General features: G+C 39.4%; 3 protein-coding genes and 1 pseudogene across 3 annotated transcripts; all 4 read left to right on the forward strand.

Moving 5' to 3' along the window:
* Positions 1–9,153: 9,153 nt before the first annotated feature.
* On the forward strand, positions 9,154–10,146 carry LOC101686768 (putative gustatory receptor clone PTE01). The gene has a single exon (XM_004781977.2). The coding sequence runs from the start codon at positions 9,154–9,156 to the stop codon at positions 10,144–10,146; it is 993 nt and encodes a 330-aa protein (XP_004782034.2).
* Positions 10,147–19,153: 9,007 nt separating this feature from the next.
* Positions 19,154–22,110, forward strand: LOC101692067 (putative gustatory receptor clone PTE01). The gene is made up of 2 exons (XM_013050721.2): positions 19,154–19,200; positions 21,108–22,110. Exons 1-2 carry the CDS (start codon positions 19,154–19,156, stop codon positions 22,108–22,110), a joined length of 1,050 nt encoding a protein of 349 aa, XP_012906175.2.
* A 10,146-nt stretch (positions 22,111–32,256) lies between these two features.
* LOC101686482 lies at positions 32,257–35,848 on the forward strand (annotated as a pseudogene).
* A 23,827-nt stretch (positions 35,849–59,675) lies between these two features.
* Positions 59,676–62,723, forward strand: LOC101693483 (olfactory receptor 18-like). Its single transcript, XM_045077727.1, has 2 exons — positions 59,676–59,721; positions 61,702–62,723. Exons 1-2 carry the CDS (start codon positions 59,676–59,678, stop codon positions 62,721–62,723), a joined length of 1,068 nt encoding a protein of 355 aa, XP_044933662.1.
* Positions 62,724–72,089: the final 9,366 nt, after the last annotated feature.

Raw genomic sequence — 72,089 nt, forward strand, 5'->3', positions numbered from 1 at the left:
ACAATAATAGTATATATACACTTTTGTATATATATGATTTGCATTTCTATGATGAATAGTGATACTGAGCACCTTTTCATATACTTGTTAGCTATTTGTGTATCTCCTTTGTGAAAATGTCTGTTTAAGTCCTTAACCCATTTTTTAAAAATCAGGTTATTAGTTGTTTGTTTGTTTACCATTGGGTTATTGGAGGTTCTTTTTTTTTTTAATTTTTTATTTCTTTTCAGCATAACAGTATTCATTGTTTTTGCACCACACCCAGTGCTCCATGCAATCCGTGCCCTTTCCAATACCCACCACCTGGCACCCCGACCTCCCACCCCCCTCCCCTTCAAGACCCTCAGGTTGTTTTTCAGGGACCATAGTCTCTCATGGTTCACCTCCCCTTCCAATTTCTCTCAACTCCCTTCTCCTCTCCATCTCCCCTTGTCCTCCATGTTATTTGTTATGCTCCACAAATAAGTGAAACCATATGATAATTGACTCTCTCTGCTTGACTTATTTCACTCAGCATAATCTCTTCCAGTCCCGTCCATGTTGCAACAAAAGTTGGGTATTCATCCTTTCTGATGGAGGCATAATACTCCATAGTGTATATGGACCACATCTTCCTTATCCATTCATCCGTTGAAGGGCATCTTGGTTCTTATTGGAGTTTCTTTTACTTTTTGAGATTTAGCCAATTATTAGACATGTGGTTTGCAAATGTTTTCTCCCATTCCACAGGTTGTTTTTTCGCTGATGAGGAACTGAAGTGCCCTGATGTGCCACAGGTCTTAAATTGTTGCTGAGATCAGGTGGAATTGTGTCTTTAAATCCCATACCCTTTCTATTATCTGTGATGCCACTCTTGTACCAAGGATATTAGCACCACTCCTAGACAGCTACTGTGGACTTTCCTGGGATATTTCCATTGAGGCTTTCCCCTCAATTAGTAGCACTCATCCTAAATTTTGGAGTTTGATGAGGAAAACGAAAGTGTCACCTGGTCAAAGAATGTTAAATGAGATAGCAACAGCAATATTAATATATTTGGGTTCTCTAGAGAACCTAATAGGATATGTGTATATTTATATAGAGATTTAAGAAATTGGTTCACATGATTATGGTGACTTGCTAAGTCCAAATGTTGCAAGGTAGGCTAAGCAGGGAGGAAATACAGGAAGAGCTGCAATTCACGTCCAAAGACAGTCTGATGGCAAGATTCCTGCTTTCTCTGGGATGTCAGCCTTTATTCTATTAAGGCCTTCAACTGATTGGTTAAGCCCCACCTCTCTTATAGAGGGTAATATACTTTACTCAAAATCCATTGATCTAAATGTTAATCTCAGCCAAAAAATACTCAAAAATACTACCAGATTCTTGATATAGAAGTCCTAATTCTCCCTAAATTGCTTAGTCATTTGATGACTGATAAACTCACATGTTTATTTATGTTAATTTAAAATTTAAGTCTGGGTTTTTTATTAAGATGTATGAAAGTTGAAAGTCAGAAGAAGCACAGGTATTTCCACTCCTGAGAAGTGGAAGGCCTCAGACCCTACAAAGGACATTTACTTTTCTTCTGATCCTGGTCCATTAATATTAACAAGCCCTCAGAGATTGGGAGAGAACACAGATCAATTTGGTTAATTATGAGCTCTGTGCATTGAGCTTTCAAAGCCCACACAACTGTAAATAATCGGCTTGTGCCCTGCAAACTTTCAGTGGCCAGTGTGAGCACAGTTGGCTCTGTATGTGTGTCTTCTCTTCCCTGAGTCGCTTATACACCAAGGGTTCCACACCTGACTCTGTCTTCCTACCCAACCTGAGAACAGAGCCCAAGTCTTCACAACTCACAGGCATAAGAAGAGTGATGGACCGTCATTCCTTTGTCATGCCCCATCGTAGAGGACCCATAGTCCAGTGAGTGATGTTGGAGATACTGGATACAGAAGAAACTGGGGGAGCATTGTCTCTTCACCATCAGGAGAAGCAGGAGAGTAGGTGTAGCTGTATGGAAGAGCACCGATATGCAGGTTGAGCTCAGAGGCCTGTGAAGTTTGTATTCTTGGTTCTAGTGGGAATCTGAGAATTGTCATTCAGAGTTCAGCTTTCCTCCCACACTGGTTCTAGCTCCTGTAGGAATCTCCCTCACCAGAGCAGAAAATAAGTTCCTCCAAAATGACCATGGAAGTGATGATGAAGGGGAGCAGGGGAATGATACCAGATGACCAGATATATGACATCATGAACCTTTACTAAGGATTCCAATCCTAAGCTCTGAAATAAGTGCTTTATGTAGACTGTTTCTTTTCATCTGCCTAGTCACCCCTAAAATACACAGGTACACGTTATTGTTCTTTTACAGAGGAGAAGCGGATTATAGCCTTTTAATATAACTTGTGCTAGGTCATGGGATAGAATGGGATGAAGCCAGGTTTGAATCAAAGAGTCTGACTCCAGGCACACGGCACCTGGCATTGATGCAAACAACCATTTCACTTAACAGAGTAAAGAAGTTAAATGCATGTGCCTCAGATCCATGATATAATTTTAAGTCCTATCTTCTTATTATGGAATAAGCGGGAGCAAGTTCTTAGTATCTCTGAGCCTCAAAACTGTCATCTAACTTGATTCCTAGTTGATACCACTCCATTAAGTAAGGACTAGGTGACTAGATATGAATACTACCAATGTGGTTAAAAACATGACAGATGCATACAGTAAGGGCAAAAATTTTAGATATTATTATTGATAATATTGATTAATATTGTTAATACCAACCTTTATGTCCTTCAACCAATATATCCTGTGATCTGATTGGTTTTCAATGGTTTCCTGACAAAAAATTTAATTTTTACCCCTATACAAGGTAAGTACTGAGTGCTTGGAAGGAAATGACTGAATCACATTATTTCTATTTCCCCAGATCTTGTATCATCTTTGGTACAGAGTAGACAACAACAACAACAAAACCCCCCAATATATTAAATATTGAGTAGGACTTTCTCTGAATCACAGGAACAAAAGATAGTCAATATGGCTTGCATACACTGGTCTTTTCCTGCCTGTGCCTTCTTTCATTTTAGGGATAAGAGATAAGATAAAATAGCACTTGGGGGAACCTGGGTGTCTCAGTCATGAAGCAGCTGTCTTTGGCTTAGGTCATGATCCCAAGGCCTTGGGATCGAGGCTGGCTTCTGGCTCCTTGCTCAGTGGGAAGCTGGCTTTCCCCTCTCCCACTGCTCCCATCCCCTGCTTGTGTTCCCTCTCTTGCTGTCTGTCTCTTTAAAATAAATAAATAAAATCTTAAAAAAATATAAAATAGCACTTGTTTGTATCTATGTCATAAACATTCAATAGGATCTTTCTTCTTTCTTTCTTTCTTTCTTTTTTTTAAAGCAGTCTCCACGCCCAGCATGTTACCCAACACGGCCTTGAACCATGACCCTGAAATCAAGATCCGAGCCTGGGATCAAAAATTGGATGCTTAACCAATTGAGCCACCAGGCACCTCTCTATTATTTTCTATTTAATAGCATCTGCAATGTTCAGTTGTTCAAAAATCATCACAGTGCTTTTCGTAAGTATGAAAAAGAAAAGGCAGAATGAGAAGGGGAAGATAAAGTTAACTGTGTAGGTTTAAACACTTTTTCGGATTTCTAGTGACCTGAGACAAGAGAGCCTCCAGATTCTCTGCCATGTAACACAATGAAAGGTTATTAAGACTTCTTAGAATTGCATTTCATCAGTAAGCCCATAGTTACAATAATGATTCAAATTCTGGTTACATAGGTGTGTGGGGGGCTCAGTCGGTTAAGCATCTGCCTTGGGCTCAGGTCCTGATCCCGGAGTCCTGTGATGGGCGAGTCTGCTTTTCCCCTTCTCCTCTGCCCCTTCCCCTGCTTGTGTGTGAGTGTTTGCATGTGCACTCTCTCCCTCAAATAAATAAATAAAATCTTAAAGAAAAAGCAAAAAAAAAAATTCTGGTTACAAAACAATGACCAAATATTTATTAAGTTCCACTTCCCACGCATCTCTGGAGATGGCTTATCTTTCGATTTCCAGAGATGCGAGGAGAGCACACACAGGTCGAGGGATTTACACATCTTCTTGTGAATTAGGGTACTGGACCAGGGATTTTTCAGGAGCACTTATGGCAGTAAAATAGTGGATTATAGGATTTCCTAGCAACAGTAATGCACTTTACAGCCGAGTTTGAAAATCTGAGATATGGAAATATTATCCCCTACATAAGATGTGAATTTTTATATGGAGCTATCACAGAATGACGGTAACTAAATACTTGAGAAATATTTCTGATTGTATACTTTAATAATAGCATGTAGTTGATAGCAACTAATTTTTCAGGGATAACAAATATAGGCAATAAGTAGTGAAATTGAACTTGCATTGATTTTTATAACACAATATCCTCTGTGCAGCTGTCATATAGAAATTCTTCCTTCCTTCCTTTTCTGCATATCATGCAAGGATTTTCATCCTTGATTTGCATCCTTGATTTCAAATCAAAAGGATTTTCATAGGGTTGTTGAAATAAGGAATCAATAAACAAAATGAAGTTAATTCCTCAGTTAGTACTTTGTATCACTTGAGGTGTTATTATCTAGATTTAAACACAATGTTGTAGTAAACAAGGACACTTTACATGCAGTGTGCCATGTAACACACTTTACATGCAGTGTGCCTAGTAATACATAAATAATTACATCATGGAAACACCCAAAGAAAATATACCCACCTAATTAATGACAGTGATTGCTTTGGGGGACAGATGTGCAGGGCAATGAGATCATGCAGGAATTTAAAGAAAGCTAAAATTTTATCAGTAATATTTCAAATCTTTGTAAAATATGAGTTTGGAAGCAAATATTAGTAAATGCTTATATTTTAATATAGTTTTTGGGCATTCATTATAGTAATAATAGGTAATATTCACTGACCATATTCTAAGTGCCTGGCAATATCTTAAGGCATTGTTTTTGACCCTGGCTGTACATTAGTACGACCAAGAATTGTGCAGGTAGAGATTATTATTTAATTGGCTCTAGGCAGTGAACAGGATGTCAGTACATTTTATAATATTAATGGGTAAGTATAATAATCAACTAGGATTGAGAACCACAGGTCTGAGCACTTTATGCTTTATTTAATTTCTTCAAACAACCCTATAAGGTAAGTTCAGTTGTTATTACCATTTTACCAATGTGGAAATTCCCCAGGTGTTTGTTATGTTAGTCTTTGTACTTTTCTCTTTGGATTTTTCTCTAAATTAAACCATAGTGTGACCTGTCAAGAGAAATGGATATCAGAGTTGCCTTCAGGGGATTTATTTAAAAATAATTCTATTTAGGGCTGGCTGACTGGTGTAGTCAGTGGAGCGTGTGACTCTTGATCTCAGGGTCGTAGGTTTGGTTAGCTGTGGAGATTGCTTCAAAATAAAATCTTAAAAAAATTATTGTATTTAAGGAGAATTGATTTTATTGTTTATTTATGTATTTACTTATTTCTTTATTTTCAGCAACATGGATGGACCTAGAGGGCATAATGCTAAGTGAAATAAGTCAGAGAAAGACAAATACCATATGATTTCACTCATAAATGGAATTTAAGAAACAAAAGAAATGAACAAATAAAAAAAAGACAAACAAACAAAAAAATCCCAGACTCTTAAGTGGAATTAATTTTAAGAAGAGTGAATTAAGGAGAATTCTCCTAGTTTCAGTAAAGACTGAAGTTATGGAAGCATAAGAAGGCTAGATTTCAGACCTGGTTTGGGGGGTCTTGTATGGTCCTAAATTCCTTAATTATAAATGAGAGAGTTGGATTTCATGAGGACAGGGCACTTCCAAATGCTTGGGTTTAGAAATACATATAAACACTTTTACCAATTCCAAACCACTGCAAAATAGGGACCAAAAAACCCCCAAAGAGCAGAGTCAAACACCAGTGTCAATTTCCCTGATATTGTGTAAGGTTGATATTTAGTCCTGTGTAATATGAGAGATAGGAAGAAAGTACTTTTTACAAATTAATTATTGTTTAATGATTCAGAGCTGCATTGTAAATGAATGCCATCTATGGGGTCAGTGATACGGCATGATTTTGTGCATTTAACCCAAACATACTCATCAAAATTTGAAGTCTATCAGGCCACAGTTAAAAGTTATTTTTGAAAAGACTTTAAAAAGACAACCCACATATTTGAGTGAGCATGTATTTCCATGGAGAGATGTCAAAAACCAGAAACTGATGAAAACCTCTGAAGATAATGAACACATTAAAAAAAAACTTTCTGATTATAAACATTTGACTTTAGAGTGTCAATAATGTAGTTTTAGCAATTATACAGCTTATCAATATTCTTTTTTTTTAATATAATTTTTTATTTTTTATAAACATATATTTTTATCCCCAGGGGTACAGGTCTGTGAATCACCAGGTTTACACACTTCACAGCACTCACCAAAACACATACCCTCCCCAATGTCCATAATACCACCCCCTTCTCCCAAACCCCCTCCCCCCAACAACCCTCAGTTTGTTTTGTGAGATTAAGAGTCACTTATGGTTTGTCTCCCTCCCAATCCCATCTTCTTTCATTTATTCTTCTCGTACCCACTTAAGCCCCCATGTTGCATCACCACTTCCTCATATCAGGGAGATCATATGATAGTTGTCTTTCTCCGCTTGACTTATTTCGCTAAGCATGATACGCTCTAGTTCCATCCATGTTGTCGCAAATGGCAAGATTTCATTTCTTTTGATGGCTGCATAGTATTCCATTGTGTATATATACCACATCTTCTTGATCCATTCATCTGTTGATGGACATCTAGGTTCTTTCCATAGTTTGGCTATTGTGGACATTGCTGCTATAAACATTCGAGTACACGTGCCCCTTTGGATCACTACGTTTGTATCTTTAGGGTATATGCCCAATGGTGCAATTGCTGGGTCATAGGGCAGTTCTATTTTCAACATTTTGAGGAACCTCCATGCTGTTTTCCAGAGAGGTTGCACCAGCTTGCATTCCTACCAACAGTGTAGGAGGGTTCCCCTTTCTCCGCATCCTCACCAGCATCTGTCATTTCCTGACTTGTTGATTTTAGCCATTCTGACTGGTGTGAGGTGATATCGCATTGTGGTTTTGATTTGTATTTCCCTGATGCCGAGTGATATGGAGCACTTTTTCATGTGTCTGTTGGCCATCTGGATGTCTTCTTTGCAGAAATGTCTGCTCATGTCCTCTGCCCATTTCTTGATTGGATTATTTGTTCTTTGGGTGTTGAGTTTGCTAAGTTCTTTATAGATTCTGGACACTAGTCCTTTATCTGATATGTCGTTTGCAAATATCTTCTCCCATTCTGTCAGTTGTCTTTTGATTTTGTTAACTGTTTCCTTTGCTGTGCAAAAGCTTTTGTTCTTGATGAAATCCCAATAGTTCATTTTTGCCCTTGCTTCCCTTGCCTTTGGCGTTGTTCCTAGGAAGATGTTGCTGCGGCTGAGGTCAAAGAGGTTGCTGCCTGTGTTCTCCTCAAGGATTTTGATGGATTCCTTTCTCACATTGAGGTCCTTCATCCATTTTGAGTCTATTTTTGTGTGTGGTGTAAGGAAATGGTCCAATTTCATTTTTCTGCATGTGGCTGTCCAATTTTCCCAGCACCATTTATTGAAGAGGCTGTCTTTTTTCCATTGGACATTCTTTCCTGCTTTGTCGAAGATTAGTTGACCATAGAGTTGAGAGTCTATTTCTGGGCTCTCTATTCTGTTCCATTGATCTATGGGTCTGTTTTTGTGCCAGTACCATGCTGTCTTGATGATGACAGCTTTGTAATAGAGCTTGAAGTCCGGGATTGTGATGCCACCAACGTTGGCTTTCTTTTTCAATATCCCTTTAGCTATTCGAGGTCTTTTCTGGTTCCATATAAATTTTAGCATTATTTGTTCCATTTCTTTGAAAAAGATGGATGGTACTTTGATAGGAATTGCATTAAATGTGTAGATTGCTTTAGGTAGCATAGACATTTTCACAATATTTATTCTTCCAATCCAGGAGCATGGAACATTTTTCCATTTCTTTGTGTCTTCACCACGACCAAGTGGGATTTATTCCAGGGCTGCAAGGTTGGTTCAACATCCGCAAATCAGTCAATGTGATACAACACATCAATAAAAGTAAGAACAAGAACCATATGATACTCTCAATAGATGCTGAAAAAGCATTTGACAAAGTACAGCATCCCTTCCTGATCAAAACTCTTCAAAGTGTAGGGATAGAGGGCACATACCTCAATATCATCAAAGCCATCTATGAAAAACCCACCGCAAATATCATTCTCAATGGAGAAAAACTGAAAGCTTTTCCACTAAGGTCAGGAACACGGCAGGGATGTCCATTATCACCACTGCTATTCAACATAGTACTAGAGGTCCTAGCCTCAGCAATCAGACAACAAAAGGAAATTAAAGGCATCCAAATCGGCAAAGAAGAAGTCAAATTATCACTCTTCGCAGATGATATGATACTATATGTGGAAAACCCAAAAGACTCCACTCCAAAACTGCTAGAACTTATACAGGAATTCAGTAAAGTGTCAGGATATAAAATCAATGCACAGAAATCAGTTGCATTTCTCTACACCAACAGCAAGACAGAAGAAAGGGAAATTAAGGAGTCAATCCCATTTACAATTGCACCCCAAACCATAAGATACCTAGGAATAAACCTAACCAAAGAGACACAGAATCTATACTCAGAAAGCTTATCAATATTCTAAAGGGAATATCTTGCACTTATTTGAATAAAATAAGGCTGTTTCTAAGTGTCCTTTGATCAGAATGATTTTTTTTCCTTAAAGGGAGAAGAATGTTTCCTATTCGGTATGATTCTTTAAGAGTATTTTATGGTAATGATGGATTTGTCAGTTATCTCCAAATGTTCATGCTCCTCTAACATTCTTTGGTTGAGTGTTTTTAAAGCATGTATAGAGAGATGTGGATAACACAGAAATCAATGAGGAAACAGTTCTAAGAAAATTAGATCTAAGACACAGAAAGATTGCTGAAGACACTGGAATGTATGGCCCTGTGTGTGAATATTTTACTTGTGAATTGCTCGAATACACAATGGGGACACAGTACTGGATGCCCGTTCACTTGATCCACTTTTCCAACCCTCTTTTCTTTTTCACAAGGTGTCCAAGCTACATAGAACCACAAAATCTAACACGTGTCTCAGAATTCTTCCTCACGGGACTCTCAGATGATCCAGAACTGCAGCCCCTTCTCTTTGGGCTGTTTCTGTCCATGTACCTGGTCACCTTGCTTGGGAACCTGCTCATCATCCTGGCCGTCTGCTCTGACCCCCACCTCCACACCCCCATGTATTTCTTCCTGTCCAACCTGTCCTTGGCTGACATTGGTTTCACTTCTACCACAATCCCCAAGATGATCGTGGACATCCAAACTCAGAGCACAGCCATCTCCTATATGGGTTGCCTGACTCAGATGTCTTTTTTTATGCTTTTTGGATGTTTGGATAGTCTCCTCCTGGCTGTGATGGCATATGACCGGTTCGTGGCCATCTGTCACCCCCTGCGCTACTTGGTCATCATGAACCCCCGCCTCTGTGGCCTGCTGGTTTTGACATCTTTTTTCATCAGCCTGTTGGTCTCCCAGATGCACAATTCAGTTGTGTTGCAACTCACCTATTTCAAGGATGTGGAAATTTCTCATTTCTTCTGTGACCCTTCTCAGCTCCTGAATCTGGCCTGTTCTGACACTTTCACCACCAACATAGTCATGTATTTTGTTGGTGCCATCTCTGGCTTTCTCCCTATCTCAGGCATCCTTTTCTCTTACTATAAAATTGTCTCCTCCATTCTGAGAATCCCATCCACAGGTGGGCAGCACAAAGCCTTCTCTACCTGTGGCTCCCACCTGTCAGTTGTTTGCTTGTTTTATGGAACAGGCCTTGGGGTGTACCTCAGTTCAGCTGTCTCACGTTCTCCCAGGAAAGGTGCAGTGGCCTCAGTGGTGTATACTGTGGTCACCCCCATGCTGAACCCTTTCATCTACAGCCTGCGGAACAGGGACATCAAAAGGGCCATGTGGAGGCTCTTCAGCAAAACCATCTGATTGCAGCACCCGTGCCATCCATTTGGAGTGTAGGTTGGAAAGTGCAGCAAAACTAAGCACCTAGACCTGAAAATCCTACCTCTCTCACCACATCATTTTTGTAGTTGTCATGGCTTTCATCTATCTCCTCGCTTAACATCTGAAAATTGCTTTCTTCCCTATGTCTTAAATGGGACTGAGGGAGTATTCTGGGGTCCCTTGTATATTATAATCACTGCATGACTAAATCTTATTGTATCTACAGAGACTCTGTGCTTTATCATTGGCTACCCAAGCATCCCAGAAAGATGAGCAATTTTCCTTTTATATATTTCAAATTCACATATTTCCCACAGTTCTTGTGTATTTTCCATACAAATCACTTATTTATCCAATTGGTTTGTGCAGGTTATGTGGGTGGACGTATGTCACTGGTTCTCAAACTTGGTATTTATCTATTTTATTTTCAAGTACAATTAAGTATAGTGTTTTATTAGGTTCGGGGGTACAATATAATTCAACAGTTATATACATTTCTCAGTGCTCATCAAGATAGGTGTACCCCTTTAAAAGATTTTATTTATTTATTTATGTGAGAGAGAGAGAGAGAGAGAGAAACACACATAGAGAGGGGAGGGGCAGAGGTACAGGGAGAATCAGACTACCCACTCAGAGGGGAGCCCAACTTGAGGTGATGCCAGGAACCAAAGATCATGACCTGAGCCAAAGGCAGACACTTAACTGACTGAGCCTCCCAGGCACCCCAAGAGAAGTGTACTCTTAATCCCCTTTAACTATTTCACCTATCCCTCCACTCATCTCTCCTCTGGCAATCACCAACTTGTTCTCTGTTTTTAAAAGTCTGTTTTTTTGTTTGTCTCTTTTTTTCTTTGTTCATTTGTTTTGTTTCTTAAATTCAACATAGGCATGAAATCATACGATATTTGTTTTTTTCTGACTGACACATTTCACTTAACGTCATAGCCCATAGGTCCATCCATGTTGTCAGGAAAGATGCATAGATAGGACTTAGAAAGTTATGGTATACAACTATCCACATCTCTGTTTATCTACTAGAAAAAACAGATAAACCAAAACCATAGTTTGTTTGTTTTCAAGGGCTGAGAACCCCACAGAAATCTAAGAAAATATACTCTGGAGCGAGTTGATTCCTCTCTAGTTAGCAGAAATTACAACCCCTGGGGACATCTGTTAAATTTGGGAATGGAATGGCTACAAATTGGCTTACCAGTGGTGGAGGGGCTCTCCTGGTATAACAGAAACCAGGGAGTCTACTTGAGCCTGTGTCACCAGAAGCAGTAAAGTGGGATCTGCTGAAATACCCAATGGAGAGAAAGTTCTACCCATTTTCCAATTTGTCTAAGAATTTTTGCTGTGTGACAAATTCGGGACTATGTTGGAAAGCAGACAGATATGACATGAGTCTTGAAGTGCTTGGAGCACAAAGTTCTTGTAGAGGATGAGACTTGTGTGGTGAGCAGTACCTGAGAGGCTCCCAGTGTTCCCCAACTCCTGGTTTTCTTGCTCTTGTGTATGTCCCTCTTATTGAAAGTGAAATAGAAACAGTGACTTGTTTCCAACAATGAGAACGTGGAAGAAATGCTGAGAAATCACTTCCAGGAATAGAGTGGGGGGAGGGTGTGAGGGAAGGCGGCTTTCTTCCTGCTGTCGCCTCTCTCTTACTCTCTTTGTTGCTCAGGTTGATGGAACTCAATTGCCATGTTATAAGCTGCCCCATCAAGGGTCTACGTATCAAGGAGCTGAGGAAATTCTCTGGCTAATAACCTGCAAGCATGTGAATTCTACCATCAGCCCCAGGAGTGAGATTGTAAGTGGACTTCTGCTAGTTGAGCCTTGGGATGATTACAGCCCTGGCCAACACCTTGATTGTATTGTTATGAGAGGCTCTCTGAAGTATTTAAGTAGAGTATCAGTTACCAAAAATATGTGAAAATCAATAGTTTTCTAATACCAATTAGAGAAAAACAGAACTGAAGCCCGATTCAAATTAGCCAAAAAATAAACAAAACAGATGAACATAAGAGAAGGGAAGGAAATATAAAATAAGATAAAAACAGAGAGTGGGGCAAGCCACAAGAGACTCTTAACTATAGGGAACAAACTGAGGGTTGCTGGAGGGGTGGTGGGGGATGGGGTAATTGGGTGATGGGTATTAAGAAGGACACTTGTAATGGACACTGGGTGTTAGATGCAGTTGATGAATCACTAAACTCTATCTCTGAAACTAATACTACACTATAAATTAACTAACTTGAATTTAAATAAAATATCAATAATAACCTGTGAATCTCCAACATATAAAATGCCAACCCAAGCAAGAACTAAAGAAATGAAAATAGAAAGTTATCCTTAGAGCAAATGTTAACTGAGAAAATGGAAATGGTATCACGTTCTTTGTACAGAAGACCGAATTCTTGCCAACTTCATGATTCATACAATCATTTTACAGATATCAAAATCACACACCAAAGGATCAATTGAAAAAAAAGTCTTAAATGTACAAGCATTATTTCATTGGAGCAATAATGTGTTCTTTAATACTCTATTTCTAAATAATTTGTTCTTTAATATTCTATTTCTTTATTTAATATTTTCTATTTCTTTAATATTCTCTATAAATGGCAACCCAATATAGTGACAATTCTCTAGAGTAATAAGCTTTTGGATAAGAAGTGTCCTTACAGATCATTATCCTCCCTCTCATGTGCAGTTCATAATATAAAATTGGAACCCAAAATACACTCACTTATATTAGCTGAAAAACAATATTTCAGACTGTTTATTATCTAGGCTTTATAAAACACATCCAGGCAAACTAAAGGTAGACCATCTTGACATAACTGTGTGAAATAACTAAATAAATTCCTTAGTTTTGATATAACATATATACTTGTAGACTTTAAACAGTGAAGTTTAAACATGGGAGTAAAGAGGGGCAAAAAAGAAAAGGAGAAAGTTGACATTTGACATATCAAGTATGTAAAATACTTGATACTTTTTATTTAATTTTTTAAAAAATTAATTTATTTATTTTCAGAAAAACAGTATTCATTATTTTTTCACCACACCCAGTGCTCCATGCAATCTGTGCCCTCTATAATACCCACCACCTGTTACTCTGACCTCCCACCCCCCGCCACTTCAAACCCCTCAGATTGTTTTTCAGAGTCCATAGTCTCTCATGATTCACCTCCCCTTCCAATTTACCCCAACTCCCTTCTCCTCTCTAACTCCCCATGTCCTCCATGCTTTTTGTTATGCTCCACAAATAAGTGAAGCCATATGATAATTGACTCTCTCTGCTTTACTTATTTCATTCAGCATAATCTCTTCCAGTCCCATCCATGTTGCTACAAAAGTTGGGTATTCGTCCTTTCTGATGGAGGCATAATACTCCATAGTGTATATGGACCACATCTTCCTTATCCATTCGTCCGTTGAAGGGCATCTATATTCTATCCACAGTTTGGCGACCGTGGCCATTGCTGCTATAAACATTGGGGTACAGATGGCCCTTCTTTTCACTCCATCTGTATCTTTGGGGTAAATACCCAGGAGTGCAATGGCAGGGTCATAGGGAAGTTCTATTTTTAATTTCTTTTTTTTTTTTTTTTTTAAAGACTTTATTTATTTATTTGACAGAGAGAAATCACAAGTAGGTAGAGAGGCAAGCAGAGAGAGAGAGAGGAGGAAGCAGGCTCCCTGCTGAGCAGAGAGCCCGATGCGGGACTCGATCCCAGGACCCTGAGATCATGACCTGAGCCGAAGGCAGCGGCTTAACCACTGAGCCACCCAGGCGCCCTATTTTTAATTTCTTGAGGAATCTCCACACTGTTCTCCAAAGAAGCTGCACCAACTTGCATTCCCACCAACAGTGGAAGAGGGTTCTCCTTTCTCCACATCCTCTCCAACACATGTTGTTTCCTGTTTTGTTAATTTTGGCCATTCTAACTGGTGTAAGGTGATATCTCAATGTAGTTTTAATTTGAATCTCCCTGATGGCTAGTGATGATGAACATTTTTTCATGTGTCTGATAGCCATTTGTATGTCTTGATTGGAGAAGTGTCTGTCCATATCTTCTGCCCATTTTTTGATATGCTTGTCTGTTTCATGTGTGTTGCGTTTGAGGAGTTCATTATAGATCCTGGATATCAATCTTTTATCTGTACTGTCATTTGCAAATATCTTCTTTTGATTTTGATTTTGATGAAGTCCCAAAAGTTCCTCTTTGCTTTTGTTTCCTTTGTCTTTGGAGACATATCTTGAAAGAAGTTGCTGTGGCTGATATCGAAGAGATTACTGCCTATGTTCTCCTCTAGGATTCTGATGGATTCCTGTCTCACATTGAGGTCTTTTATCCATTTTGAGTTTATCTTTGTGTACGGTGTAAGAGAATGGTTGAGTTTCATTCTTCTACATATAGCTGCCCAGTTTTCCCAGCACCATTTATTGAAGAGACTGTCTTTTTTCCACTGTATATTTTTTCCTGTTTTGTCGAAGATTATTTGACCATAGAGTTGAGAGTTCATATCTGGGCTCTCTTCTCTGTTCCACTGGTGTATGTGTCTGTTTTCATGCCAGTACTATGCTGTCTTGGTGATCACAGCTTTGTAGTAAAGCTTGAAATCAGGTACCATGATGCCCCCCATTTTATTTTTGTTTTTCAACATTTCCTTAGCGATTCGGGGTCTCTTCTGATTCCATACAAATTTTAGGATTATTTGCTCTAGCTCTTTGAAGAATACCAGTGGAATTTTGATCGGAATGGCATTAAAAGTATAGATTGCTCTAGGCAGTATAGACATTTTAACAATGTTTATTCTTCCGATCCACGAGCATGGAATGGTCTTCCATCTTTTTGTGTCTTCTTCAGTTTCTTTCATGAGTGTTCTGTCGTTCCTTGAGTACAGATCCTTTAACTCTTTGGTTAGGTTTATTCCCAGGTATCTTATGGTTCTTGGTGCTATAGTAAATGGAATTGATTCTCTAATTTCCCTTTCTGTATTTTCATTATTAGTGTATAAGAATGTCACTGATTTCTGTACATTGACTTTGTATCCTGCCACATTGCTGAATTGTTGTATGAGTTCTAGTAGTTTGGGAGTGGATTCTTCTGGGTTTTCCATATAAAGAATCATGTCATCTGCAAAGAGAGTTTGACTTCTTCATTACCAGTTTGGATACCTTTTATTTCTCTTTGTTGTCTGATTGCTGTTGCTAGGACTTCTAATACTATGTTGAACAAGAGTGGTGAGAGTGGGCATATTTGTCGTGTTCCTGATCTCAACGGGAAGGCTGCAAGCTTTTCCCCTTGTGGATGATATTTGCTGTGGGTCTTTCATAGATAGATTTGATGAGGTTCAGGAATGTTCCCTCTATCCTTATACTTTGAAGCGTTTTAATCAGGAACGGATGCTGGATTTTATCAAATGCTTTTTTCTGCATCAACTGAGAGGACCATGTGGTTCTTCTCTCTTCTCTTATTAATTTGTTCTATCACATTGATTGATTTGCGAATGTTGAACCATCCTTGTAGCCCAGGGATGAATCCCACCTGGTCATGGTGGATAATCTTTTTAATGTGCTGTTGGATCCTGTTGGCTATGATCTTGTTGAGAATCTTAGCATCCATATTCATCAGTGATATTGGTCTGAAATTCTCCTTTTTGGTAGGGTCTTTGCCTGGTTTGGGGCTCAGGGTAATGCTGGCTTCATAGAAAGAGTCTGGAAGTTTTCCTTCTGCTTCAATTTTTTGAAACAGCTTCAGAAGAATAGGGGTTATTTCTTCTTTGAAAGTTTGGTAGAATTCTCTGGGGAATCCATCAGGTCCTGGGCTCTTGTTTTTTGGGAGGTTTTTAATCACCACTTCAATCTCGTTACTAGATATTGGTCTATTCAGGTTGTCAATTTCTTCCTGATTCAATTTTGGGAGTTTATAGTTTTCCAGAAATGCATCCATTTCATGTAGGTTGCTTAGCTTATTGGCATATAACTGTTGATAATAACTTCTGATGATTGTTTCTACTTCCTTGGTGATCTCTCCCTTTTCATTCATAATTTTATGAATTTGAGCTTTCTCTCCTTTCTTTTGGTTTAGTGTCGCCAATGGTTTATCGATCTTATTGATTCTTTCAAAAAACCAGCCTCTAGTTTCATTGATACGTTCTACTGTATCTCTGGTTTCTACCTCATAGATCTAAGCTCTGATCTTGACTATTTCCCTTCTTATTTGTGGAGTTTTGATTTTTTGTTGATTCTCCAGTTCTTTAAGGTGTAGAGACAGCTGGTTTGTTCTTGATTTTTCAATTTTTTTGAGGGAGGCTTGGATGGCTATGTATTTCCCCCTTAGGACTGCCTTTGCTGTATCCCATAGGTTTTGGATCGAAGTGTCTTCATTGTCATTCGTTTTCATGAATTGTTTCAGTTCTTCCTTGATCTCTTGGTTGATCCAAGCATTCTTAAGCAAGGTGGTCTTTAGCTTCCAGGTGTTTGAGTTCCTTCAGAACTTTTCCTTGTGATTGAGCTCCAGTTTCAAAGCATTGTGATCTGAGAATGTGCAGGGAATAATCTCAGTCTTTTGGTATCAGTTGAGTCCTGATTTATGACCCAGTATGTGGTCTATTCTGGAGAAGGTTCCATGTGCACTTGAGAATAATGAGTATTCTGTTGTTTTAGGGAGGAATGTTCTGTATATATCTATGAGGTCCATCTGGTCCAATGTGTCATCAATGGTTTTGTTTCTTTTTTTTTTTTTAAAGATTTTATTTATTTATTTATTTATTTATTTGACAGAGAGAGATCACAAGTAGGCAGAGAGGAAGGCAGAGAGAGAGGAGGAAGCAGGCTCCCTGCTGAGCAGGGAGCCCGATGCGGGACTCGATCCCAGGACCCTGAGATCATGACCTGAGCCGAAGGCAGCGGCTTAACCCACTGAGCCACCCAGGTGCCCTGGTTTTGTTTCTTTATTGGTTTTCTGCTTCGATGATCTGTCTATTTCTGAGAGAGGCGTGTTAAGATCTCCAACGATTAGTGTATTCATATCAGTATGACTCTTTAGCTTGATTAACAGTTGTCTTATGTAATTGGCTGCTCCCATATTGGGGGAATAGATATTTACAATTGTTAGATCATCTTGGTGGACAGTCCCTTTAAGAATGATGTAGTATCCTTCTGGATCTCTGAGTATAGTCTTTAGTTTAAAATCTAATTTGTCTGATATGAGAATTGCTACCCCAGCCTTCTGTTGAGGCCCATTGGCATGAAAACTGCCTCTTCATCCCTTCACTTTCAGTCTGGGTGTATCTTTAGGTTCAAAATGGGTCTCTTGTAGACAGCATATGGATGGGTCCTGTCATTTTATCCAGTCTGCAACCCTGTGCCATTTTATGGGTGCATTTAGGCCATTCACATTGAGGGTGATTATTGATAGATACGTTTTTATTGACATCGAGTTACTTTTACTTTTGAAGTCTTTCTTTCTGTAGATTGTCTCTATATTTCTGTTCAATGCTATTCTTGGGCTTTTTCCTCCTTTAAAGAAGCCCCCTTAATATTTCCTGCAGTGTTGGCTTGGTGGTTGCATAGTCTTTTAAGCCTTGCCGGCCCTGGAAACTCTTTATCTCTCCATCCATTTTGAATATTATTCTTGCTGGATAAAGTATTCTTGGCTGCATGTTTTTCTCATTTAGTGCCCTGAATATATCTTGCCAGCCTTTTCTGGCTTGCCAGGTCTCTGTGGACAGGTCTGACGTTATTCTGATGGGCTTTCCTCTGTACATAAGGATCTTCTTTGTCCTAGCTGCTTTCAAGAGGTTCTGCCTACAGTTTAATTCTTCATTCTTAGTATTAGGTGTCTCGAGGACTTTCAAGAATCTGTAATCTTGGGGGGAAACCTTTCGGCCTCTAGTACATAAACGCTGGTTCCATTCACGAGATTTGGAAAATTTTCATGAAGAGCTTGTTCCACTATATCTTCTAGACTTCTTTCTTTCTCCTCCCCTTCAGGGATTCCAATAATTCTGACGTTGGAACGTTTCATGGCATCATTTATTTCCCTGATTCTGTTTTTGTGGCTTCTGAGCTGTTTGTTCCAGGCTTCCTCCTGATCCTTTCTCTCTATCTGTTTGTCCTCCAGATCACTAATTCTATCTTCTGTCTCATTTACTGCCCACTGGCGTCTTCTGCTCCAGTAGAGCTCCGGACCTGTATAATTCTGATCTCAGGCTGATTTTGTGGGTTACTGGAGATCTTTGGAAGGTAATCAGCTCACTTTAGGGTGCAGGTTGAATGGGTGCCTCCTCCTACTTCCCTGCCATCTTGTCTCCTCTTAACAAACTTTTTAAATGAAAGGTTTGAGAATGAGACTTTCATTAAAAAATATGGACAATTAGGCCTTGCTTCACAATGATGTCATAGATTTATGGTTCTGTAACAATTCTTGCTAACTATTTTTTAAATTTATTTTTTATTTATTTTCAGCATAACAGTATTCATTATTTTTGTACCTCACCCAGTGATCCATGCAATCTGTGCTCTCTATAATACCCACCACCTGGTACCCCAAACTCCCACCCCCCACCCCTGCAAAACCCTCAGATTGTTTTTCAGAGTCCACAGTCTCTCATGATTCACCTCCCCTTCCAATTTCCCCCAACTCCCTTCTCCTCTCTAACTCCCCATGTCCTCCATGCTATTTGTTATGCTCCACAAATAAGTGAAACCATATGATAATTGACTCTCTCTGCTTCTTATTTCACTTAGCATAATCTCTAGCTAATTATTTTTAAAACTGTATGATTGTATATAGCATTAGTGCTTATATAAATCAATTAATAATTTTCTACAAAACACCTAAAAAAGGGCACCTGGGTGGCTCAGTGGGTTAAGCCTCTGCCTTCAGCTCAGGTCATGATCCCAGCATGAAGAGTTATGCTTCCACTCTCACTGCTTCTGGTCTGGTTGGCATCTCCCCCATCACAACCACACATGGATCTCTTTAACCTTTCCCTAAGCTACTCCAAAATGATCCTGAAGTAAGATTATGATAACTGGAAGGAGGAAGATGACATTGACCATTATCTACAACACAATGTACTTTTATTGAGGGTTTCCTAAATGTCAGGCTCTGAGGTATGTGTTTTACTTAGCTTGTTTGATTTCATCTGCATAATCTATCCCAAATTGTAAGTGCATACATTATTATTATTTTACATAAAATGAAAAGAGTGTAGCATTTTATGTAACGTGTGCCAGGTCATGACTTAGAAAGGGTTGAATGTTTGAATCTGGGCATCAGACTAGTCTTCTCCTCTGCCAACCCAAAATGGTTATGTCACTCCCTCTAGGGGTTTCTGGCAGACCACTGTTGGAGAGCAGTAGATAGTACTTCCTGCATCAACTATAGGAATAATGGCTGAAATCATAGGCAGTGATCATTGACACATGATTATTTAGGGAGGTCTCTCTCTCTCTCATCCCTGCTCCTGGATTTTCGCTTCAACTGTTCACCTCCTCCTCCATCCTTTCTTTAAAATATTTTATTTATTTATTTGAGATAGAGAGCTAGTAAGAGAAAGAGGAGGATCAGGGAAGCAGAGGGAGAGGGAGAAGCAGGATCCTCACTGAATAGTGAGCCCAAAGTGAGGCTCTGTCCCAGGACTCAGGATCATCCTCAGCTGGAGGCAGATGCTTAACTGACTGAGCCACCCAGGCTCCCCTCTCCTCCATTCTTATAATCAGCCTTCTCATTCACAAAGGGAGACACAAAATGTCCATTTCTACTCAGGAAACCAAATAGGGTTTAAAATGTATCTCAAATGTACCTGTAGTTAAAACTTCTGTACCTCTGCTTAAAACTTTCAGAAATTCTGGAAACAAGGAAGTTCATGGGACTCAGAGTATGACAATTTAATTTTGAAACTTGTCTGCCCCACTTATTATTAGTGTGCTATGCGGCAAGTCCCTGGTATCTCTGAGAATTAGGGCTATCATCTAAGTTGATTCCTAGTTGATACAGCTCAGCTGAATAAGGATTTTTGAAAAAAGATTTTATTTATTTGACAGATATAGATCACAAGTAGGCAGACAGACAGGCAGGAGAGAGGGGGAAGCAGGCTCCCTGAGCTGAGCAGAGAGCCTGATGCGGCGCTCAATGCCAGGACTCTGGGCTCCATCCCAGGACCCTGGGATCATGACCTGAGCTGAAGACAGAGGCTTTGACTCATGGAGCCACCCAGGCACCCCTCAACTTAATAAGGATTAAAATGGGTGCCTTCCATGCATAAAGTAGAGCATAATACAAATTTTAAAGATTTTATTTATTTGAGACAGAGAGAGAGAGAGAGAGAGAGAGAGAGAGAAGAAGCACAAGCAGGGGGAGGGGCAGAGGGAGATGGAGAAGCAAACTCCCTGCTGAGCAGAGAGATCCAGGCGGGGCTGGATCTTGAGATCATGACCTGAGCCAAAGGCAGATACTTAATCAACTGAGCCACTTAGGTGCCCCCAAAGGCAAACTAAATTTTAGGTATTTTATTACTAAGAATGATAAAACTAATTCTCATGTCATTAGACAATATCTGGTGACCAGAAATTGCGATTTCCCTACAGCTTTAGCAGGACTTTTCACCTTTGTTTATACAAGTACATCTTTAGCATATGGAGGGAAACAACTGAGTCTCATTTATTTCTCAATCCCCAGAGCCTATACTTTGGCACAGAGGAGGCATCAAAATTTTAAAAATCTCAGTTCTTGGTGCTCTGATACCCTTCAGGAGAGTTTCTCTAGGGTAAATGTGTATGGAGAGAGGTGAATAATGAAGAAAACAATGAGGAAATGAGTTTTAAGAAATACGTGTCACACTGAGAAATACCCCTGAAAGTACTAGGGTATATGACCACAAGTGTGAATAATTTATTTGTGAATTGTTTGAATAAACAATAGGGACACAGTGCTGGATGCCCATTTGTTTCATTTTTCCAACCCTCTTTTCTTTTTCAGAAGATGTCCAAGCTACATAGAACCACAAAATCTAACACATGTCTCAGAATTCTTCCTCACGGGACTCTCAGATGATCTGGAACTGCAGCCCCTTCTCTTTGGACTGTTCCTGTCCATGTACCTGGTCACAGTTCTGGGGAACCTGCTCATCATCCTGGCTGTCAGCTCTGACCCCCACCTCCACACCCCCATGTATTTCTTCCTGTCCAACCTGTCCTTGGCTGACATTGGTTTCACTTCTACCACAATCCCCAAGATGATCGTGGACATCCAAACTCAGAGCAGAGTCATCTCCTATATGGGTTGCCTGACTCAGATGTCTTTTTTGATCCTTTTTGGATGTATGGATGGTATGCTTCTGACTGCGATGGCATATGACCGGTTTGTGGCCATCTGTCACCCTCTACACTACTCAGTCATAATGAACCCCCGCCTCTGTGGCTTTTTAGTTTTGTTGTCTTTTTTTGTTAGCCTTTTGGACTCCCAGTTGCACAATTTGATTGTGTTACAACTTACCTGCTTCAAGGACATGAAAATTTCTAATTTTTTCTGTGACCCTTCTCAGCTCCTGAACCTTGCCTGTTCTGACACTTTCACCAATAACATAATCATGTATTTTGTTGGTGCCATCTCTGTTTTTCTCCCTATTTCAGGGATCTTTTTCTCTTACTATAAAATTGTTTCCTCCATTCTGAGAGTCCCATCCATAGGTGGGAAGTACAAAGCCTTCTCTACCTGTGGCTCTCACCTGTCAGTTGTTTGCTTATTTTATGGAACTGCTATTGGAGTGTACCTTGGATCAGCATTGTTGCCTTCCCCCAGGAAGGACATGGTGGCCTCTGTTGTGTACACTGTAGTCACTCCCATGCTGAACCCCATCATTTACAGCCTGAGGAACAGGGATATCAAGAGTGCCCTATGGAGGTTCCTCAGAAGAACAGGCTAATCTCAGTATGTGCACAATCCTTTTTGAAGTGTGGGTTGAAAAAATCAGCAAAACCAAACATGTAGACCAGCAAATACTGCTTTCTTGGTCACATTATTTTTTCAGTCTTATAGTTCCCATTCCTCTTCATGTTTCATATATGAATATTACTTTTTAAAATTTGTTTTTAATTGGTTTGCAGGAGTATTCTGGGATGCCTTGTACATCATAACAAATGCATGAGAGGTTCTTCTCAATAACCTGGTATCCAGGTGAAATGTAGAACTCTCTATCTCTCTTTTAAAAGATTTATTTGTTCATTTGAGAGGGGGAGGAGGGGCTTAGGTAGAGGGAGAGAGAGAGAAAACATCAAGCGGACTCCCCACTGAGCTTGGAGCCTGTCACAGGGCTCTATCCCATGATCCTGAGATCATGACCTGAGCCAAAACCAAGAACTAGATGCTCAACCAACTGAGCCACCTAGGTGCCCCTACAAGTCTCTTCAGATACTTAAATTTTATGTTCTTTTCCATGGTTCCTGTGTACTTTCCATACCAATCTTCCATCTCTCAAAGCTGTTTATGTGGGTAAAGTCTAAGGATGTTGTTTACTGGTCCTCAACCATGGATTTTGTTAGACTCTCCTGAGGAGTCTTATAAATAATGATGACTGAGTCTTATCACCAGAGATTCTGACTTAGTTGGACAGGTGTGTGTGTAGGTATGAGGATTTTTAAAAAACACCCAAGATGGTTTAGATGTGAGTTCCTAAAGAGATCAAGCTCAAAAGGGTAAGTTGTGAAAAAAATTATTGTAGTTCCAGGCAATGGTTTCTTTTTCAAATGTTTTCTTCAAATAATTGACCTCCAATACTGTAAAATTTTTTTGTGTGCTGGTTGGTTAAGTCTCTCTACTTCAGGGCGCCTGGGTGGCTCAGTGGGTTAAGCCGCTGCCTTTGGCTCAGGTCATGATCTCAGAGTCCTGGGATCGAGTCCCGCATCGGGCTCTCTGCTCAGCAGAGAGCCTGCTTCCCTCTCTCTCTCTCTGCCTGCCTCTCCATCTACTTGTGATTTCTCTCTGTCAAATAAATAAATAAAATCTTAAAAAAAAAATCTTAAAAAAAAAAAAGTCTCTCTACTTCAAACTCATCTTTCTATACTTATCTTGGAATACTAAGGGTGAGTCTCTTGAAATCACTGCTTTATCAAACTCATCTTTCTATACTTATCTTGGAATACTAAGGGTGAGTCTCTTGAAATCACTGCTTTATTTTCCCTCTGGCTTTCTTGTTATATATATATATATATACATATATGTGTATATATATATATACATATATATATACATATATATATACACATTTTTGCCTTTCTTCAAATTTTTACTTAAATTCCAGTTAGTTAACATACAGTGTAATATTAGTTTCATGTGTAGAATTTAGTGATTCATCACTTACATACCACACCCCATGTTCATCATAAGTACCCTTCTTAATACCCACCACCCATTTAACCTATCCCCCTGCTCACCTCCCCTCCAGTAACCCTCAGTTCATTTTCTGTACTTAAGAGATGTTACATATTTTTAATAATGCCAGCAAATGTCTTTCTACTCTAAAATTAAGTAAAGTTCACTATTCCCTTTAAACCCCTAGGCACTTGGTATTTACTGGCTTCTTGTTTTTCACCACATTGTTTCACTTTTTGCTTTGTCCTACAGAAGCTATTTAACCAACTACCTACACTCAATTCTCTTTATTAAAATAATTAGCTTGAATTCTTTTTTCTATTTATTTATTTGAGAGAGAAAGAGAGAAAGAACGGGAGTGGGGGGAGGGGCAGAGGGAGAGGGAGAGGGAGAGAATCTTAAGCAGACTCCATGTTGAGAATGGAGCCCACAGGTCATGATCCCAGGGTCCTGGGATCGAGCCCTGCATCAGGCTGCCTCCTCAGTGGGAAGCCTGCTTCCTCCTCTCTCTCTGACTGCCTCTCTGCCTATTTGCGATTTCTGCCTGTCAAATACATAAATAAAATCTAAAAAAAAAAAAAGAGAGAGAATGGAACCCAAATGGGGGCTCGATCCCATGATCTTGAGATCATGACCTGAGCTGAAAACAAGAGTCAGGCATTTAAACAATGGAGCCATCCAGGTGCCCCTGATATCTTTTTTCTTGACTGAGCCCTGAATGTTAAATTATAACATGAGGAGAAAGGTATGTTATGAGTTGTGTGCAGTTGGAACATTACAAAATAAGCTCATAAAATAAAGGTGGTTTTAAAGATATATCTTTGTTAGGAGTGTACAACTGAGATCTAAGTACTAGATCTCAGTACATATTTCCTGTAGATGGGTGACTCTAATGATACCTGAGGATTACTAAGTCACAAATTTCATCATAAATAAATAGTGCTTTGTCTTCATTTAAAAATTCCTCAGCAGCAAAGGTTTATATTGCTAACAAAGAGGAATTCTTTTCTTTCTGTAGTAATGGCCTGTTTAGAACTTCACTTTGTTACCATGCTTCCTTGTCTTCTGTCATTGGTAAATCAATCTTTGGGCTCCATTTGGTTCTTATTCTTCTTCTTTCTCCTCCTCCTCCAACTCCTTCTTTCCTTCTTCCACCTCCTCTTCCTCTTTCTCTTCTTTTACTCCTCTTCCTCCTTCTTCTTTGATTTAATTTATTTATTTGTGTGAGAGAGAGAGCATAAGCAAGGGGTTAGACAGATGGTGAGGGAGAAGCAGGGTCCTCACTCAGGGAGGGATCCTGACATGGGGCTTGATCCCATGACCTGAACTGAAGACAGATGCTTAACTGACTGAGGCACCCAGGGACCTCCATTTGGTTCTTCAATAAGAGTATCCATCTTTATTTAGAAATGTCATATATAGATTTTTGGTTGTAATCTGTAAACTGTGGAAAGAACCAAGATGCCCTTCAATGGACAAATGGTAAGAAAGATGTGGTCCATATACACTATGGAGTATTATGCCTCTATCAGGATGAATACCCAACTTTTGTATCAACATGGATGGGACTGGAAGAGATTATGCTGAGTGAAATAAGTCAAGCAGAGAGAGTCAATTATCATATGGTTTCACTTATTTGTGGAGCATAACAAATAACATGGAAGCCATGGGGGAGATGGAGAGGAGAAGGGAGTTGAGGGAAATTGGAAGGGAAGGTGAACCATGAGAGACTATGGGCTCTGAAAAACAACCTGATGTTCTTGAAGGGGCAGGAGGTGGGAGGTTGGGGGAACCAGATGGTGGGTATTAGGGAGGGCCCGTGTTGCATGGAGCACTGGGTGTGGTGCAAAAACAATGAATACTGTTATGCTGAAAAGAAATAAAAAAAAAAAGAATAGGAAAGAGAGATAGTAGAAAAAAATGCAAGATAGGAAAATACTCCACTGCCCAAATATGGGCTAAAAAATTTGAAAATTTTAGCGACTCAAAGTTCATTTCTGAGCCTCAGAATTCTCAGCAGCAAATTAGGTGTAATAGAGCTTATCTTCCAAGGCCATGCAGTAATTGTAAATAATTGTGCCATGGTTCAATCAGATGGTAGTTTCCCATCAAATGGTAAATCCTATTATAACATTAAGGAAGTTAATTTAAATAAGCATCCCAGTAATTTATAAGTAACTTGATGTGTGGCTTTGAATATGATACATAACATTTTTCTATTTAAATTTCTCATCTATAGAGTTATGACAACAAGAACACTTAAATGAAAGGCTGGTTGAGAAGATATATTAAATGTGCTTAACATAACATGATTTAGCATATAGTAGAAGATCAATAAGAGCAAACTGTCATAATCAATATATTAACAGGCCATTGTATGGTTTGAACATATAGACTTTGTGGGCCAAAATCTGATTTGCAAAATCAGCTCTTCTAACTCATTACCTGAATGCTCTGGGATATATTTTTAATAACTTTTTGGCCTCTAATCATTCATTTTAAATGATATTTAGCTGAAAGCATTCTAGGATTAAAAAGACAATGTGCAGGGGCACCTGGGTGGCTCAGTGGTTTAAAGCCTCTGCCTTCAGCTCAGGTCATGATCTCAGGGTCCTGGATCAAGCCCTTCAGTGGGAAGCCTGTTTCCTCCTCTCTCTCTGCCTGCCTCTCTACCTACTTGTGATCTCTCTCTCTGTCAAATAAGTAAATAAAATCTTAAAAAAAAAGACAATGTGCACATGGTAAGAACCAAGTAAATATAGATCCCATCATCATCATCATCTACCCTGTGGTTGATATATTTATATTTCAACTTTATTGAGAATATTTGATAGGCAAAATTGTGTAAGCTTAAGATGTACAATGTGTCAATTTGGTACCCTAATATATTGCAAGGTGATTACTACCATAGAGTTAACTAACACTTCCATTATGCCACATAATTACCATTTCATTTTTGTGGTGAGAACATTAAGGATCTACTTTCTTTCTTTCTTTCATTTTTTAAGATATTTATTTATTTATTTGACAGACAGAGGTCACAAGTAGGCAGAGAGGCAGGCAGAGAGAGAGGGAGGAAGCAGGCTCCCTGCTGAGCAGAGACCCTGATGTGGGACTCGATCCCAGGAACCTGGGATCATGACCTGAGCCAAAGGCAGAGGCTTTAGCCCACTGAACCACCCAGGTGCCTCTAAGATCTACTTTCTTAGCAACTTTTAAATATATAACACAGTATTGTTAACTATAATCATCATGCTGTACATTAGATCCCCAGAACTTATCTATCTTATATCTGGAAGTTTGTACCCTTTAACCAACATATCCCTACACCCCTTCCCCTGCCAAGGGAGCCACTTTTAAACTTTTTGTTTCTATGAGTTTGGCTGCTTCAGATTCCACATATAAGAGCTATCATGCAATATTTGTCTTTCTCTGACTTATTTCACTTAGCACAATGCCCTTAACATCCATCTCTGTTGCAAATGGCAGAATTTGTTTCTTTCTTATAGCTGAATAATATTCCATTGTGTGTGTAGGTATATATGTCACATCTTCATTCATTCCTTTGTTGACGAACAAAGGTTATTTTGGATAATGTGAATAATGCTGCAATGAACAAGGGAGCACAGATAACTCTTGGACATCCTCTTTTCATTTCCTTTGGATATATGTCAAGAAGTAAGATTGTTGGATCATATTGTAGTTCTATTTTTAATATTTTGAGACAGCTATATGCTGTTTTCCATCATGTTCATACTGATGTACATTCCCACAACAGTGCACAAAGGTTCCCTTTTCTCCACATCCTTGTCAACATTTGTTATATGTGTCTTTGAAGATAGTCATTTTAACAAGTATGAATGTATGGAATGATATCTCATTGTGATTTTGCTTTGCATTTCCCTGATGATGAATGATGTCAAACACATTTCAGGTATCTATTGGTCATTTGTTAGTCCACTTTGGAATATATACTACTTACTTAGCTCCTCTGCCCATTTTAATTTTTTTTTTTTTGCCATTGAGTAGTGTGTTGTTTATATATTTTGCACATTAAGTTCTTATCAGGTATATTATTTCCAAATATGTCCTCCCATTCTCACATTCTGTGGTTGCTTCTTCATTCTGTTGTTTCTTTTGCTATACAGAAGGTTTTTAGTTTGATGTAGTCTCACTTCTTTATTTTTGCTTTTGCTTTTGCTTTTAGTGTCCTATCCAGGAAATTGCTGCCAGACCAAGGTGAAGGAGTTCCCCCTATGTTATCTTCTAGGAGTTTTATATTTTCAGATTTCGTGTTTTCTTTTTCTTTGTTTTTAGTATTAACATAACTTTTTTTAAATTTATTTTTTAAAATTTTCAGCATAACAGTATTCATTGCTATTGTACCACACCCAGTGCTCCATGAAATCCATGTCCTCTACAATACCCACCACCTGGTACCCTGACCTCCCACCCCCCACCACTTCAAACCCCTCAGATTGTTTTTCAGAGTTCATAGTCTCTCATGGTTCACCTCCCCTTCCAATTTCCCCCAACTCCCTTCTCCTCTCTATCTCCCCATGTCCTCCATGCTATTTGTTATGCTCCACAAATAAGTGAAACCATATGATAATTGACTCTCTCTGCTTGACTTATTTCACTCAGCATAATCTCTTCCAGTCCTGTCCATGTTGCTACAAAAGTTTGGTATTTGTCCTTTCTGATGGAGGCATGATACTCCATAGTATATATGGACCACATCTTCTTTATCCATTTGCCCATTGAAAGGCATTTTGGTTCTTTCCACAGTTTGGCGACTGTGGCCATTTCTGCTATAAACATTGGGGTACAGATGGCCCTTCTTTTCACTCCATCTGTATCTTTGGGGTAAATACCCAGGAGTGCAATGGCAGGGTCATAGGGAAGTTCTATTTTTAATTTCTTGAGGAATCTCCACACTGTTCTCCAAAGAAGCTGCACCAACTTGCATTCCCACCAACAGTGGAAGAGGGTTCCCCTTTCTCCACATTTCCTCCAACACATGTTGTTTCCTGTCTTGCTAATTTTGGCCATTCTAACTGGTGTAAGGTGATATCTCAATGTGGTTTTAATTTGAATCTCCCTGATGGCTAGTGATGATGAACATTTTTTTATGTGTCTGATAGCCATTTGTATGTCTTGATTGGAGAAGTGTCTGTCCATATCTTCTGCCCATTTAAAAAAAATTAATTTATTTATTTTCAGAAAAACAGTATTCATTATTTTTTCACCACACCCAGTGCTCACACCCAGTGCTTTCTGCCCATTTTTTGATATGATTATCTGTTTTGTGTGTGTTGAGTTTGAGGAGTTCTTTATAGATCCTAGATATCAACCTTTTGTCTGTACTGTCATTTGAAAATATCATCTCCCATTCTGTGGGTTGCCTCTTTGTTTTTTTGACTGTTTGCTTTGCTGTGCAGAAGCTTTTGATTTTGATGAAGTCCCCAAAGTTCATTTTTGCTTTTGTTTCCTTTGCCTTTGGAGACATATCTTTTTTTTTAATATTTTAATTTTTTATATAAACATATATTTTTATCCCCAGGGGTACAGGTCTGTGAATCGCCAGGTTTACACATTTCACAGCACTCACCAAGGCACATACCCTCCCCAATGTCCATAACCCCCCTTCTCCCAACCCCCCTCCCCCCAGCAACCCTCAGTTTGTTTTGTGAGATTAAGAGTCACTTATGGTTTGTCTCCCTCCCAATCCCATCTTGTTTCATTTATTCTTCTCCTACCCACTGAAGCCCACATGTTGCATCACCACTTCCTCATATCAGGGAGATCATACGATAGTTGTCTTTCTCCGCTTGACTTATTTTGCTAAGCATGATATGCTCTAGTTCCATTCATGTTGTCGCAAATGGCAAGATTTCATTTCTTTTGATGGCTGCATAGTATTCCATTGTGTATATATACCACATCTTCTTTATCCATTCATCTGTTGATGGACATCTGGGTTCTTTCCATAGTTTGGCTACTGTGGACATTGCTGCTATAAACTTTCGGGTGCACGTGCCCCTTCGGATCACTACGTTTGTATCTTTAGGGTAAATACCCAGTAGTGCAATTGCTGGGTCATAGGGCAGTTCTATTTTCAACATATTGAGGACCCTCCATGCTGTTTTCCAGAGTGGTTGCACCAGCTTGCATTCCCACCAACAGGGTAGGAGGGTTCCCCTTTCTCCGCATCTTCGCCAGCATCTGTCATTTGGAGACATATCTTGAAAGAAGTTGCTGTGGCTGATATCAAAGAGATTACTGCCTATGTTCTCCTCTAGGATTCTGATGGATTCCTGTCTCACGTTGAGTTCTTTTATCCATTTTGAGTTTATCTTTTTGTATGGTGTAAGAGAATGGTCAAGTTTCATTCTTCTACTTATAGCTGCCCAGTTATTGAAGAGACTGTCTTTTTTCCACTATATATTTTTTCCTGTTTTATCAAAGATTATTTGCCCATAGAGTTGAGGGTCCATATCTGGGCTCTCTACTCTGTTCCACTGGTGTATGTGTCTGTTTTTATGCCAGTACCATGCTGTCTTGGTGATCACAGCTTTGTAGTAAAGCTGGAAATCAGGTAACGTGATGCCCCCAGCTTTATTTTTGTTTTTCAACATTTCCTTAGTGATTTGGGGTCTCTTCTGATTCCATACAAATTTTTGGATTATTTGCTCCAGTTCTTTGAAGAATACCAGTGGAATTTTGATCGGAATGACATTAAAAGTATAGATTGCTCTAGGCAGTATAGACATTTTAACAATGTTTATTCTTCCGATCCAAGAGCATGGAATGGTCGTCCATCTTTTTGTGTCTTATTCAATTTCTTTCATGAGTGTTCTTTAGTTCCTCGAGTACAGATCCTCTACCTCTTTGGTTAGGTTTATTCCCAGGTATCTTATGGTTCTTGGTGCTATAGTAAATGGAATTGATTCTCTAATTTCCCTTTCTGTATTTTCATTATTAGTGTATTATAAAGCCATTGATTTCTGTACATTGACTTTGTATCCTGCCACGTTGCTGAATTGTTGTATGAGTTCTAGTAGTTTGGGGGTGGATTCTTTTGAGTTTTCCATATAAAGAATCATGTCATCTGTGAAGAGAGAGAGTTTGACTTCTTCATTACCAATTTGGATTTGAGGTTTGGATTTGAGTAGCAAGACTCTATTCACAAGGCACAGGGTGCAGGCACTGTCTTTCCATACAATTTAGTTTCATGCAGCTAATGAGCCGCTGAAATGTGGGAGGTCCAAATTGAGATGTTCTGTCAGTAGAAAGTGCCAGATTTTGAAAAGGTACAGAAAAGAATGTAAAATATCTCAATTTTGTGTATTAGTGAAATTATAATATGTGGGGGGTAGTGTAGTAAAATTTGGTAGAGTAAAATTTTTTATTTTAAATAAAAAATATTTTATTTATTTAAATTAAATATTAAAACAAAAAAATCCCCCAAAAGCAACCAACATGCAACCTACATTTCCTTTATCTTTTAGGTCACTCCAGACAGAATGTCAGCAGGGAAATAACTGAGCCTCATTCATTTCTGATTCCTCAGATCCTCCACTGTGGTTGGCACAGTGTAAGCAACTAATATGTATCTGTTTAAATAAATAAATTATATATTATATATTCTGAGCTAAAACTTTACATACATATATATAGATTATATATAAATATATGTAAATAAAGTTTCAGCTTTGCATATATATGCATGCATATATATACATATATATGTATACACACTCGCACGCACGCACACACACACACACACACACACCACACTGATTATTCTTTGTTAGTTCACCAGAACTCAGTGTAGTCCATATGGCTTCTATATACACTGGGGGCTTTCCCATCTGAGCTTTCATTTCTTCTAAGGATGTCCAGTATGACTGATGAATGAGATTCAGTGGTTTCCCTACAGGCACTCTTCCAGATTGAAAAATCAAATTCATCAAACCCTGAAGAAAGGGCCACAGGAACCCTCAGTTTTGTAGCCAAATTGGACAGAAGTTGGCTAGAGCATGAAGGACATAGTACTTGTGCTTGGCATCTGAAGTGGGGTGGGAGCAGTCTTGTGAGGTATCCTATGGGATTTGTTGTTCCAGGCAGGTAGTGTCAGAATTGAGTTAAATTGTAGGACATTCAGCTAATGTAGACAACTGCTAAGTGTGGTGGGAAAGCCCCACACATTTGCTTCAGAAATGAAGTATTCTATGTAAAAGTAAAGGAGAAACAAAAGAGGTGAAAAACTGGGTGGGTTTTATGTATACAGTACCAAAGACTTAATTCAATTTTAATTTGTTACTCATTAGGTCAGTATTCATGCCCACTGTGTGTGGTCTTTGAGGGCAAGGTAATAGTTTCAGTGGTGAAAATGAGGACATATTTGTTCTCATTCTTATGTTCAAGAACCTCCCCAAGATTCTATAGGACATCTTCTTTAAGTTTAGTGGGATCCCCTACCGATTACTGTAATTCAACCCCCAGTAGTGATTGGGAACATGGACCTTTGCCAATTGGTGCATTTCAGTAGATATTAAAGTTAATTCAGAACTGATGTTGAAGAGATGCAAAAGCACTTTATATTTTTTGTTCTTTAAATTCTAATACATTTCAGGCTTTCAGCTGGGTCAAATTGTCTACCTCTGTTTCAGTTTTTTGTTTCCTTACCCATATGCAAATGTTGTTCTTTCTCTTAAATTTTTTCCCGTTTCTTTATTTTTTATCCCTGGATATATCTCAAGGGAGGTCCTCTCTATCCTTCTCATATTAGTAAATTTCTTTCTCCAAAGAACCTCAAGCCAGATCTTCAGGTTGAGGGACGTCTTCCATGATGGTGATTGTTTCTTAGGGTTTATATACCCTGTGCTTAAATCAGGTTTGAATTAACCCCGTTCTCTAATACTGAGGTACTATGTATGTTTCTCCCTATAAGCCTGGGGATCTGGATCTTTGTTGCAGCAAAACTATGGGCAACAGGAGCAACAGAGGTATTGAAAGGTCCCAACCTATTTTTAGGAATGCAGACCTCAGCAAGACACACAATGACTTCTTTTCTCCTCCTTCTTTCCTCCCTCTTTTTCTCACTCCACTTTTCCCTCTCTTTCTTTTCCAATGAAATTGTTTAATGAATAACCACCTAATGGACCTAGATCTTGCACAGTGTTTCCCCTGAACAGCCTTAGAGGACAATGCTTGGTTGAAACACACAACCAATTAGGGTAAAGGCCTTTCCCTGACTCCAGTGTCAGTCACAGCTTCATTTGAAGGCATATGGATAGGTTTGGGACAAGACACAAGACCCAGGACCACATTAAGAAAAGACCCGGTCCCATTTCTTGTCTCTAACAGCCGAATAATTATTGAAATTTCCAAATTAGGTCATTTAGATCTATAAGAAAGGATTGGAAGGGCTTAAGAATTCATCACAGCACAGCCCAATAGACAGTGCAGGCTTCATGCTTGCCAGCAGGCAAGAGAACCAGTGAGTAAGCCAGAGAATGAGAGGAAACACCTCATGTGGTGGTGGTCATTGTCTCATGCCCCACTCACTGCATCAAATAGAACACTGCAGAAATACAATGGGTTTCTATTCAAAATTTGGCTTGGATATTAGGGCTGATAATGCCACACATACTAGAGGGTATAAAAAATTTTATTCCTTGTATGAAGACCCCCCTGTCTAGAGAGAGCATTGCAGGCCTTGTACATTGGTCTGAAATACTTGTGAGGTTTAATGTCTCAATGTTACCAAAGGAGGAAGAATCCAGAAAAATTCTTTTTTCTGGAAAAAAGCTTTTTTCTTTGAATGGAGATATAATTGAAATATAATTATATTAGTTTCAGTGTACGACATAATGATTCAAAATTTAAACATATTGCAAAATTATCATCACAAATCCAGTTAACATCCATCACCATACATAGCTGCAAAAACTTTTTTTCTTGTTATGAGATTTTTTTTTTTTGAGATTTTATTTATTTATTTGACAGAGAGAGATCACAAGTAGGCAGAGAGGCAGGCAGAGAGAGAGGGAAGCAGGCTCCCCACTGAGCAGAGAGCCTGATGTGGGGCTCGATCCCAGGACCCTGGAATCATGACCTGAGCTGAAGGCAGAGGCTTTAACCCACTGAGCCACCCAGGTGCCCATAATGAGTTCTTTTAAGATCTACTCTTAGCAGTTTTCAAATATGAAAGACAGTATTATTAACTATAGTTACCATGCTGTATATCACATCCCCAGAACTTGTTTGTCTTACAGCTGGAGGACCCAGGCTTTCTTATCATCTAGCCCAGATGTTGAGCAGATGGGGTTAAGAGAGTATTATTCCTTAAACTCTGTTAGCAATCAAATATCATACATAAAAAATGGGTTAAACACTTTATTACATAGATCTCATAGGATTTTAAATTGTTCAAATCAAGATAATTAATTTTGCTGCATTTAAATAAAATAAAATACTTTTGGCTGCTTAATAGTGTCCTTTAATAGAACACCTTTTAAGGAAGAAATATATTTATATTTTTATTTGTAAAATTAATATATAATGTATTACTAGCCCCAGTGGTACAGGTCTGTGAATCACCAGGTTTACACACTTCACAGCACTCACCATAGCACATACCCTCCCCAATGTCCATAACCCCACCACCCTCTCCCTACACCACCCCTGCAACCCTCCGTTTGTTTTGTGAGATTAAGAGTCTCTTATGGTTTGTCTCCCTCCCGATCCCATCTTGTTTCATTTATTCTTTTCCTACCCCCAACCCCCCCACGTTACATCTCCACTTCCTCATATCAGGGAGATCATGAGAAATATATTTCTTATTATTTTTATTTCCTTTAAGGGAGGGGACTCACATGTCAATGTGTTTATGGATTTTTAAATCTCTAAGTATCTTTGCCCTTCTTATTTCTTTAGCCCAGTCTTTCCACAGTGGATGCACATTGAAACAGGTGAATGGAGCAAAGACAATGAGAAAGGAGTTCTAGGAAGAATGTATTGCCACCACTGAGAAATTTTGCTAGATTTTCCTCAATTTATGAATTGCTTGAATCCAAAATATAGACACACTGATGGGTATCTGCATACTTGTTTCCTTTACTTAAAGTCTCATTTTGGGTACCCGGGTGGCTTAGCTGTTTAAGCAACTACCTTTGGCTTAGGTCATGATCCTGGAGTCCCAGGATGGAGTCCCTCATTGGGTTTCCTGCTCAGGGTGGACTCTACTTCTCCTTCTGACCCTCCTGCCTCTTGTGCTTTCTCTCTTTCTCTCGAATAATTAAATAAAATCTTAAAAAATAAACTCTCATTTATTTCCCAAAAGCTGTCTCTGCTATGTGGAACCCCAGAATCTAACAAGTGTCTTGGAATTCCTCCTCCTGGGGTTCTCAGATGATCTGGAACTGCAGCCTGTAATCTTTAGCCTGTTGCTGTCCATGTATCTGGTTACCATGCTAGGGAATCTACTGATCATCCTGGCTATCAGCTCTGACTCCCGTCTTCACACGCCCATGTACTTGTTCCTCTCCATCCTGTCCCTGGCTGACATCGGCTTCACTTCTACCACGGTCCCAAAGGTGATTTTGGACATTAAAACTCATAACAGAGTTATCTCTCAAATGGGCGGCCTGATTCAGTTGTCTTTTTAAATTCTTTTTGGATGTTTGGACAGTGTACTCTTAACCTTGATGGCCTATGATTGGTTTGTAGCTATTTGTTATCCTCTGCACTACCCAGTCATCATGAACTCTCGCCTCTGTAGCCTGCTCATTCTGGTGTCTTTTTTGATCAGCCTTCTGGACTCTCAGCTTCACTGCCTCATGATGTCACAGCTTAACTTTTGCATAAATGTGGAAATTCCTCATTTCTTCTGTGACATTCCTCAGCTCCTCAGACTTTCCTGTAATTGTACTTCCACCAATAAATTATTCCTGTATCTTGTTGGTGCCATCTTTGGTGGTATTCCAGTCTCAGGGATCCTTTTCTCTTATACACGAATTGTTTCTTCCATTCTGAGAGTCCCATCCACAGGTGGGAACTACAAAGCCTTCTCCACCTGTGGTTCTCACCTGTCAGTTGTTTGCTTATTTTATGGAACAGGTCTTGGGGTGTACCTCAGTTCAGCTGTCTCACATTCTTCCAGGAAGGATGCAGTGGCCTCGGTAATGTATGCTTTAGTTGTTCCCATGCTGAATCCCTTCATTTACAGCCTGTAGAATGGGGATGTCAAGAGGGCTTTGCAGAGGCTCCTCAACAGAACAGTCTAGTCTTTGACTCCCTTTTTTGTCTGTTAATTATAAATAATTGCATATGGAATTGGCAAACATACCTCTTTGGGCATATAATTTTGGTAGCTCATGGTTCCCATTCCTCCTGATTTGTCATATCTAAATATTGCTTATCTTGGCACATCTTTGATGGAATTAAGGGAATATGCTGGGACTCTATGTATGGCAAAATCATTGCACAATTGAATCTTATTAACCTGTGGAATCTTCTGTATTTGTAACCTATGGCCCAGGTAGAAATTCAAATTGTCTTTTAAAATATATTCTCTGGAATACTACTCAGCCATCAAAAAAATGAAATCTTGCCACTTGAAAATATATGGGTGGAACTAGAACTAGAGGGTGTCATGGTAAGGGAAATAAGTCAATCAGAGAAAGACAATTATCATATGATCTCACTGATATGTGGAATTTAAGAAACAAAAGAGTATCATAGAAAAGAGGAAAAAATGAAACAAGATGAAATCAGAGAAGGAGACAAAGCATAAGAGACTCTTATTGATAAGAAGCAAACTGAGGGTTGCTGGAGGGGAGGGGTTGGGGTATGGGGTAACTGGGTGATGGACATTCAGGAGGGTACTTGATGTAATGAGCACTGAGAATTACATAAGACTGATAACTCACTGACTTCTATCTCTGAAATCAATTATACATTATATGTTAATTAATTGAATTTAAATAAAAGATAAAATATTCTCTCATCCATTTTTACTGTCATGTCTATTTCCCATAAAACTTTGGCTTTGATCAAATCTATTGATGCAAGTTGTATGAGAGAATGTATGTCACTGGTTCTCAATCTTGGCTTCATGTTTGAAACATCTGATACACTTTAAAAACCCTCATGTCTGAGTCCCACCACAACCAGTTAAGATTTAATTGGACTGGAGAGAAAAAAAGAACTTGATCAGTTTAAAAAAATTAGACAATTTTTTTTAAATTAAATTAATTTACTTATTTTCAGAAAAACAGCCCTCTATAATACCCACCACCTGTTACCCCAACTTCCCACCCCCTGCCACTTCAAATCCCTCAGTTGTTCTTCAGAGTCCATAGTCTCTCATGATTCACCACCCCTTCCAATTTCCCCCAACTTTCTCTCCTCTCTAACTCCCCATGTCCTCCATGCTATTTGTTATGCTCCACAAATAAGTGAAACCATATGATAGTTGACTCTCTCTTTTAATAAACATATAATGTATTATTAGCCCCAGGGGTAGAGGTCTGTGAATTGCCACGTTTACACACTTCACCACAGCCCTCACCATAGCACATACTTCCCCAATGTCCATAACCCCACCACCCTCTCCTTACCCCCCTCTCACCAGCAATCCTGTTTGTTTTATGAGATTAAGAGTCTTTTATGGTTTGTCTCCCTCCTGATCCCATCTTGTTTTATTTATTCTTTTCCTACCTCCCAACCCGCCCCCCCCCCACGCTCCATTGCATCTCCACTTCCTCATATCAGGGAGATCATGTGATAATTGTCTTTCTCCATTTGACCTATTTTGCTAAGCATAATACCTTCTAGTTCCATCCACATCATTGCAAATGGCAAGATTTCATTTCTTTGGATGGCTGCATAGTATTCCATTATATATATATATATATATACCACTTCTTTATCCATTCATCTGTTGATGGACATCTTGGTTCTTTCCATAGTTTGGCTATTGTGGACATTGCTGCTATAAACATTTGGGTGCATGGGCCCCTTCTGATCACTATGTTTGTATCTTTAGGGTAAATATGTAGTAGTGCAATTGCTGGGTCATAAGGTGGCTCTATTTTCAACTTTTTGAGGAACCTCCATGCTGTTTTCCAGAGTGGTTGCACCAGCTTGCATTCCCACCAACAGTGCAGGAGGGTTCCTCTTTCTCCACACTTGATCGATTTTTTAACAGCACCCCAGGCCAATCTAATGTGCATCCAAGGTGGAGGAGTCTTGAATTTTGTCAGAACTTTCATCCAACAATAACTTGCATGTGTTTGTTCTTCATGGTCAAACCCTGAACATCTCAAAGCGATCAGAGGTCAGAAAGAAGGAGATATGAAAGAGTTTTCTATAACAATAGCCAATGTGGTTATTCCCCTCATATTCTTGATAATATTTTTTTACTTATCTTTACTGGCCACACTCTACAACTGGTTCATTGGGCTGGATAATTAAGCTATTATTTTCTGTTCCAAACTTACCCTTCTATACTTTAAGTAGTGATGCTGTGGTAGGGGCTGGGAATCTTTAAACCACTGCTCTGATTTTCCAACTGGCTTCTCCTTACATTCTTCTGATAATGGTAATAAAGATCACATGTGCTAATGCCCAATCTTTTCCCCATGCCTCTTTGCCTGTGGTGTTGTCACTATATTGGACAGTTATGGCTCTGTTACCATATTTTTTTGTGCCTATCACAAAATCATTTAATCATATGTATACTAAAATTAGTTTCATTGTAGTAACTAGTGTGGTTTCTCTTTTCTTGATTGAACTCTGACTGACATATCATAATATAGGGAATAAATCTACATTGTGAGTGAGATGCAATGGGGAGATTGCAGAGTGAGCTCAGGATAAAAAGATGACTGTAGGGGCACCTGGGTGGCTCAGAGGGTTAAGCCTCTGCCTTTGGCTCTGGTCATGGTCTCAGGGTCCTGGGATCACGTCCCATGTCAGGCTCTCTGCTCAGCAGGGGGCCTGCTTCTCTCTCTCTCTGCCTGCCTCTCTGCCTCTTTGTGATATCTCTCTCTGTGACAAATAAATAAATAAAATCTTAAAAAAAAGGTGATTGTAATGATATCTCTTGGTCAAGGGTACACAGTTGTGGTTTCAAGTAGTGGTGATATTTCCAGTGACTGTGTGGTTTTAATTGTGCCTGTAGATTAAGTCACCTCTGTCATTGTGGATAAATTTAACTCTGATCCTCATTTTCATTACTCAAGGATAGTGAAGGACCATGTCCTCAGCAAAGGAGAGATCTTTCCTTTCACTAGGATTCCACTTTGTCACCATGCTTTCTTCTCTCATGATCAGTCATCTTTGGGTCCTTCCATCTTCTGCTACACAACCAGGAACCCATGTGCATACCAGTCTTTCCTTCACAGAAGCTGCACATAGTTTCTGAGGTAGCAATCTGGGCTTTTTGAAATGCTGTCTAATAACTGGTTTAATTTGCTCTGTCCTTACATTAAGCAAATAGGCTGCCAACCTCACTGACAATGAACTTAGTATTGTATGGGATCTTCCTGCTATCAAGTGGCTTCAGTTTAATACTATTTTCCTCCTGTTCAAGAATTCTAAAACATCTCAATACTCACACCTCCTTCTCCAATCCACTATACTCCTGTCATTTGGTCATTTGGGATCTCTAAAATATTCCTCTGCCATCTATGCACACATGCATAAACACAATTTCTTACACTCCCAATTTAATGGGGTAAATATGGAAGTTTTCTTCACATCAGTTAATGAGAAATCAAACTCTGAGTTTGTCTTCCAGTCAAGCCTCAAGATCATCCACATTTTGGATGTAGAGATTCTGCGAACCCTGAAGTATTTAAGCAAGTGATCAAGTCAAGAGAGAAGTATGTAAAAATAAATAATTGTCTAATATAATAAAACACATCACTGAATAGAAAAATTAAAACCTGAACTGTCTCTCAAAACCGTAAAACATACATCTCCAATGCATGAATTCCAAACCCCAAACCAGGAGTATAGAAAGAAAAACAGAAAGTTCTCCTTAGAGACATAAATTTTAACTGAGAAAAGAGAAACTCAGTAATATTCCTGATATAGAAGATCAAATTCACTCTAAATTACATGATTAAGTCAGTGGCTGTACAGATATAAATGTCATATGTTGTTCTCTGTAGTTGAAAAAAAAATGCATCTGAATTTTACAATGAGATAAGTAACTTGGAAGTCAGAGATGATGAATAGAAGTCAGCTTCTTCCTGAGAAGAGGATGTGGTCTAGATACTACTGCCGACCCAGTACATTCATTTTTCTCCATCAATTAATAATAGCAAGTCCTTAGAGAACACGGACCAATCTGGCTAATTATGTGCCAAGCGCTTTGAGCCCTCAACTGTAAACAATCAGCCTGTGCTTTCCAGCCTTTTAGTTGTCAGTGCCAGGTAAGTGGGCTCCATACATGTGTTTCCTCCTCCCAGCTGTCTGCTTGAGGACACCCATACCGGCATCTGTTTTCCTGCCCCTCCTGGAAGCAAAGCCTCAGTCCTCACTCAGCTAAAGACAGGGGAGAGGCAGCCAGCTCTGCAATCCTCCATCCTCCTCCAGCAGAGACACAGTACAGACCAGTGAGTAGGAAGTACACTGGGAGTGACTGAATGCAAGAGGGACAGGGAGAGCATTGTTCCCTCCTCATCTGACCACTGGGACAGTTGGGACAGCCAGACAGGAGGGGACTAAAGCAAAGATTCAACGCCAAGCCCTATGAAGACCTAGTGTTGTTGGTTCTGGCAGGGACCCTAGCACTCTTATTTAGATTTATGTTTTAGTCTCTTGCTAGTTCTATTTCTCCTGGCATCATCCCATCAGAACAGGAAAGAGGTCCTTTTTAACTGTTCCCTAAGTTCTCCAAATGGTCATGAAGGCGATGATGATGGTGATGAAGGAAATGATATTAGTAAACACAATGTTGCAAACCATTAGCTTGGGACTCCATGTACCAGACACTGAGATGAATTTTGTACATAGTTTGCAAACTTTTATCTGCATGGCCATCCCCGGAGAGACAGCAACATGTATTATCATCATTTCAGAATTAAGGATAGGAGCACATATTTTTTTTTTTCACTTTCTGATTCCTCGAGTACAGATCTTTTACCTCTTTGGTTAGGTTTATTCCTAGGTATCTTATGGTTCTTGGTGCTAAAGTAAATGGAATCGATTCTCTAATTTCCTTTTCGTATTTTCATTATTAGTGTATAAGAATGCCACTGATTTCTGTACATTGACTTTGTATCCTGCCACGTTGCTGAATTGTTGTATGAGTTCTAGTAGTTTGGGGGTAGAGTCTTTTGGGTTTTCCATATAAAGAATCATGTCATTAGCAAAGAGAGAGAGTTTGACTTCTTCATTGCCAATTTGGATAACTTTTATTTCTTTTTGTTGTTGGATTGCTTTTGCTAGGACTTCTTTTTTTTTTTTTTAAGATTTTATTTATTTATTTGACAGACAGAGATCACAAGTAGGCAGAGAGAGAGGAAGGGAAACAGGCTCTCCGCTGAGCAGAGAGCCCGATGTGGGGCTCGATCCCAGGACCCTGGGATCATGACCTGAGCTGAAGGCAGAGCCTTAACCCACTGAGCCACCCAGGCGCCCTTTTGCTAAGACTTCTAATACTATGTTGAATAAGAGTGGTGAAAGTGGGCATCCTTGTTTTGTTCCTGATCTCAATGGGAAGGCTGCAAGCTTTTTCCATTGAGGATGATATTTGCTGTGGGTCTTTCATAGATAGATTTGATGAGGTTCAGGAATGATCCCTCTATCCCTATGCTTTGAAGCGTTTTAATCAGGAACGGATGCTGGATTTTGTCAAATGCTTTTTCTGCATCAATTGAGAGGACCGTGTGGTTCTTCTCTCTTTTCTTATTAATTTGTTCTATCACACTGATTGATTTGCGAATGTTGAACCATCCTTATAGCCCAGGGATGAATCCCACCTGATCATGGTGGATAATCTTTTTAATGTGCTGTTGGATCTTGTTTGCTAGGATCTTGTTGAGAATCTTAGCATCCATATTCATCAGTGATATTGGTCTGAAATTCTCCTTTTTGGTAGGGTCTTTGCCTGGATTGGGGCTCAGGGTAATGCTGGCTTCATAGAAAGAGTCTGGAAGTTTTCCTTCTGCTTCAATCTTTTGAAACAGCTTCAGGAGAATAGGTGTTATTTATTCTTTGAAAGTTTGGTAGAATTCCCCAGGGAATCCATCAGGTCCTGGGCTCTTGTTTTTTGGGAGGTTTTTGATCACCGCTTCAATCTCGTTACGAGATATCAGTCTATTCAGGTTGTTGATTTCTTCCTGGTTCAATTTTGGGAGTTGATAGCTTTCCAGGAATGCATCCATTTCATCAAGGTTGCTAAGCTTATTGGCATATAACTGTTGATAATAACTTCTGATGATTGTTTCTACTTCCTTGGTGTTAGTTGTGATCTCTCCCTTTTCAATCATAATTTTATGAATTTGGGCTTTCTCTCTTTTCTTTTGGATTAGTGTGGCCAGTGGCTTATTGATCTTATTGATTCTTTAAAAAAACCAACTTCTAGTTTTATTGATACATTCTACTGCATCTTTGGTTTCTACCTCCTTGATCTCAACTCTAATCTTGATGATTTCCTTTCTTATGTGTGGTGTTGGTTTGATTTGTTGTTGATTCTCCAATTCTTTAAGGTGCAGAGAAAGCGGCTGTGTTCTGGATTTTTAAATTTTTTTGAGGGAGGCTTGGATGGCTATGTATTTCCCCTTTAGGACCGCCTTTGCTGTATCTCATAGGTTTTGGATCGAAGTGTCTTCATTGTCATTATTTTCCATGAATTGTTTCAGTTCTTCTTTGATCTCCTGGTTGATCCAAGCATTCTTAAGCAAGGTGGCCTTTAGCTTCCAGTGTTTGAGTTCCTTCTGAACTTTTCTGTGTGATTGAGCTCCAGTTTCAAAGCAGGGAATATGCAGGGAATAATCTCAGTCTTTTGGTATAGGTTGAGTCCTGATTTGTGACCCAGTATGTGGTCTAATCTGGAGAATGTTCGGTGTGCACTTGAGAAGAATGAGTATTCTGTTGTTTTAGGGTGGAATGTTCTGTATATATCTATGAGGTCCATCTGGTCCAGTGTGTCATTCAATGATCTTGTTTCTTTATTGATTTTCTGCTTCAATCATCTGTCTATTTCTTTTTTTTTTTTTTTTTTTTTTTTTTTTTTTTTTTTTATTTTTTTTAAAGATTTTATGTATTTATTTGACAGAGAGAAATCACAAGTAGATGGAGAGGTAGGCAGAGAGAGAGAGAGGGAAGCAGGCTCCCTGCCGAGCAGAAAGCCCGATGCGGGACTCGATCCCAGGACCCTGAGATCATGACCTGAGCCGAAGGCAGCGGCTTAACCCACTGAGCCACCCAGGCGCCCCTTTTTTTTTTTTTTTTTTTTTTTTTTTTTTTTTTTTTTTTTTTTTTTTTTTTTTAAAGATTTTATGTATTTATTTGACAGAGAGAAATCACAAGTAGATGGAGAGGTAGGCAGAGAGAGAGAGAGGGAAGCAGGCTCCCTGCCGAGCAGAAAGCCCATCTGTCTATTTCTTAGAGAGGCATGTTAAGATCTCCAACGATTAGTGTATTCATATCAATATGACTCTTTATCTTGATTAACAGTTTTCTTATGTAATTGGCTGCTCCCATATTGGGGGAATAGATATTTACAATTGTTAGATCATCTTGGTGGGTAGTCCGTTTAAGGATTATGTAGTGGCCTTCTGTATCTCTGACTACAGTCTTTAGTTTAAAATCTAATTTGTCTGATATGAGAATTGCTACCCCAGCCTTCTTTTGAGGCCCACTGGCATGAAAACTGCCTCTCCATCCCTTCACTTTCAGTCTGGGTGTATCTTTAGGTTCAAAATGGGTCTCTTGGGGCGCCTGGGTGGCTCAGTGGGTTAGGCCGCTGCCTTCAGCTCAGGTCATGATCTCAGGGTCTTGGGATCGAGTCCTGCATCGGGCTCTCTGCTCAGCGGGGAGCCTGCTTCCCTCTCTCTCTGTCTCTGCCTGCCTCTCCATCTACTTGTGATTTCTCTCTGTCAAATAAATAAATAAAAATCTTTAAAAAAAAATGGGTCTCTTGTAGACAACATATGGATGGGTCCTGTCGCTTTATCCAATCTGCAACCCTGTGCCATTTTATGGGTGCATTTAGGCCATTCACATTGAGAGTGATTATTGATAGATACGTTTTTATTGACATCGAGTTACCTTTGAAGTCTTTCTTTCTGTAGATTGTCTCTATATTTCTGTTCAATGCTATTCTTAGGATTTTCCTCTTTTATAGAACCCCCCTCAATATTTCCTGCAGTGTCGGCTTGGCGGTTGCATAGTTTTTTAAGCCTTGCCGGTCTTGGAAACTCTTTATCTCTCCATCCATTTTGAATGTCAGTCTTGGATAAAGTATTCTTCTCATTTCGTGCCCTGAATATATCTTGCCAGCCTTTTCTGGCTTGCTAGGTCTCATGTTATTCTGATGGGCTTTCCTCTGTAAGTAAGGAGCCTCTTTGCCCTAGCGGCTTTCAAGAGATTATACCTACAATTATGATTCCTCAATTTGACTATCAGGTGACCTGATGTTTTTTTGGAATGTATAATCTTGGGTGGAGACCGTTCAGTCTCTAGTACATGAACGCTGGTTCTATTCGTGAGATTGGGAAAATTTTCATGAAGGACTTGTTCCACTATATCTTCTAGACTTCTTTCTTTTCTCCTCCCCTTCAGGGATTCCAATAATTCTGATGTTGGAATGTTTCATGGCATCATTTATTTCCCTGATCCTGTTTTCATGGTTTCTAAGCTGTTTGTTCCAGGCTTCCTCCTGATCCTCTCTCTCTATCTGTTTGTCCTCCAGATCATTAATTCTATCTTCTGTCTCAGTTACCCTAGCTTTGAGAGAGTTTAGATTAGATTGGAACTCATTGAGAGCATTGTGAACCTCCTCCCTGGTAGGTTTAAGCTCCGCCCTAACATTGTGAACATCCTGTCTGGTCGCTTTCAGCTCAGCCCTAATCAATTCTGTTTGGTCATCCATGGCTTTCTCCAGCCTAGCTATTGCCTGAATTCTCTTTCCGACATATTGTCTTTGTTGATATCTGTTAGCTCTGTTGCATAAGGTCCATCCTCTGTATTTTTCTTCTGTTGGGCATTCCTCCTCTTAGTCATTTTGGTGGGAGATGACTGAACAGATGTAGCTGGATGTATCTACTGTGGTGCAGTCAAGGTGAACCCTGGAACACTTCTGAGCAATCAGGATTCCCCACCCAAACGAGAGACAAAAGAAAAGAAAAAGAAAAAGAAGAAAAAAAAAAAGAGATAGAGAGAGAGACAGGAAAGAAATGGAAGAGGAAAGAGAAGGTTCAGCCCAAATGGGCCCCAAGGTAAGATTTATAAAGTAGACAAAAACAGACAAACAAAAAGACTGATACAAGTATATGACAAGAGACAAAAAAATGTATGCAAATAAAGGAAGAACCTCGTCAAAAAGAACCCCAAGTGTAAGATTTATATACTATCAGGACAAACACAAAAACACAGAAACACTTGTGGAAGAAAAAGATGGGAGAGTGGTTATAAATTCTCAGTGTGTGCGAGGAAGGTTGTTTTGATTATTCCTGGATGTATCTTGATATCTTTGTTAAAGGACTCAACTTTCCTAAGATAAAGGGGGGTTAAAAATTAGTTTACCTATAGGGGTAGTATTGATTGGGGGAAGGAGATTACTTTGAAGTTTAATTCTATATGAATATTAGAAGATAAAAATAAAAAGGAATAAACTAAACTAAAATTTAAATAAAAAGAAGGAATTCAAAAAATAGAAATGCAAAAGAAAAACATAGGTGTATGTATCAAAAAGTTCAGGTTAGAAGGTTATTATGGAATTTGATGTACTGGACAGCTCGCTGTGATGGTTATTAGGTTAAAAAAATACCTACAAAAAAATGAACCAGAATAGTGGGAATGAATGAAAAATAAAAGTTTTCCTATGAAGTAGTGGTTGTTCTCTTGCAGTCCTTTTTTTCCCCCCCTCTCTCTTTTTTCTTTTCTCTTTTTATTTTTTCAGGCTTTAGTTCTCTGGCGGTTTTTATGTTTGTTCACTTTTTTCCCCTCATTTTGATCACTTTTGATGGTTTTTGTAGTTTTAGAGGAAAACAAACCGCACCTTGATCTCCCTCTCAGAGAGAAGCCTCAGTCTGGCTGCAGAGCCTAAATAAGTTCCCCCTGGCAGAGCAGGTTCCAAGTCGCGGTCCCTGGGAATGCAGGATCTTTCGCTTCTACCCCAAAAGCCAAGGCAGTGGCGGCTGTCTGGGAGCTCCAGACCACCAGAGAGGTTCCAAGCAGCAATAGCACACTGAGATTTTCCCGCTGGCCTGGGCTGGGAGTGCCTGGTCTTTCTGGGTCTAAGAATGCCCGGCTTGAACGCACCAATTTCAGGGGAGGCTGAAGTTCGTTCGCGGGTCTCAGGCTCTGAAAACGGGGCGCAGGTCTGAGAGCACCAGGCTGGGCCTTCGCGCACCTCTCTGCCCACTGGCGTCTTCTCCCCCTGTAGCGATCCAAACGTGTATAATTCTGATCTCAGGCTGATTTCATGGGTGATTGGAGTCCTTTGGTAGGTAATCAGCTCATTTTGGGGTACAAGTTGAAAAGTCACCTCCTCCTACTTCCCCGCCATCTTGTCCGCCCCCCTTATTTTGTCTTTTTTTTTTTTTTTTAATTTTTTATTTTTTATAAACATATATTTTTATCCCCAGGGGTACAGGTCTGTGAATCACCAGGTTTACACACTTCACAGCACTCACCAAATCACATACCCTCCCCAATGTCCATAATCCCACCCCCTTCTCCCAAACCCCCTCCCCCCGGCAACCCTCAGTTTGTTGTGAGATTAAGAGTCACTTATGGTTTGTCTCCCTCCCAATCCCATCTTGTTTCATTTATTCTTCTACCCACTTAAGCCTCCATGTTGCATCACCACTTCCTCATATCAGGGAGATCATATGATAGTTGTCTTTCTCTGCTTGACTTATTTCGCTAAGCATGATACGCTCTAGTTCCATCCATGTTGTTGCAAATGGCAAGATTTCATTTCTTTTGATGGCTGCATAGTATTCCATTGTGTATATATACCACATCTTCTTGATCCATTCATCTGTTGATGGACATCTAGGTTCTTTCCATAGTTTGGCTATTGTGGACATTGCTGCTATAAACATTCGGGTGCATGTGTCCCTTTGGATCACTACATTTGTATCTTTAGGGTAAATACCCAATAGTGCAATTGCTGGGTCATAGGGCAGTTCTATTTTCAACATTTTGAGGAACCTCCATGCTGTTTTCCAGAGTGGCTGCACCAGCTTGCATTCCCACCAACAGTGTAGGAGGGTTCCCCTTTCTCCGCATCCTCGCCAGCATCTGTCATTTCCTGACTTGTTGATTTTAGCCATTCTGACTGGTGTGAGGGGATATCTCATTGTGGTTTTGATTTGTATTTCCCTGATGCCGAGTGATATGGAGCACTTTTTCATGTGTCTGTTGGCCATCTGGATGTCTTCTTTGCAGAAATGTCTGTTCATGTCTTCTGCCCATTTCTTGATTGGATTATTTGTTCTTTGGGTGTTGAGTTTGCTAAGTTCTTTATAGATTCTGGACACTAGTCCTTTATCTGATATGTCGTTTGCAAATATCTTCTCCCATTCTGTCAGTTGTCTTTTGATTTTGTTAACTGTTTCCTTTGCTGTGCAAAAGCTTTTGATCTTGATGAAATCCCAATAGTTCATTTTTTTTGCCCTTGCTTCCCTTGCCTTTGGCGTTGTTCCTAGGAAGATGTTGCTGCGGCAGAGGTCGAAGAGGTTGCTGCCCGTGTTCTCCTCAAGGATTTTGATGGATTCCTTTCTCACATTGAGGTCCTTCATCCATTTTGAGTCTATTTTTGTGTGTGGTGTAAGGAAATGGTCCAATTTCTTTTTTCTGCATGTGGCTGTCCAATTTTCCCAGCACCATTTATTGAAGAGGCTGTCTTTTTTTTCCATTGGACATTTTTTCCTGCTTTGTCGAAGATTAGTTTTGACCATAGATTTGAGGGTCTATTTCTGGGCTCTCTATTCTGTTTCCATTGATCTATGTGTCTGTTTTTTGTGCCAGTACCATACTGTCTTGATGATGACAGCTTTGTAATAGAGCCTGAAGTCCGGAATTGTGATGCCACCAACGTTGGCTTTCTTTTTTCAATATCCCTTTGGCTATTCGAGGTCTTTTCTGGTTCCATATAAATTTTAGAATTATTTGTTCCATTTCTTTGAAAAAGATGGATGGTACTTTGATAGGAATTGCATTAAATGTGTAGATTGCTTTAGGTAGCATAGACATTTTCACAATATTTATTCTTCCAATCCAGGAGCATGGAACATTTTTCCATTTCTTTGTGTCTTCCTCAATTTCTTTCATGAGTACTTTATAGTTTTCTGAGTATAGATTCTGTGTCTCTTTGGTTAGGTTTATTCCTAGGTATCTTATGGTTTTGGATGCAATTGTAAATGGGATTGACTCCTTAATATCTCTTTCTTCTGTCTTGCTGTTGGTGTAGAGAAATGCAACTGATTTCTGTGCATTGATTTTTTTATATCCTGACACTTTACTGAATTCCTGTATAAGTTCTAGCAGTTTTGGAGTGCAGTCTTTTGGGTTTTCCACATATAGTATCATATCATCTGCGAAGAGTGATAATTTGACTTCTTTGCCGATTTGGATGCCTTTAATTTCCTTTTGTTGTCTGATTGCTGAGGCTAGGACCTCTAGTACGATGTTGAATAGCAGTGGTGATAATGGACATCCCTGCCGTGTTCCTGACCTTAGCGGAAAAGCTTTCAGTTTTTCTCCATTGAGAATGATATTTTGCGGTGGGGTTTTTCATAGATGGCTTTGATGATATTGAGGTATGTGCCCTCTATCCCTACACTTTGAAGAGTTTTGATCAGGAAGGGATGTTGTACTTTGTCAAATGCTTTTTCAGCATCTATTGAGAGTATCATATGGTTCTTGTTCTTACTTTTATTGATGTGTTGTATCACATTGACTGATTTGCGGATGTTGAACCAACCTTGCAGCCCTGGAATAAATCCCACTTGGTCGTGGTGAATAATCTTTTTAATGTACTGTTGAATCCTATTGGCTAGTATTTTGTTGAGTATTTTCGCATCTGTGTTCATCAAGGATATCGGTCTATAGCTCTCTTTTTTGGTGGGATCCTTGTCTGGTTTTGGGATCAAGGTGATGCTGGCCTCATAAAATGAGTTTGGAAGTTTTCCTTCCATTTCTATTTTTTGGAACAGTTTCAGGAGAATAGGAATTAGTTCTTCTTTAAATGTTTGGTAGAATTCCCCTGGGAAGCCGTCTGGCCCTGGGCTTTTGTTTTGTTTGGAGATTTTTAATGACTGTTTCAATCTCCTTACTGGTTATGGGTCTGTTCAGGCTTTCTATTTCTTCCTGGTTCAGTTGTGGTAGTTTATATGTTTCTAGGAATGCATCCATTTCTTCCAGATTGTCAAATTTATTGCCGTAGAGTTGCTCATAGTATGTTCTTATAATAGTTTTGTTGTTTTCTTTGGTGTTAGTTGTGATCTCTCCTCTCTTTCATTCATGATTTTATTTATTTGGGTCCTTTCTCTTTTCTTTTTGATAAGTCGGGCCAGGGGTTTTTTATCAATTTTATTAATTCTTTCAAAGAACCAGCTCCTAGTTTCGTTGATTTGTTCTATTGTTTTTTTGGTTTCTAGTTTTTCATTGATTTCTGCTCTGATCTTTATGATTTCTCTTCTCCTGCTGGGCTTAGGGTTTCTTTCTTGTTCTTTCTCCAGCTCCTTTAGGTGTAGGGTTAGGTTTGTGTACCTGAGACCTTTCTTGTTTCTTGAGAAAGGCTTGTACCGCTATATATTTTCCTCTCAGGACTGCCTTTGTTGTGTCCCCCACAGATTTTGAACCGTTGTGTTTTCATTATCATTTGTTTCCATGATTTTTTTTCAATTCTTCTTTAATTTCCTGGTTGACCCATTCATTCTTTAGAAGGATACTGTTTAGTCTCCATGTATTTGGGTTCTTTCAAAACTTCCTTTTGTGGTTGAGTTCTAGCTTTAGAGCATTGTGGTCTGAAAATATGCAGGGAATGATCCCAATCTTTTGATACCGGTTGAGTCCTGATTTAGGACCGAGGATGTGATCTATTCTGGAGAATGTTCCATGTGCACTAGAGAAGAATGTGTATTCTGTTGCTTTGGGATGAAATATTCTGAATATATCTGTGATGTCCATCTGGTCCAGTGTGTCATTTAAGGCCTTTATATCCTTGCTGATCTTTTGCTTGGATGACCTGTCCATTTCAGTGAGGGGAGTGTTAAAGTCCCCTACTATCATTGTATTATTGTTGATGTGTTTTTCTTTGATTTTGTTATTAATTGGTTTATATAGTTGGCTGCTCCCACATTGGGGGCATAGATATTTAAAATTGTTAAATCTTCTTGTTGGACAGACCCTTTGAGTATGATAGTGTCCTTCCTCATCTCTTATTATAGTCTTTGGCTTAAAATCTAATTGATCTGATATAAGGATTGCCACTCCTGCTTTCTTCTGATGTCCATTAGCATGGTAAATTCTTTTCCACCCCCTCACTTTAAATCTGGAGGTGTCTTCGGGCTTAAAATGTGTTTCTTGGAGGCAACATATAGATGGGTTTTGTTTTTTTATCCATTCTGATACCCTGTGTCTTTTGACAGGGGCATTTAGCCCCTTCACATTCAGGGTAACTATTGAGAGATATGAATTTAGTGCCATTGTATTGCCTGTAAGGTGACTGTTACTGTATATGGTCTCTGTTCCTTTCTGATCTACCACTTGTAGGCTCTCTCTTTGCTTAGAGGACCCCTTTCAAGATTTCCTGTAGAGCTGGTTTGGTATTTGCAAATTCTTTCAGTTGTTGTTTGTCCTGGAAGCTTTTAATCTCTCCTTCTATTTTCAATGATAGCCTAGCTGGATATAGTATTCTTGGCTGCATGTTTTTCTCGTTTAGTGCTCTGAAAATATCATGCCAGCTCTTTCTGGCCTGCCAGGTCTCTGTGGATAAGTCAGCTGCCAATCTAATATTTTTACCATTGTATGTTACAGACTTCTTTTCCCGGGCTGCTTTCAGGATTTTCTCTTTGTCATTGAGACTTGTAAATTTTACTATTAGGTGACGGGGTGTGGGCCTATTCTTATTGATTTTGAGGGGCATTCTCTGAACCTCCTGAATTTTGATGCTCGTTCCCTTTGCCATATTGGGGAAATTCTCCCCAATAATTCTCTCCAGTATACCTTCTGCTCCCCTCTCACTTTCTTCTTCTTCTGGAATCCCAATTATTCTAATGTTGTTTCGTCTTATGGTGTCACTTATCTCTCGAATTCTCCCCTCGTGGTCCAGTAGCTGTTTGTCCCTCTTTTGATCAGCTTCTTTATTCTCTGTCATTTGGTCTTCTATATCACTAATTCTTTCTTCTGCCTCATTTATCCTAGCAGTGAGAGCCTCCATTTTTGATTGCACCTCATTAATAGCTTTTTTGATTTCAACTTGGTTAGATTTTAGTTCTTTTATTTCTCCAGAAAGGGCTTTTATATCTCTCGAGAGGGTTTCTCTAATATCTTCCATGCCTTTTTCGAGCCCGGCTAGAACCTTGAGAATTGTCATTCTGAACTCTAGATCTGACATATTACCGATGTCTGTATTGATTAGGTCCCTAGCCTTCGGTACTGCCTCTTGTTCTTTTTTTTGTGTTGAATTTTTACGTCTTGTCATTTTGTCCAGATAAGAGTAAATGAAGGGGCAAGTAAAATACTAAAAGGGTGGCAACAACCCCAGGAAAATATGCTTTAACCAAATTAGAAGAGATCCAAAATCGTGAGTGGGGAGAAAGGGGATAAAAAGAGGTTCAAAAAGGAAGAGAGAAAAAAGAAAAAAAGAGAAAAAGAAAAAAAAAGAAAAGAAAAGAAAAGAATTTTAAAAAAAGAAAATACCTTTCAGAAAGTGGTTGATTTTCTGTTTCCAGAATTGCTGTTCTTCTTCTCTTCGATCTGCCGATGGATTTTCAGGTGTTTGCAATCTTTAGATAAGCTATCTAGCTGAACTCCGGCTAGCTGAAGCAGTCTCAGCTTGCTACTTCTCCGCCATCTTGACTCCTCTCTATTTTGTCTTTTAAATACCCAGGAGTGCAGTTACTGGATCATAGAATAGTTCTTTTTTTAATTTTTTTAAAGTTTTATTTATTTTTTAAATTTCTTTTCAGCATTCCAGAATTCATTGTTTATGCACCATACCCTGTGCTCCATGCAATACATGCCCTCCATAATACCCACCACCAGGCTCACCCAATTATTAAAACTTATGCACACTAACACAGACTTAAATGGCACCATTTGAAATATAGAGAAATGTAATCAGATGCAAAGATGCTGTATTAAAGCATAACCGCATAAAATTAACCATAGTTCGTACTGTACTACTGTAAAAATTTGGCAGCCACATCTTGTTGCTATTGCAGTGAGCTCAAGTATTGCGAGTATCTGCTTAAAATGTCCTGTGACACTAATCATCTCCATGTGAGCAGTTCATCTCTCCAGCAAATTGCATATCCCAGTAAAAAGTGACCTCTTTGCAGTTCTCCCCTCTTTTTCATTGTGTTTAGTGCAATATCATAAACTTTGAATAACATCATGGGACCCATCTCAAGAAGCAGAGAGAAGTCATGACATTACAAGAAAATGTTGAATTGCTTGATATGTACCATAGATTGAGGTCTGTAGCTGCAGTTGCCCACCATTTCAAAATAAATGAATCTAAAGTAAGGACCACTGTAAAAATTAAAAAAAAAAAAAAAGGAAAGGGACATTTGTCAAGCTGTCACTAAAGCTATACCAACAGATAAAGGCAGTCCTGATCATAAGCCTAACTAAACAGTAGAGTTCATCTATCCCTTCCTGCCTCAAATTCCAGCATTTGCTTCTCTTCCATACTAATAAATGTTCTTTGTGACCCTCCCCGCACCCCCAGAATAAGGCACTTTTCATATGCACTAAAATCTATTTAGGCAGACATCTTTTTCTTAATGGTGTTTGGGAACTCATCTGTTTTTTTTTTTTTAGATTTATTTTTCATTTTCAGCAGAACAGTATTCATTATTTTTGCACCACATCCAGCGCTCCATGCAATCTGTGCCCTCTATAATACCCACCATCCAGTACCCCGACCTACAACCCCCACCCCTTCAAAACCCTCAAATTGTTTTTCAGAGTCCATAGTCTCTCATGGCTCACCTCCCCTTCCAATTTCCCCCAACTCCCTTCTCTCTATCTCCCCATGTTCTCCATGCTATTTGTTATGCTCCACAAATAAGTGAAACCATATGATAATTGACTCTCTGCTTGACTTATTTCACTCAGCATAATCTCTTCCAGTCCCGTCCATGTTGCTACAAAAGTTGGGTATTCGTTCTTTCTGATGGAGGCTTAATACTCCATAGTGTGTATGGACCACATCTTCCTTATCCATTTGTCTGTTGAAGGGCATCTTGGTTCTTTCCACAGTTTGGCGACCGTGTCCATTGATGCTATAAACATTGGGGTACAGATGGCCCTCCTTTTCACTACATCTGTATCTTTGGGGTAAATACCCAGTAGCGCAATGGCAGGGTCATAGGGAAGTTCTATTTTTAATTTCTTGAGGAATCTCCACACTCTTCTCCAAAGAAGCTGCACCAACTTGCATTCCCACCAACAGTGGAAGAGGGTTCCCATTTCTCCACATCCTCTCCAACACATGTTGCTTCCTGTCATGCTAATTTGGGCCATTCTAACTGGTGTAAGGTGATATCTCAGTGTGGTTTTAATTTGAGTCTCCCCGATGGCTAGTGATGATGAACATTTTTTCATGTGTCTGATAGCCATTTGTATGTCTTTATTGGAGAAGTGTCTGTCCATATCTTCTGCCCATTTTTTGATATGATTGTCTGTTTTGTGTGTGTTGAATTTGAGGAGTTCATTATAGATCCTGGATATCAACCTTTTGTCTGTACTGTCATTTGCAAATATCTTCTCCCATTCCATGGATTGCCTCTTTGTTTTCATGACTGTTTTCTTTGCTATGAGAAGCTTTTGATTTTGATGAAGTACCAAAAGTTCATCTTCACTTTTGTTTCCTTTGCCTTTGGAGACATATCTTGAAAGAAGTTGCTGTGGCTGATATCGGAGAGATTACTGCCTATGTTCTCCTCTAGGATTCTGATGGGTTCCTGTCTCACATTGAGGTATTTTATCCATTTTGAGTTTATCTTTGTGTACCGTGTAAGAGAATGGTCGAGTTTCATTCTTCTACATATAGCTGCCCAGTTTTCCTAGCACCATTTATTGAAGAGACTGTCTTTTTTCCACTGTACATTTTGTTTTGTTGAAGATTATTTGCCCATAGAGTTGAGGGTCCATATCTGGGCTCTCTACTCTGTTCCACTGGTGTATGTGTCTGTTTTTATGCTAGTACCATACTGTCTTGGTGATCACAGCTTTGTAGTAAAGCTGGAAATCATAACGTGATGCCCCCTGTTTTATTTTTGTTTTTCAACATTTCCTTAGCGATTTGGGGTCTCTTCTGACTCCATAAAAATTTTTGGATTATTTGTTCCAGCTCTTTGAAGAATACCAGTGGAATTTTGATCGGAATAGTATTAAAAGTATAGATTGCTCTAGGCAGTATAGACATTTTAACAATGTTTATTCTTCCGATCGAAGAGCATGGAATGGTCTTCCATCTTTTTGTGTCTTCTTCAATTTCTTTCATGAGTGTTCTGTAGTTCCTCGAGTACAGATCCTTTACCTCTTTGGTTAGGTTTATTCCCTGGTATCTTATGGTTCTTGGTGCTATAGTAAATGGAATCGATTCTCTAATTTCCCTTTCTGTATTTTCATTGTTAGTGTATAAGAAAGCCACTGATTTCTGCACATTGACTTTGTATTCTGCCATGTTGCTGAATTGTATGAGTTCTAGTATTTTGGGGGTGGAGTCTTTTGGGTCTTCCATATAAAGAATCATGTCATCTGAAAAGAGAGAGAGTTTGACTTCTTCATTACCAATTTGGATACCTTTTATTTCTCTTTGTTGTCTGATTGCTGTTGCTAGGACTTCTAATACTATGTTGAACAAGAGTGGTGAAAGTTGACATCCTTTTCTTGTTCCTGATATCAACGGGAAGGCTGCAAGCTTTTTCCCATTGAGGACAATATTTGCTGTGGGTCTTTCATAGATAGATTTGATGAGGTTCAGGAATGTTCCCTCTATCCCTATACTTTGAAGCGTTTTTATCAGGAACAGATGCTGGATTTTGTCAAATGCCTTTTCTGCATCAATTGAGAGGACCGTGTGGTTCTTCTCTCTTCTCTTATTAATTTGTTCTATCACACTGATTGATTTGCGAATGTTGAACCATCCTTGTACCCCAGGGATGAATCCCACCTGATCATGGTGGATAATCTTTTTAATGTGCTGTTCGATCCTGTTGGCTAGGATCTTGTTGAGAATCTTAGCATCCATATTCATCAGTGATATTGGTCTGAAATTTTCCTTTTTGGTAGGGTCTTTGCCTGGTTTGGGGCTCAGGGTAATGCTGGCTTCATAGAGAGAGTCTGGAAGTTTTCCTTCTGCTTCAATCTTTTGAAACAGCTTCAGGAGAATAGGTGTTATTTATTCTTTGAAAGTTTGGTAGAATTCCCCAGGGAATCCATCAGGTCCTGGGCTCTTGTTTTTTGGGAGGGTTTGATCACCGCTTCAATCTCGTTATGAGATATTGGTCTCTTCAGGTTGTCAATTTCTTCCTGGTTCAATTTTGGGAGTTTATAGTTTTCCAGAAATGCATACATTTCTTCTAGTTTGCTTAGCTTATTGGCATGTAACTGTTGATAATAACTTCTGATAAACTAAAGACTGTAGTCAGAGATACAGAAGGACACTATATCATTCTTAAAAGGACTATCCACCAAGATGATCTACAATTGTAAATATCTATGCCCCCAATATGGGAGCAGCCAATTACTTAAGAAAACTTTTAATCAAGATAAAGAGTCATATTGATATGAATACACTAATCATTGGAGATCTTAACACGCCTCTCTCAGAAATAGACAGATCATCAAAGCAGAAAATCAATAAAGAAACAAGAGCATTGAATGACACATTGGACCTGATGGACCTCATAGATATATGCAGAACATTCCACCCTAAAACAACAGAATACTCATTCTTCTCAAGTGCACATGAAACTTTCTCCAGAGTAGACCACATACTGGCTCACAAATCAGGACTCAACTGATACCAAAAGACTGACATTATTCCCTAAACATTCTCAGATCACAATGCTTTGAAACTGGAGCTCAATCACAAGGAAAAGTTCCAAAGGAACTCAAACACCTGGAAGCTAAAGGCCACCTTGCTTAAGAATGCTTGGATCAACCAGGAGATCAAAGAAGAACTGACACAATTCATGGAAACCAATGACAACGCAGACACTTTGGTCCAAAACCTATGGGATACAGCAAAGGCAGTCCTAAGGGGGAAATACATAGCCATCCAAGCCTCTCTCAAAAAAATTTGAAAAATCCAGAACACAGCAGCTGTCTCTACACCTTAAAGAAGTGGAGAATCAATAACAAATCAAACCAACTCCACACATAAGAAGGGAAATAATCAAGATTTGAGCTGAGATCGATGAGGTAGAAACCAGAGATACAGTAGAACGTATCAATGAAACTAGAGCTGGTTTTTTGAAATAATCAGTAAGATCGATAAACCATTGGCAACACTAATCCAAAAGAAAAGAGAGAAAGCCCAAATACATAAAATTATGAATGAAAAGGGAGAGGTCACAACGAACACCAAGGAAGTAGAACTCATCTGTTTTTAGCTGGCAAACTCGCTTCTCCTGTTATCTTGATATTTTTTCTTAAGTTCAGCCTTGTTTTAAAATTATCTAACCATCCTTTACTTGTATTAAAATCCCCAGCTTTAGACTATTCACTTGCCTTTTCTTTGTCATATGACTTTGCTTTTCCTCAAATTATATTCAAGTCTATAGTTACACCTTTTCTATAACAACTTTGCACCCACAGCAAAGCTTCATTTTTAATATGAGGTAAAAAATTACATTGCAAAAAATGCAAGATTCTTACACCTGTTGGTATAGTTGTAGTGAGTAGTTCTATTTTTAACTTTCTGAGGTATCTCCATACTGTTTTCTAGAGTGGCTGCACCAGTTTGCATTCCCACCCACAGAACATGATGTTCCTTTTTCTCCATGAGTGTTCCTTTTTCTCCACATTCTCACCAACTCTTGTTTCTTGTATTGTTGATTTAAGCTATTCTGACAGGTAGGTAGTACTATCTTATGGCAGTTTTGATTTGCATTTCCCTGATGATGAGCAATGTTGGCCATCTATATGTCTTCTTTGGAAAATTATCTATTCATGTCTTCTGTTCATGTTTTTTTTTTTTTAAGATTTTATTTATTTATTTGCCAGAGAGAGAGAGAGAGCGAGCAAGCACAAGCAGGCAGAGTGGCAGCAGAGGCAGAGGGAGAAACAGGCTCCCCGCCAAGCAAGGAGCCCGATGCGGGACTCAATCCCAGGACGCTGGGATCATGACCTCAGCCGAAGGCAGCCGCTCAACCAACTGAGCCACCCAGGCATCCCTTCTGTTCATGTTTTAATTGGATTATTTGTTTTTGGGGTGCTGGGTTTCATAAGTTTTTTGCATATTTTGGATACTAACCCTTTATCAGATATGGCATTTACAAATATCGTCTCCCATTCCATAGTTGCCTTTTAGTATTGTTGATTGCTTCCTTTGCTTTGCAGAAGCTTTTTAAGTTTTATCAGATCCTGGGGTAGACAGGGAATGAATTCAGGTTTGAATGCAGACAGCGAGACTGTTCACAGGCTACCCAGACAGTATTCTCTCCTGCCTAATCAAGTCTCACCTCTCTTTCCTGTTACTCCAGGCAAAGACCTCCGCTCCCTGTGCTTTTCCCGTTTGGCTGTTCCTGCTAGAAGACACCAGAGAGCAGTTAGTGTCGCCTGCTGCATCAACTATAGAAAAGATGACTGAGATGAAGGTAGAGATCATAAAGAGTCAGCTCATGACAATTCAGGGCAGCTCTCTTTCTTGCCTCAGCTATCAGATTTTGCTTCATATTCCACTTCCTCCCCCATTCCTATAATTTAGGCCCTCTTGATCTCTAAGGGAGCTATGGGGTCAATATGTTAGAGTCCATTCTTAGTCAGGAGATAAAAAACTGTTGCAAGATTATCTTAGCAGTTTTGGAAAAGACCTCTGGACTTCTGCTTAAACTCTCTGAAGTGCAGGGAAACAGAACAAACAAGTCAGTTCATGCACCTCAGAGACCCACCACTTAATTCTGAATCCTATCTGCTCTAACTTTCATCTGTATGACACTGAACTAGTTCTTTATGTCTTTGAGCCAGTTTCTAACTGTACTGAGCAAGAATTAAGATGAGCACTGACCATGTGACTAAATATGGTAGATGCATATAGTAAGGATAAGGTAAATTTTAGGTATTGTTGTGGTTGTTATTGTCATTATCAAGTCTAAGCACCATCTATCCAACTATAATATCCTGTGATCAGAAGGTTCAGTGTTCCCTAGATTCTGAGAGAACTCTTCTTTTTTTTTTTGTCCTTATGCAGGTAGATACTGTGTGTTTAGAGGGAAGCAACTGAATCACAGTCATTTCTGATTTCTCAGAGCTTATACTTTGCTTGGCACAGTGTAGGCTCCAAGAGCACCAGTGGTCTCTGTTAAATATTGAATGGACCCTTCTTTGGTTCTCAGAAACAGGGCAGAGGCAGTGTGGGTTCCATGCTTTGGGTGGTTTGCTTGCTTCCAATGATGTTTCATAGATCTAGATGAAAAATAAAACAATGCTTCTCTGTATCTATGGCACAGATTTTCTCAGAGACCTATCATTTCCACTTAATTATTATTAATAGACTCTTCATTTGAAAATTACTGGATATTTCCATAAATAAGATGAAAATTTAAAGAGAGAAAAAGAGAAAGGGAGGCAAAAAAAAAAGATAAAGGGAGGCAAATCTTACTGCACTCAACTGAGACACATTTTACCATTTCCACCCTTTCTTCCTTTCTTTCTTCCTTTCTTTCTTTCTTTCTTTCTTTCTTTCTTTCTTTCTTTCTTTCTCTCTCTCTCTCTTTCTTTTTTCTTTCTTTCTTTCTTTTCTTCCTTTCTTTCATTTCTTTTTAAATTTTTTTTAGAAAGGGAGAGGAAGTGGGTGCCAGACTTGATCCCTCAAACCTGTGATCATAATATGAGACAAAATCAAGAGTTGGACACTTAACCAACGAGTCACCCAGGCACCCCAATTTCCATGAATTCTTGAATGCATTTCCTGGGACATGACAGGCTTCTACCAGATATATAATAAAGTAAAAGTCATTAAACCTTTCTTAGGATTGGGTTTCACCAATAAACCCACCATTCCAATAACAATGTTATTCTTATTTACAAACCATGACTGAATATTTATTCGATGCAAACTTCTTTTAGAGGCCATATGTATCTTTTTTTTTTTTTAAATATTTTATTTATTTATTTGACAGAGAGAAATCACAAGTAGTCGGAGAGGCAGGCAGAGAGAGAGAGAGAGGAAAGCAGGCTCCCTGCTGAGCAGAGAGCCCGATGCGGGACTGGATCCCAGGACCCTGAGATCATGACCTGAGCCGAAGGCAGCGGCTTAACCCACTGAGCCACCCAGGCGCCCGAGGCCATATGTATCTTGATATGGTTAATGTTCTCCCCATTTCTAGAGGGAGGATAACAGCACAGAGAGGTTGGGATGTTGACATAAACTTCATGCTTAGTCTGATTCCCATTCCGGGGCTCTGTGCACTCCACCAGTGTCAAATGGTTGCTTTCTTTTCAAACATGCTTTAGTTCCAGATGAGCAAACAGAAACAGGACCAAGAATTCCTTCTCTTGGGATTCTGTGAGTTCACCTGTGATTAGGGAAATTGGATAAGTGATTTACTGGGGCCTTTACTACATGAATATTATAGATCATAAGATTTTCTATATATAGTAATGCAATTTGAAGCCTATTTTGGAAATCTGTGATATAAAAATATTATTCCTTATCCAAGATAGGTATTCTCCTCTGGATTTATCATAGAAAGACCATTGGAACAGAGACTTTGGGGACCTTTTTAATTCTATACCTTGATAATAAAAGCATGAAGTTGATTTTGTCTATACTTTTATTAGGAAAACAAATGTAGATAATGAATAGTAAAATCATACATATATTGATTTTTTAGAATGTTATCCTTTTCTATGCCTATATATTATTGAAATTCTCATTTGTGTAATATGGAGGTGGGCACAGGAATTTTATTAGGAATATTCTTTTTTTAAATTTTTTATTTTTTATAAACATATATTTTTATCCCCAGGGGTACAGGTCTGTGAATCACCAGGTCTACACACTTCACAGCACTCACCAAAGGACATACCCTCCCCAACGTCCACAATCCCACCCCCTTCTCCCAACCCCCCTCCCCCCAGCAACCCTCAGTTTGTTTTGTGGGATTAAGAGTCACCCATGGTTTGTCTCCCTCCCAATCCCATCCTGCTTCATTGACTCTTCTCCTACCCACTCAAGCCCCCATGTTGCATCACCACTTCCTCATATCAGGGAGATCATATGATAGTTGTCTTTCTCTGCTTGACTTATTTCGCTAAGCATGATGGAATATTCTAAAAGGGACACCTGGGTGGCTCAGTCAGCTAAGTTGTCCAACTCTTGATTTTGGCTCAGGTCACGATCTCAGAGTCCTGAGATGGAGCCCCACATTGGATTCTGTGCTCAGTGTGAAGTCAGCTTAAAGTTCTCTCTCTCCCTCTACCTCTTCCTGCTTGTACTCTCTCTGTATGTCTCTCCGAATAAATAAATATTTTTTAAAAAAGGGTAATAAGAAATTAAGAGATCATAAAGTTCGTCCTTCAGGTAATACTATGCCACTTTTGAAGTGCTTGAAATAGATGGATATACTTCACAGACACTTAAAACACATTCTTCTGATAAGTGAGAACTCAGGAAACAATATGTGTATCATTATAGTGTTAAGTAAGTTTCAAAGAAAACTGTTTATGGACGCATAAATCAATACTAATATTATGTAAACATTGAAAGGAAAATACATCTACCACATTCATGACAGTTTTGTCTTTGGGCAACTGACATGCAGGGGAATGGGATCATGCAGGGAAAGCAAGAAAACAGTTTTATTAAAATTTATTTTTTAGTTATTTTCAGCATAACCGTATTTATTATTTTTGCACCACACCCAGTGCTCCATGCAATCCATGCCCTCTATAATACCCACCACCTGGTACCCCGACCTCCCACCTCCCACCCTTTCAAAACCCTCAGATTGTTCTTCAATGGACAAATGGATAAGGAAGATATGATCCATATATACTATGGAGTATTATGCCTCCATCAGAAAGGACGAATACCCAATTTTTGTAGCAACATGGATGGGACTGGAAGAGATTATGCTGAGTGAAATAAGTCAAGCAGAGAGAGTCAATTATCATATGGTTTCACTTATTTCTGGAGCATAACAAATAGCATGGAGGACATGGGGAGATAGAGAGAAGAAGAGAGTTGGGGGAAATTGGAAAGTGAGGTGAACCATGAGAGACTATGGACTCTGAAAACTCAGTTTTTACTGGCAACAAATATGAGTTCTGAAGTCTAGTGTAACTAGGTATTACTTTGTTTGTATATTTGTACGTTTCTCTAACATTCTTTGGCTCAGTGTCTTCATAGTGGATATATATAGAAACAGGTAAATAGCTTAGACAGCAGTAAAGAAAGAGTTCTAAGAAGAGTTTACAGTTGAGAAATGTTGCCAAAGGTACTGGGATGTATGTTGGGAAGTTCGAATTGCTTGAATCAAAATAGGTGCATTTAGCTGGGTGTCTCTATACTTGTTTTGTTTATTCAATACTCTCTTCTTTTTTGAGACGTGTCCCACCTGCCTGGAACCACAGAATCTAACAGCTGTCTCAGAATTCCTTCTCCTGGGCCTCTCAGATGATCCAGAACTGGAGCCCATTCTCTTTGGACTGTTCCTGTCCATGTACCTGGTCACCTTGCTTGGGAACCTGCTCATCATCCTGGCTGTCAGCTCTGACTCCCACCTCCACACACCCATGTACTTCTTCCTCTCCAACCTGTCCTTGGCTGATATTGGTTTCAGCACCACAACAATCCCCAAGATGCTGGTGAACATTCAAACGCACAGCAAGTCTATCACCTATGCAGGCTGCCTAACTCAGGTATCCTTTTTTATCTTGTTTGCATGTTTGGATGATCTACTCCTGGCTGTGATGGCCTATGACCGGTTTGTGGCCATCTGTCACCCCCTGAACTATTCAGTCATCATGAACTCATGCCTCTGTGGCTTGCTGGTCCTGATGTCATTTTTTGGCAGTCTCTTAGACTCTCAGATTCATTGTTTGATGGTGTCCCAACTCACCTTTTGCACAAATGTGAAAATTCATCATTTCTTTTGTGATGCACCTCAACTCTTCCAACTTGCCTGCTCTGATATCTCCATCCACACCATACTAATGTATTTTATGGGTGCCATCTTTGCTGGTGTTCCCCTCTCAGGGATCCTTTTTTCTTACACACGAATTGTTTCCTCCATTCTGAAAGTACCATCTACAGGTGGGAAGTACAAAGCCTTTTCTACTTGTAGCTCCCACCTGTTGGTTGTTTGCTTGTTTTATGGAACAGCTCTTGGTGTGTACCTCAGTTCAGCTGTCTCACATTCTCCCAGGAAGGGTGCAGTAACCTCAGTAATGTATGCTTTGGTTGTTCCCATGCTGAATCCCTTCATTTACAGCCTGTGGAACAGGGATGTGAAGAGAGCTTTGCAGAGGCTCCTCAACAGAACATTCTGTTCGACGTTTTTTTAGTTTGTTAATTATAAATAATTGCAAAACCAAACATGGAATTGTTCGACTTTTTTTTAGTTTGTTAATTATAAATAATTGCAAAACCAAACATGGAATTGGCAAGCTTCCTCTTTGGTCATATAATCTTGGTAGCTCATAGTTCCCATTCCTCCTGATTTGTGATATCTAAGTATTGCTTATCTTGGTACACCTTGGATGGAATTAAGGGAATATTCTGGGACTCTCTCTATGACAAAATCACTGCACAATTGAATCTTATTAACCTGTGGAAGCCTCTGTATTGTATCCAATTACCCAGGTATCCTATAGAAATTGAAACTGTCTTTTATAATATATTCTCTGGTATTTGTTATGCTCCATAAACAAGTGAAACCATATGATAATTGACTCTCTCTGCTTGACTTATTTCACTCAGCATAATCTCTTCCAGTCCTGTCCATGTTGATACAAAAGTTGGGTATTCATCCTTTCTGATGGAGGCATAATACTCCATAGTGTATATGGACCACATCTTCCTTATCCGTTCATTCATTGAAGGCCATCTTGGTTCTTTCCACAGTTTGGTGACTGTGGCCATTGCTGCTATAAACATTGGGGTACAGATGGCCCTTCTTTTCACTCCATCTGTATCTTTGGGGTAAATACCCAGGAGTGCAATGGCAGGGTAATAGGGAAGCTCTATTTTTAATTTCTTGAGGAATCTCCACACTCTTCTCCAAAGAGGCTGCACCAACAGTGTAAGAGGGTTCCCCTTTATCCAAATCCTCTCCAACACATGTTATTTCCTGTCTTGCTAATTTTGGCCATTCTAACTGGTGTAAGGTGATATCTTAATGTGGTCTTAATTTGAATCTCCCTGATGGCTAGTGATGATGAACATTTTTTCATGTGTCTGATAGCAATTCGTATGTGTTCACTGGAGAAGTGTCTGTTCATATCTTCTGCCCATTTTTTGAGGACAGGGGGAGTTAGAGAGGAGAAAGGAGTTGGTGAAATTGGAAGGGGAAGTGAACCATGAGGGACTATGAACTCTGAAAAACAATCTGAGGGTTTTGAAGGGGTGGGGGGTGGGAAGTTGGGGGAACCAGGTGGTGGATATTAGCGAGCGCACGGATTGCATGGAGTACTGGGTGTGGTGCAAAAACAATGAATATGTTATGCTGAAAATAAATAAATAAATAAAAATTAAAAAAAAGAAGAAAAACCAAGAAAAAATATAATATATTCTCTGGAATACTTCTCAGCCACCAAAAAGATGAAATCTTGCCACTTGCTAATATATGGGTGGAACTCGAGGGTATTATGGTAAGTGAAATAAGTCAATCAGAGAAAGACAATTATCATATGATCTCACTGATATGTGGAATTTAGAAAGAAAACAGAGGATCTAAGAAGAGTGGAAAAAAATCAAACCAGATGAAATCAGAGAGGAAGGCACACCATAAGAGACTCTTAATGATAAGAAACAAACTGTGCCTGGGCAGCTCAGTGGGTTAAAGCCTCTGCCTTTGGCTCAGGTCAAGAATCCAGGGTCCTGGGATTGAGTCCCACACTGGGTGCTCTGCTCAGCAGGGAACCTGCTTCCTCCTCTCTTTCTTTCTGCTTCTCTGCCTACTTGTGATATCTGTTTGTCAAATAAATAAAATCTTGGGTGCCTGTGTGGCTCAGTGGGTTAAGCTGCTGCCTTCGGCTCGGGTCATGATCTCAGGGTCCTGGGATCGAGTCCCGCATCGGGCGCTCTGCTCAGCGGGGAGCCTGCTTCCCTCTCTCTCTCTGCCTGCCTCTCCATCTACTTGTGATTTCTCTCTGTCAAATAAATAAATAAAATCTTTAAAAAAAATAAATAAAATCTTAAAAAAAAAAGAGGATTTGAAGTGGCGGGGGGTGGGAGGTTGGGGTACCAAGTGGTGGGTATTATAGAGGGCACAGATTTCATGGAGCACTGGGTGTGGTGAAAAAATAATGAATACTGTTTTTCTGAAAATAAATAAATTAATTTAATTAAAAAAACAAACAAACTGAGGTTTGCTAGAGGGCAGGGTTTGGGGTATAGGGTAACTGGGTGATGGACATTCAGGAGGGCACATGGTGTAATGAGCTCTGAGAATTATATAAGACTGATAATTCACTGATCTCTATTCCGAAATTAATTAAACATTATATGGTTAATTAATTGAATTTAAATAAAAAATAAAGTATATTCTTACCCATTTTAACTGTCACGTCTATTTCCCGTAAAACCTTGGCTTTGATCAAATCTATTGATGCAGGTAGTATAAGAGAATATGTCCCTGGTTCTCAATCTTGGCTTCATGTTTGAAACATCTGATACACTTTAAAAATCCTCATGTATGAGTTCCACCACCACAATTAAGATTTAATTGGATTGGAGAGTAAAAAGAACTTGACCCGTTTTTTAACAGCATCCCAGGTCAGTCTAATGTGCAGCTAAGGTGGAGGACTCTTTAATTTCATCAGATCTTTCACCCAAAAATAACTTGCATGTGTTTGTTCTTCATGGTCAAACCCTGACCATCTCAAAGTGATTGGAGATCAAAAAGGAGGAAATATGAAAGGGTTTTCTACAAAAATAGCCAATGTTGTTTTTCCCCTCATATTATTGGTAATACTTTAGCCTATCTTTACCTGCTACACTCTACAACTGGTTCATTGTGCTGGATAATTAAGCTATTGTTTTCTGCCCCAAACTTACCCTTTTATACTTTAAGTTGTGATGCTGTGGTAGGGGCTGGAAATCTTTAAAACACTGCTCTGATTTTCCATCTGGCTTCTCTTAAATTCTTCTAATAATTGTAATAAAGATCACATGCGCTAATGCCCAATCTTTCCCCCATGCCTCTTTGCTTGTGGTGTTGTCATTACATCTTGCTGTAATGGCTCTGTTACCATATTTTTACTTTTGTGACTTTCACAGAAGCATTTAATCATATCTATACTAAAATAACCTTCTTTAAAATAACAAGTGTGGTTTCTCTTTTCTTGATTGAACTCTGACTGACAAGGGAAGAAATCTGCATTGTGAGTGAGATACAATGGGGAAATTGCAGAGTGAGCTCAGGATAAAAAGGTGATATCTCTTGGTCAAGGCTACACAGTTGAGGTTTCAAGTAGTGGTGATATTTCCCGTGGCTGTGTGGTTCTAATTACATCTGTAGATTAAGTCACCTAAGTCATTATTGATAAATTTAACTCTTATCTTCATTTCCATTACTCAAGGATAGTGAAGAACCATGTCCTCAGCAAAGGAGAGATCTTTCCTTTCACAAGTAACCCCCCTCATTAGGATTCCACTTTGTCACCATGCTTTCTTCTCTTCTGTCATAATCAATCATCTTTGGGTCCTTCTGTTTTCTGCTACACACCCAGGAACCCAGTCTTTCCATTATAGATGCTACACAAAGTATCTAGGTAGTAACCTGGGCTTTTTGAAATGCTAACAACTGGTTTAATTTGCTCTGTCTTTACACTAAGCAAATAGGCTGCCAACCTCACTGACAATGAACTTAGTATTGGATGGGCTCTTCCTGCTATTAAGTGACTTCAGATTAATACAATTTTACTCCTGTTCAAGAATTCTAAAACATCTCAACACTCACACCTCCTCTATACTCCTGTCATTTGGTCATTTGGGCTCTCTTAAATTTCCTCTGCCTTTGATGTACACATACATAAGCACAATTTCTTACACACAGGCAATTAAATTGGGTAAATACTGAAGTTTTCTTTACATCAGTATATGAGAAATCAAACTCTGAGTTTGTCTTCCAGCCAAGTTGGGATCACCCACATTCTGGATGTAGAGATCTCTGAGAACCCTTGAAGTATTTAAGCAAGCGATCAAGTCACCAGATAAGTATGTAAAAATAAACAATTGTCTAATATAATAACATACATCACTAAACAGAAAAATTAAAACCTGAGCTGTGTCTCAAACAGCAAAAAACTTACATCTCCAATGTATAAATTCCAAACCCCAAACCAGGGCTACAGAAAGAAAAATAGAAAGTTCTCCTTAGGGACATACATTTTAACTGAGAAAATAGAAATTCAATAAGAGTTTTAAAAAAGATTTTATTTATTTGACAAACAGAGGTCACAAGTAGGCAGAGAGGCTGACAGAGAGAGAGAGAGAAGGAAGCAGTCTCCCCACTGAGCAGAGAGCCCAATGTGGGGCTCGATCCCAGGACCCTGGGATCATAACCTGAGTCGAAGGCAGAGGCTTAGCCCACTGAGCCACTCAGGCACCCTCAATAAGATTCTTGGTATAGAAGACCTAATTCTCTCTAAATTACTTGATTAAGTCAGTGGCTGTACAGATATAAAATTCATATGTTGCTCTCTGTAGTTGAAAAGAATGCATCTGAATTTTACGATAAGATAGGTAACTTGGAAGTCAGAAATGAGGAATAGAAGTCAGCTTCTCCCTGAGAAGAGGAGGGGGTCTAGATACCACCCCCCTACCCAGTACATTCACTTCTCTCCATCAATTAATAATAGCAAGTCCTTAGAGACTGGGAAAACATGGACCAATCTGGCTAATTATATGCCAGGTGCTTTGAGTCCTCAGCTGTAAACAATCAGCCTGTGCCTTCCAGCCTTTTAGTTGTCATTCCCAGGTCAGCGGGCTCCATACATGTGCCTCCTCCTCCCAGAGCTGTCTGCTTGAGGACACCCATACTGGCATCTGTCTTCCTGCCAGTCCTGGAAACAAAGCCTTAGTCCTCACCCAGCTCCAGGCAGGGGAGAGGCAGCCAGCTCTGCAATCCTCCATCCTCCTCCAGCAGAGACACAGTACAGACCAGTGAGTAGGAAGTACACTGGGAGTGACTGAATGCAAGAGGGACAGGGAGAGCATTGTTCCCTCCTCATCTGACCACTGGGACAGTTGGGATAGCCAGACAGGAGGGGACCAAAATGCAAAGTTTCAATGCAAAGCCCTATGAAGACCTAGTGTTGTTGGTTCTGGCAGGGACCCTAGCACTCTCATTTAGATTTCTATTTTTGTCTCTTGCTAGTTCTTTTTCTCCTGGACATCTTCCCATCAGAACAGGAGATAGGTCCTTTTTAACTGTTCCCTAAGTCCTCCAAATGGTCATGAAGGTGATGATGATGGCGAGGATGGAAGTGATGTCAATAAACACTATGTTATAAACCTTTAGCTTGGGACTCCATGTGCCAGACACTGAGATGAATTTTCTATGTAGTTTGCAAACTTTTATCTGCATTACCACTCCCAGAAAGACAGCAACATGTATTATCATCATTTCAGAGTTAACGATAGGAGCATAATATTTTTTTCACTTCCTGATTTTCTTTATTTATTTTTGCCTTCAACTCACCTTTTCTAAAATATTTATTTATTTATTTTCAGCATAACAGTATTCATTATTTTTTTGTTTCCATCTCTTTTTAAAAAATTTTTTCAATTTATTTATTTTCAGAAAAACAGTATTCATTATTTTTTCACCACACCCAGTGCTCCATGCAATCAGTGCCCTCTATAATACCCACCACCTGGTACCCCAACCTCCCACTCCCCAGTCACTTCAAACCCCTCAGATTGTTTTTCAGAGAGACTAAAGACTCTGAAAAACAATCACCTTTTTTTTTAAATTTATTTTTTATTTTCAGTATAAAAGTATTCATTATTTTTGCACCACACCCAGTGCTCCATGCAATCCGTGCCCTCTACAATACCTACCACCTGGTACCCCGACCTCCCACCCTCCTGCCCCTTCAAAACCCTCAGATTGTTTTTCAGAGTCCATAGTCTCTCATGGTTCACCTCCCCTTCCAATTTCCCCCAACTCCCTTCTCTCTAACTCCCCATGTCATCCATGCTATTTGTTATGCTCCACAAATAAGTGAAACCATATGATAATTGACTCTCTCTGCTTGACTTATTTCACTCACCTTTTAAACGTTTTTAATTTAAATTCCAGTTAGGAGAAGAAAGGGAAAAAAAGGGAGGTGGGAATCAGAGGGAAGACGAACCATGAGGGACTGGACTCCAGGAACAACCTGAGGGTTTTAGAGGGGAGGGGGGTGGAGGTATGGATTAGCCAGGTGGTGGGTATTAAGGAGGGCATGTATTGCATGGAGCACTGGGTGTTATAGACAAACGAATCATGGAACATTATATCAAGACTACTGATACACTGCAAGGTGACTAACATAATAAAAAAATATATTGCAGTTAGTTAACATACATTGTACTGTTAGTTTCAGTTGTACAATATGTTGATTCAACATTTCCATTCATCACCCAGTGCTCAACAGGACAAGTCCCTCCTTAATCCCTTCACCTTTTTCACCCATCCTCCAACCGACCTCCCCTCTGGTAACCATCAGTTTGTTTTCTATAGTTAAGAGTCTGTTTCTTGGTTTTCCCCTCTCTCCCCCCCCTTTGCTTGTTTGTTTTGTTTCTTAAATTTCACATATGAGTGAAATCATATGGCAGTAGTTAGTCTTTTTCTGACTGACTTCTTTTGCTTAGTATAATACTCCCTAGCTCCATTGCAAATCTCATTCCTTTGATGGCTGACTAGTATTCTATTGTATACATACAGCACATCTGCCTTGTCCATTCATCAGTCCATGGACACTGTGGCTGTTTCCCAACAACACTGTTGTTGAAAATGCTTCTATGATATTTGACTCTCTCTGCTTGACTTATTTCACTCAGCATAATCTCTTCCAGTCCCGTCCATGTTGCTACAAAAGTTGGGTATTCGTCCTTTCTGATGGAGGCATAATACTCCATAGTGTACATGGACCACATCTTCCTTATCCATTCATCCATTGAAGGGCATCTTGTTTCTTTCCACAGTTTGACGACCGTGGCCATTGCTGCTATAAATATTGGGGTACAGATGGCCCTTCTTTTCACTCCATCTGTATCTTTGGGGTAAATACCCAGGAGTGCAATGGCAGGGTCATAGGGAAGTTCTATTTTTAATTTCTTGAGGAATCTCCACACTGTTCTCCAAAGAGGCTGCACCAACTTGCATTCCCACCAACAGTGTAAGAGGGTTCTCCTTTCTCCAAATCCTCTCCAACACATGTTGTTTCCTGTCTTGCTAATTTTGGCCATTCTAACTGGTGTAAGGTGATATCTCAATGTAGTTTTTTTTTTTTTTTAAGATTTTTATTTATTTATTTATTTGACAGAGAGAGAGATCACAAGTAGGCTGAGAGGCAGACAGAGAGAGAGCGGGAAGTAGGCTCCTGCTGAGAAGAGAGCCCGATGCGGAGCTCGATCGATCCCAGGACCCTGAGATCATGACCTGAGCAGAAGGCAGTGGCTTTATCCACGGAGCCACCCAGGCGCCCCTCAATGTAGTTTTAATTTGAATCTCCCGGATGGCTAGTGCTGATGAACATTTTTTCATGTGTCTGATAGCCATTTGTATGTCTTTAATAAGTCAAGCAGAGAGAGTCAATTATCATATGGTTTCACTTATTTATGGAGCATAACAAAAAGCATGGAGGACATGGGGAGTTAGAGAGAAGGGGGTTGGAGTAAATTGGAAGGGGAGGTGAATCATGAGAGACTATGGACTTTGAAAAACAATCTGAGGGGTTTGAAGTGGCGGGGGGGTGGGAGGTCGGGGTACCAGGTGGTGGGTATTGTAGAGGGCAGGGATTGCATGGAGCACTGGGTGTGGTGAAAAAATAATGCTACTGTTATGCTGAAAATAAATAAATGAAAAAAAAAATAAAAAAAAGAAATAAGGAAATTAAGAGTAGTCAAAGTTTTGCAGCAATTTGACCCCACTGTGGTACACTAACACACCATCAGTGGGCTTACAGTTTGCATAGTACGTCTTTGTTATTTGTATTCTTTTCTCTAGCAACTCACTTTTATTATACAAAAGTATCATTCTGAAGGGGGCAAAAGGAAACAAACTAAGCTTGTTCTGGCTCATCCATGAATAATTATACAATCATAACTATGTAAATATTAGTATTAACCCTACCAATATTAGTACAGTAATGCCCTGTGATTATATGATCTATGATAATATCACCCATGATGATATGAATTTGGATATAAAATGTTTGCTGACTAGCTTCTGTCTCCAAAGTAGGCTGACCTTGGATATTCAGTTACTTTGGATTAACTCAACATTATATTGTATGCAATTAAATTTCTGATCCTAAAAAAAAAAATAAACAAAAAAGAAAATGCTTCTATGGACATCAGGGTGCATGCATTTCTTTGAAACAGTATTTTTTAAAAAAAGATTTTATTTATTTGACAGAGAGAGATCACAAGTAGGCAGAGAGGCAGGCAGAGAGAGAGAGGAGGAAGCAGGCTCCCTGCTGAGCAGAGAGCCTGATGCGGGACTGGATCCCAGGACCCTGAGATCATGACCTGAGCCGAAGGCAGCGGCTTAACCCACTGAGCCACCCAGGCGCGCCTGAAACAGTATTTTTTAAAAAAAGATTTTATTTATTTATTTGACAGAGAGAGAGAGAGACAACGCAAGAGAGGGAACACAAGCCATGGGAGAAGAAGAGAGAGAAGTAGGCTTCCTGCTAAGCGGGAAGCCTAAGGCAGGACTTGATCTCAGGGCTCAGAGTCATGATCTGAGCTGAAGGCAGATGCCTAACAATTGAGCCACTTAGGTGCCCCATGGATCAGTACTCTTTTGTCTTTTAAATACGCAGTAGTGCAGTTACTCAATCATAGGGTTGTTCTATTTTTAACTTTCTGAGGAACCCCCATACTATTTTCCAGAGTGGCTGCACCAGTTTGCATTCCCACCAACAGAACATGAATGTTCCTTTTTCTCCACATCCTCACCAACTCTTGTTTCTTGTATTGTTGATTTTAGCCATTCTGACAGGTATGAAGTAATATCTTACTGTAGTTTTGATTTGCATTTCCCTGATGATGAGCAATGTTTGTCATCTGTATGTCTTTGGAAAATTATCTATTCCTGTATTCTGTTCATGTTTTAATTGGATTATTTGTTTTTGGGGTGTTGAGTTTCATAAGTTTTTTGCATATTTTGGATACTAACCCTTTATCAGATATGGCATTTACAAATATCGTCGTTGATTGCTTCCTTTGCTTTGCAGAAGCTTTTTAAGTTTTTCCTGGGGTAGACAGGGAATGAATTCAGGTTTGAATGCAGACAGTGAGACTGTTCACAGGCTACCCAGACAGTATTCTCTCCTGCCTAATCAAGTCTCACCTCTCTTTCCTGTTACTCCAGGCAAAGACCTCCGCTCCCTGTGCTTTTCCCGTTTGGCTGTTCATGCTAGAAGATACCAGAGAGCAGTTAGTGTCACCTGCTGCATCAACTGTAGAAAAGATGGCTGGGATGAAGGTAGAGA

This window comes from Mustela putorius, unplaced genomic scaffold (assembly GCF_011764305.1).
Source record: "Mustela putorius furo isolate JIRA1106 unplaced genomic scaffold, ASM1176430v1.1 tig00000095_pilon_pilon_pilon, whole genome shotgun sequence".
In the NCBI taxonomy this organism is placed as follows: domain Eukaryota; kingdom Metazoa; phylum Chordata; class Mammalia; order Carnivora; family Mustelidae; genus Mustela; species Mustela putorius.

What these genes read in the sequence shown, in the direction of transcription:
- LOC101686768 (XM_004781977.2), top strand. Translation starts at nt 9,154, where the DNA reads ATGCCCGTTCACTTGATCCACTTTTCCAACCCTCTTTTCTTTTTCACA.
- LOC101692067 (XM_013050721.2), top strand. Translation starts at nt 19,154, where the DNA reads ATGGATCTCTTTAACCTTTCCCTAAGCTACTCCAAAATGATCCTGAA. An exon ending in TACTCCAAAATGATCCTGAA is followed by an intron (nt 19,201 to 21,107) that starts GTAAGATTATGA and finishes AATAAACAATAG; the next exon opens with GGACACAGTGCTGGATGCCC.
- LOC101693483 (XM_045077727.1), top strand. Translation starts at nt 59,676, where the DNA reads ATGAGCAAACAGAAACAGGACCAAGAATTCCTTCTCTTGGGATTCT. An exon ending in ATTCCTTCTCTTGGGATTCT is followed by an intron (nt 59,722 to 61,701) that starts GTGAGTTCACCT and finishes GAATCAAAATAG; the next exon opens with GTGCATTTAGCTGGGTGTCT.